Source organism: Schistocerca serialis, chromosome 1, assembly GCF_023864345.2.
Source record: "Schistocerca serialis cubense isolate TAMUIC-IGC-003099 chromosome 1, iqSchSeri2.2, whole genome shotgun sequence".
Lineage (NCBI taxonomy): Eukaryota > Metazoa > Arthropoda > Insecta > Orthoptera > Acrididae > Schistocerca > Schistocerca serialis.
This window is the reverse complement of record NC_064638.1, coordinates 373,935,944-374,008,032: the sequence shown is the minus strand read 5'-3', so window position 1 is coordinate 374,008,032 and position 72,089 is coordinate 373,935,944. Positions and strand designations below refer to the sequence as shown.

General features: G+C 43.6%; 2 protein-coding genes across 2 annotated transcripts in view; both read right to left on the bottom strand.

Moving 5' to 3' along the window:
- Positions 1–14,284, bottom strand: part of LOC126470827 (uncharacterized) — a 23,372-nt gene extending 9,088 nt beyond the window's left edge. The window contains exons 1-3 of the mRNA XM_050098846.1: positions 14,195–14,284; positions 7,706–7,780; positions 3,039–3,272 (exon numbers count right to left, since the gene is read on the bottom strand). Coding sequence (XP_049954803.1) covers positions 3,039–3,272; positions 7,706–7,780; positions 14,195–14,276 — 391 coding nt within the window. The 5' untranslated portion in view covers positions 14,277–14,284. The remainder of the gene's footprint in view (positions 1–3,038; positions 3,273–7,705; positions 7,781–14,194) is intronic.
- Positions 14,285–42,463: 28,179 nt separating this feature from the next.
- On the bottom strand, positions 42,464–67,820 carry LOC126474281 (uncharacterized). Its single transcript, XM_050101781.1, has 4 exons — positions 67,739–67,820; positions 58,444–58,518; positions 52,853–53,089; positions 42,464–44,438 (listed from the first exon to the last, which is right to left on the bottom strand). Exons 1-4 carry the CDS (start codon positions 67,818–67,820, stop codon positions 42,715–42,717), a joined length of 2,118 nt encoding a protein of 705 aa, XP_049957738.1. The 3' UTR covers positions 42,464–42,714.
- Between the last annotated feature and the right edge of the window lie 4,269 nt (positions 67,821–72,089).

Genomic DNA, 72,089 nt, shown 5'->3' with positions numbered 1-72,089 from the left:
GTATTACCCCATTCTTTATACCTCTACCTCCACCCAGCTGCTTTTCATACTTATCACTTATGTTATATGTACTTCTTGAGGGTTCGATTCCCCAGCATCTTTGGTGTCAAAAGTTATAATTAATGCTCATGTACTAAATAGGTTGTCACCGCTTAGCTTAATGATTTTGTAAATTATATTACACCCTCTGTGTTTCTTTGTGTTACTATGGTCATTCATTATTACATTCTTTATTTTATCTTTTAACCCGCCAGGGTAGCCGATGGCGCTAACGCGCTGCTTCCTGGACTCGGGTAGGCGCGCCGGATTAACGACGAAGACCGGTGTGCAGGCCAGCCTGGATGTGGTTTTTAGGCGGTTTTCCACATCCCGCTAGATGAATATTGGGCTGGTCCCCACGTTCTGCCTCAGTTACACGCGTCGCAAACATTTGAAACACGTCCGCACTATTTCACGATTTACTCGTACACCAGACGCAGACAGTTGGGGTACACTGATTCCGTCCTGGGGGTTATGGGGTGGCGGCAGGAAGGGCATCCGGCCACCCCTCCAACTAACACTGCCAAATCCGTTGTAACCACGCCGACCCTGCGATCGCTGCGGGACTGTGGCGTAAGAGAAAGAAAGAATTATTTATTTCATCTTTTATTGGGTTTTACTTGCACGATGTTCCTCATCTAACACTGCAAGGGTTTGAGTTCTTACCCTATCTTGCGACAGCTTTTATTATTTATATTTTATTGTATCTTATTAAACTGCCTTCCTGCCTTGAATTTATGTAACTGTTCTGAAATTTTTATTGTGTTTATTGGTAATTTTACATGTGAGCCTTTTTTGTCGATGGCATTTTTTACATAACTGTAAATTTCTGTTCTTCTCTCATTTTATTATTCGCACTTTGTAAAAGTTTAATTTTATATACTACATTTCATTATGAAATATAAAAAAAATTCTGCCTTTGTCGCTACGTGGCACTGCTTTTGTATTCATCACCGTCCTATGGTGGCTTAAATTACACTCCTGGAAATGGAAAAAAGAACACATTGACACCGGTGTGTCAGACCCACCATACTTGCTCCGGACACTGCGAGAGGGCTGTACAAGCAATGATCACACGCGCGGCACAGCGGACACACCAGGAACCGCGGTGTTGGCCGTCGAATGGCGCTAGCTGCGCAGCATTTGTGCACCGCCGCCGTCAGTGTCAGCCAGTTTGCCGTGGCATACGGAGCTCCATCGCAGTCTTTAACACTCGTAGCATGCCGCGACAGCGTGGACGTGAACCGTATGTGCAGTTGACGGACTTTGAGCGAGGGCGTATAGTGGGCATGCGGGAGGCCGGGTGGACGTACCGCCGAATTGCTCAACACGTGGGGCGTGAGGTCTCCACAGTACGTCGATGTTGTCGCCAGTGGTCGGCGGAAGGTGCACGTGCCCGTCGACCTGGGACCGGACCGCAGCGACGCACGGATGCACGCCAAGACCGTAGGATCCTACGCAGTGCCGTAGGGGACCGCACCGCCACTTCCCAGCAAATTAGGGACACTGTTGCTCCTGGGGTATCGGCGAGGACCATTCGCAACCGTCTCCATGAAGCTGGGCTACGGTCCCGCACACCGTTAGGCCGTCTTCCGCTCACGCCCCAACATCGTGCAGCCCGCCACCAGTGGTGTCGCGACAGGCGTGAATGGAGGGACGAATGGAGACATGTCGTCTTCAGCGATGAGAGTCGCTTCTGCCTTGGTGCCAATGATGGTCGTATGCGTGTTTGTCGCCGTGCAGGTGAGCGCCACAATCAGGACTGCATACGACCGAGGCACACAGGGCCAACACCCGGCATCATGGTGTGGGGAGCGATCTCCTACACTGGCCGTACACCACTGGTGATCGTCGAAGGGACACTGAATAGTGCACGGTACATCCAAACCGTCATCGAACCCATCGTTCTACCATTCCTAGACCGGCAAGGGAACTTGCTGTTCCAACAGGACAATGCACGTCCGCATGTATCCCGTGCCACCCAACGTGCTCTAGAAGGTGTAAGTCAACTACCCTGGCCAGCAAGATCTCCGGATTTGTCCCCCATTGAGCATGTTTGGGACTGGATGAAGCGTCGTCTCACGCGGTCTGCACGTCCAGCACGAACGCTGGTCCAACTGAGGCTCCAGGTGGAAATGGCATGGCAAGCCGTTCCACAGGACTACATCCAGCATCTCTACGATCGTCTCCATGGGAGAATAGCAGCCTGCATTGCTGCGAAAGGTGGATATACACTGTACTATTGCCGACATTGTGCATGCTCTGTTGCCTGTGTCTATGTGCCTGTGGTTCTGTCAGTGTGATCATGTGATGTATCTGACCCCAGGAATTGTCAATAAAGTTTCCCCTTCCTGGGACAATGAATTCACGGTGTTCTTATTTCAATTTCCAGGAGTGTATCTTCACGGTTATCGCGTTGTAACTAGTCAGCTAGTCTGTCACGATATCGCTGTTTGTTACGTACTGTCTTTATATATATCTCACCACGATGTTCATGATGTGTATTACAGCTGTTTAATTTTGACGGTACTAGTAATTTCGTACTCTTGTATATTTTTTCTGTAGCTACATTTTCTGTCATTTGCTATGTACATCTGGTTTGAGGACGATCTGAGAACGGATTCTGCCCGAAACGCGTCAAACAAAGTCATTGTTTTATCAACAGGTGGCTTCTTACGTAGTGACCAATACAGAAATTGTGCAGTACTCCTATTAATTGAAAATTAAGAAATTTTCAAGCGAAAAGGTCTTAGAATTACCAGTGTTTGTATGTAGGAAGCGAGAAATAAAAGTATCTAGGAAAAATTGACTATTAGAAGCCTGCTATCTTCGTGGCCGTTCAGAGGCCAGATCCTCCGTACGGACAGCAGCCGCGCAGTCTAATTCTATTGTCCACCAGTGGGCGAGGACGTCAGCAAAGAGCTTTGGGCAGTTCGCCCACATTTGGCACTCTGGAAGCCAGTGGAGAAGTAAGAGTGTGTACTGGAGTGTACTCTCACCTGACCCGGACGCAGATCCGGCGTGGCTGCCGCTGTGGCTTCCAGAGGCTGAGCCGCCGGCGCCTCCCAGAGAGCCCGCAGAGGAGGAGGAGCCGGCGTTGCTGCTGGAGCCTCCAGTGCCGAAGGAGGAGGAGCTGCTGCCCGACTGGCTGCCGCTGGCGCTGCCGGAGCCGCCGCCCGACGACCACGAGGACGACGACGACTTGGAGGAACTGCCAGAGCCCACCCACGCGCCTGTGCCACACAGCGGAGAAAAGCAAACACCGTCAGTAAGTGTATACCGTTGTCAGCCTCTTATTTTAAGTCAACAGTCTTGTGACTGATTTGATGCGGCGCACCACCAGTTCCTTTCTTGTGGCAATCTTGTCGTCTCAGAACAGCACTTGTACCTTAAGTTCTCAATTAGCTGTTGGATAAATTTAAGTCTCTGTCTTCCATGACGGTTTTTACCCGCTCCTTCTAGTACCATATAAGTTAATATCTTTTGTTTCTTCTTCTTGTCAATGCTCTGTACATGTTCTTTTCTTCACCGATTCTGCGAAGAAGTTCATCACTCCTCACCTTACCAGTCCCCCTAATTTTCAACATCCTACTGTAGTATCAAATTTCAAACCCGTCGTTTGTCTTCTTTTCCGATTTCCCACAACCCATTACTCACTAATATACAACGCTGTGCTCCAAACGAACGGCTTCACAAATTTCTTTGTCAGGTTAAGGGCGATGTTCGATACTTGTTTTGGGCCAGGAACGGTCCCCTCTCTTGTACTATTCTGCTTTTTGTCTCCTCCTTGCTTCGTCTGTCACGTGTTATTTTCTTTCCGGGCTAACAAAATTCGTCTGCTTACGCATTACCAAATTCTGGTGTCAAGTTAGAGCTAATTCCATTTCTGATACTCCTCATTACTTTCGTCTTTCTTTGGTTTACTTTCAGTACACATTATGCACGCATTAATCTGTTCATACCATTCAACACGTCCTGTAATTCTTCTTCACTTTTACAGTATCATCATATCTTATCATCGATATCCTTTCACCCTCAATTTCAACCTACTCATGAACCTTTTTTTATTTCCGCCATTGCTTCCTTAGCGTAGATACTGAAATGCACGGGAGAAAGGCTTCAGCCCTTTACAATCCGAACACTCCATTTTTGGTCTTCTGTTCTTATCGTTACCTCTTGGTTCCTGTATGTATTGCACGTTACCATCTTTCCTTATAAGTTGACAATATTTTTTCACTATTTCGGAACTGCACGAGTTTACATTGTCGTAAACTGTTAAGTCGAGTGTGCGATAGTTCTCGCACTTATCTCTCCTTGCTATCTTCGGAATTGTGTGTATGATATTTTTCTGGAAGTCTGATGGTACATCTACCACCTCATAGATTCTACAGACCAGCTTGAATATTGACTAGTTGCCACTTCTATCAACGTTTTTAGAAATTCCGAACACCCGTTATCTATTTCTTCTGCATTATTTTACAGCAAGTCCTCCAAAGCTATGTTAAACTCTGGTTCTAATATTGGACGACCTAAGCCTTTCAAATGGACGACCCTTGTTTACTGAATTACCCGTTTTCTCACTCTTCATTTTGTGCTTGTGACGTCGGCAGGTATACTTGAAGTAATGTTCTTGGCGTTGATTTGCTATTGATCACTAACTGTCGCTCCCTCGAAAATACATATGGACTTTTGGAGGGCTTCGGAAAACTTCAACATTAAAAATCTTACGACTGAGTACACAATCCACGCTAATGAACTGCGACTTTGTTGGAAGTCAGAATGCAGGCTATTCGAGCAGAGAGTCATCGAGAAAGTAAACAGCTTCCCTGCTGTTTTCGTTACTTGTTAACAGCGTGGTAGAAAATAATAATTCTACTCTCGGCGATTTTTGTTCTTTATGCAGTACTATACGGTGATGTGTTATGCGAGAGAGAAATATTGTTAAGATCCATTCAGATGCTGACATAATTTCAACCTGTTATGAAGACTGTAAAATCCTTTTAAATGTATAATAAATGAGAAGCACCAGTTTGCTTCTGTTCCACAGTATTAGTTTTATTGTGTAAATCGGTTTTCGGCGTACAAGGCCATTTTCAGACATTTACTGAGTAGTTTTAAATGCAGTTAATGAAATGTCCTTCCATTAATAATTCTGAAGGATTAATGTTAGGGGCGAATGCATAAGCTGTATCTGAAATGTGCTAGTGTCCGATTATGGATAACCCACAAGCGTCTTCTTGTTTACGTCCTGTAATTCTTCACTTTTACAGTATCATCAAATCTTACCATTGATATCCTTTCACCCTGAATTTCAACCTACTTATGAACCTTTATTTTATTCCGCCATTGCTTCCTCAGCATCGCAATTCTGAATATTTACAGGGTGCTTCACGTTCATTGCAAGCGTTGGTTCCTGGATTCGGCGGTATTTAGATACTGTCGTAGGCAGGCTGTGACTGCGAACACCGCCTGACGCACCGGGCAGTTGTTCGGGCAGTTTGACAAGAATAAGGCAGACCAGTTAGGAACGGTCTTGAAAACCCTTTCCATATTTTAGCACGTCAGTAGCATTTACTTACAGAAATGAGCACTAACTGAAATTGAAACTTGCAGATTGGCGGTAGTGTATCGACTGACCAGTTCTCACGTATTGTTGTTCAGCACCAGTATTGCAACTGAATACTGCAGTCTGCACACGATGGAGAGGTTGATCGTGAAATAGCATTATTCATATCATCAAAAACACATGGGAAAACAGTCATAGTTGTATTGACAATGTGTTCAGTTCCATTGTCATGCATGAAATAGTCACAAGTATTTCCTTTAGTTCTCTGAAGAAAAGAAAAGGTTGCAGTATACATGAACTCATGTGTTCGCGGCTATGCGAATTGGCAAAATTTTCTCGCGGTTCCAGGTGCGTCATGGGTTTAAAATGCGCGAGCTTTCGGTGAGTGCTCGTCGGTTATTGTCAGCGGCGACTGTTGTGTATCTGCTACTGCCGTCCTTATACAGCAGCTCTCCTTTTGTGACGCCAGTTGGTGCTCATTTCAGCCACACATGCAGTATTGTTTTCACTGCGCCCCGTCGCGCCCGCTTCAACCATTCGTCGTCCGGGTACAAAGCTGTGCTTAGCTTCAGGCTGCCGGCTTTATTAAGGTGTTATCACAAAGAAGGAGAGCTTTGTGACCTAGCCATGGGAAGCGTGAAGAGGGCGCGGTGGGTGAGCAACGAAAACATTACCGTAAATGATGCTAGAGTGAGCACCAGTGACGTCACAGGAGTCAGACGTCAGGAGTCAGGAGTAAGAACGTCAGCAGCAGCCCCATAACAATCGACCGAGAGCTCCTGGATTTTAAATCCCTCGACGCGGCTGAAGAATTTTAGAAAGTTTAATATATTGGTTCACATAGCCACTATAAATTAGCGTTTGGTGGCAAAAGATCGGTCCGAAAATTTATGTGGAACTAATTGCCCTTCGCACTCGAGTCTTCACATCATGCACAGGCTCTCGATGTTAGTGCAGAAACTTTTCAAAACACCAATGTGCTCTGCCAGATCACGTTCCGCGACAAATGTAACTAGGTTTCATCAGAAAAAGGAGCATTGCAGCGTTCACCTCTCTATCACGCACATACTGAAACGACAGGCTGCAATACTCACATCGTGCAACACTACATGTATTATTTAGTCCAACATTTCTCCTAACACACAATGCATCCATGACTGTCAGTACTAGTTTTATGTGAATGGTAACTCCAGGTGCTCCAACAAAAAATTCTTACACGACCGATTACGACCGTTACAGAAACACCGTGTGATCAAAAAGTCAGTATAAATCTGAAAACTCAATAAATCACGCAATAATGTAGATAGAGAGGTACAAATTGACGCACATGCTTGGAATGACATGGGGTTTTATTAGAACAAAAAAAAACACAAACGTTCAAAAAACGTCCGACAGATGGCGCTTCATCTGATCAGAATAGCAGTAATTAGCATAACAAAGTAAGACAATGCAAAGATGATGTTCTTTACAGGAAATGCTCAATATGTCCACCATTATTCCTCAACAATAGCTGTAGGCGAGGAATAATGTTGTGAACAGCACTGTAAAGCATGTGCGCAGTTATGGTGAGGCATTGGCGTCGGATGTTATCTTTCAGCATCCCTAGAGATGTCAGTCGATCACGATACACTTGCGACTTCACGTAACCCCAAAGCCAATAATTGCACGGACTGAGGTCTGGGGACCTGGGAGGCCAACCATGACGGTAGTGGCGGCTGAGCACACGATCATCACCAAACGACGCGCGCAAGAGATCTTTCACGCGTCTAGCAATACATTGTTTTTTTTGGTTCTAATAAAACCCCATGTCATTCCAAGCATGTGTGTCAATTTTTACCTCTCTATCTACATTATTCCGTGGTTTATTAAGTTTTCAAATTTATACTGACTTTTTGATCACCCGGTAGATAGATACATAGGCCTACAGGGAGAGAGAGAGAGAGAGAGATGTCGATTTCATACATTTTGTTACAGCTGGCGACAAGAATACACGAACACTAAAACGATGTGGACACGAGGAATAAAATTCGTTTATTTTTCTGTTCTTTGCGGTTCCGTTCAGGCGTCACGAATTGCGGCTGCCTATAAGCAGACACTTACCGTCACCAGATAGGGACCCGCTGCCTGAGGGACGTCCGACGCCAGCCGCGATGCCTTTCACGCCCTTGACGCCGCCTGCAACAACACAACACCACAACAACATCAAAGCCTGGCCTTTGCGTAATCGCGACTGCACACGGCGGCACTCTTTCTGCCGTAGTTCCTTCCCTCTGCCTCTCCGTACGCCGCTGTATGACGTCCGAGATCAGTTTTGCGTTCCACAGAAATATTCAGTTGCATCAGGCACTATTAATATGTTCAGTGGATGTGTAACAAAACAACAGCCACCACGAATAGCTCAGACATAGCCGGTACTGCATTATGTAACCATAGTGGGAAAAACCATAAAATACTTTACAGAACATTAGCAATTTTGCATTCAACTGATTTCCATCAGAAACGTGTCTCACTAGCTTTGTTTACGTGATCGACAGAAATATCTTTTCTGCAGTGGACTTACTTACTTTATTTTCAATAAAATCTTTCTGAACGTAGTGCCGCGTCCTTTACTAAAATACTTAAAAACTAAGCTCCATTCGAAAAGGCCTCGGAAGGCCCAAAGGTACCGACCGGCCGCCGAGTCATCCTCAGCCATTAGGCGTCACTGGATGAGGATATGGAGGGGCATGTGGTCAACAAACCACTCTCCCGTCCGTTATCAGCTTTCGTGACCAGAGCTGCTACTTCTCAGTCAAGTAGCTCTTCAGTTGGCTACAAAAAGACTGAGTGCACACTGCTTGGCAACAGCCCTCAGCAGACCCGGACGGTCACCCACCCAAGCGCGACCCATGCCCGATAGCACTTTACTGGGCGCTGATGACCACGCTGTTTAGCGCGCGTAAACCTCAAACACACACACACAGCACTTCACTTCGGCGATCTGAAAGGCACCTGTGTCACCACTGCAGGAAGGCCGTTTAATAAAATACTTAAAATGCTAAAAGAACCGACGTTTCGGTCATGTTACAGCGACCTGTGTCAGGATGTAGGCTGATTTAGCCACCAGTGATTTTGTTGTTCTTTATGTTTCATTCTATCGTCCATCAAGGCGAGGACCGGGTGGCAGCGCAACATTGCCCCGTTTCGGAGGAGTGCATTTATAAAATACACGTACTCCACCAAAACATTAAAAATATTAAATAAGTTTGTTTCTAAAGCTTTTAAAACAGACGTTTGTCACTGAAGATTTATGTAAATTACGACCTTTTTTAAAATAATTTCAATGAAAAACAGAAACGAAGCACTTAACTTTACTGAAATTACAATAGATGACCGTTAGGTTAGGAGGGTTGTTAGAGGGAGAGTGCTTTTGAATGGATGTAGGGTGGAGCAGGGAGGAACCGTTCGCCAAGCGTTTGGAAAGTGAGGGTGGAAAGCTGCTGGGAGGGGGGGGGGGGGGGGGTGGAGGGAAGGATGCGACGTGGTGAAGCGGAGTCCCGATATGCAGAGGAGTATTCCGTTAGAGCTGAGAGGACTGGAGGATCAGCCGACCACTATGGCCGAGCGGTTCTAGGCGCTTCAGTCCGGAACCGCGATGCTGCTACGGACATCACACACATCCATGCCCGAGGCAGGATTCTAACCTGCGACCGTAGCGGTCGCGCGGTTCCAGACTGTAGCGCCTAGAACCGCTCGGCCACCCCGGCCGGCGGGGAGGGGACGTGGCAGGCTATATGGAACAGAGATTTTCTTCTGTTAGTCGTAGAGCAACCACGACAACTTTTCAAGCGCTGTTTGTTAATCTGCTCTCGGCACTGTCCGATGATGCTGGTGGCCTGCGGTCTCAATGCGGGCTGCCAGAACGTCCTCTCTATCCATGTTGTTAGGCTGCTTCAGAAGTTCAGTCGCCTTTCTTAGTTTGTATACGAGCCCACAGATGACTGTCTCGCAAGTTCTCGGGCTTTCTGAAACTTAATAGCCTCCCCAAAATCGCATTTGGGATTCCACTAGTACCAATTGCTTTTGCTGCCCCAGTCGAACATAACTCTGCTATTCGGGTGGTAACAGGCTTTCCGGTTTTCCAATTGTATGCTACAGCGCACTCGCAGTGTATCTCGTGTACACGTGCGATATTGAGAGCTTTTACAGCAGCCTTGGTGGTTTTTACCAAATTCTGGTTTAGGCGTTCCATGCCTCCTCGATGAGAAACATTGACTGTTCGATCGTTGACACCTTTGACATAAGGTAGAGGGTTCTTATTTGCAATTGTTTGCACCGCTAAGGTGATGGAGATGGGGGTGGTCACAGTGTGCAGCGCGGAACACTTGTTGCAATATCAGTGGCTTCCTTCTGACGACGTTATTGTAAATTTTAAATACCTACTTTGCTCTAGGAATAGGAAGATATCACCCACCTCGACGTTCTTGACTTGTAAAAGTGAGCCTACAGAATGTGGTCATGGATCGATTTGTCAAAACATTATTATAAAGGTTACGTTGGCATGTGTGCTACAAGACAGTCATTGTGCTTCATGCAGAGGTTTACCTTTGAAATTCCGAGAGGGTGTATTCCAGCAAGAGTCGGGAATCGTTATTTCCAGTCACGTGACGAAATGACAACGGCAAAAATCACAGAAATTGGAGATTGTGTTGAGGGAAAACAGGGAAAGGTCGTGGTGGTGATGGGGATTATGACAGTAGTACTCGAAGCACTCCGCCCTCCGCCACATACCGTAAGATGGCTTGAGGAGAACAGATGTAGATAGAAGTTTTTCGAATTCTCCTCAGCAGACTAGATGTGTAATAAGAAATCGATCGTACTTTATGTGCTATGTAGATCTGCGAATTACGACACTCATTGGTAGTGGCGTTCATATTTATCTCTAGCTATTATTTTGTAATATTAAATAATTCCTGAATAAAAAGTACTATGGCAGTTTTTATTAAATCGTCAGCTTACAATACTTTCAGGTTGCGCTGTATAATCTTTCGGCATGACGTAACCTATCTCATTTCACATTACATACTTTACAACGTTGGAACATCATCAATATACTGATAATTGTTGGACTGTATAATATCTGTGTAGCAACAAAACATGTCAATGTCTGAGTATTAAATATATTTTACTACCACCGTTAAAGTAGGGAAACGATTCTTGATACTCTCTACGAATTCTTTTTTTTTAAATTTGTGGTAAGGTTCTATGGGACCATCGTCCCCAGTCCTACACACTAATTAAACTAACTTTCGCATGGAGGACTCGAACCTCCGACGGGGGCGGCCGCGCGAACCGTGAGAAGGCGCCCCAGACCGCGCGGCTACCCCGCACAGCAATTCTTTCTTTCTTTTCTTTTTTTTTGGTCTCCTTCTTTTCGATGAAGGAGGCGATGCCGGTGAAGTTAGTTCTAGTTCGTCAGTGAAAGCAACAGGACACTGTTTGTTACCTGGTCCGCCATTATCAAACATGCGCCATATCGCCATTACAGTGCGAAGTGATCAGTATTACCACAATGTGCCGTGTTTAACAATAGCATAAAAGAAGAAAAAATGCAACTGTTTACTCGGAGTGAAGTTATGTTGCAATAAAAATAAGAATATCAATACAATTTGAAAAGTTATTTTGTGTCTTCTGTGTATTATTAACACACAAGAATCTTATGTTCCCAGAACCATACCTATAGAGGACCAACGAAATACTTTAGAGCATTCTTTGTTCCAAGTCAGAGGCTAGGCGGAACGTAACTATATAATTCATATGGGACAAATAAAGTAGATAAAGTGGCAAATTAATCCAAAATAATAAAACACAATACAGAAATATAAAGAACAGTGGATGATTTAATGTTTTTATCCATTTTTCGAGTGTGAGTTAGATGTTATTATAGTTCATAGTAGATAATTTCTAGCATTCAACCACTTTAACAGCACTTCACATAAAAAACACGTTTCGAGAGGCAATATCATCATCAGTTTGTCGACACTCAGATCTCACTATTAAAACACCAAAAGCTCTAACAACATTTGCACTATGCAATTTTCAGTATGTCATGCAATTTAACGGGGAATATTTTGCGTCCGATACTCATAAAAATTAAAATGGAAAAATTAATAGAAAGTGTAAAATTCAATAAGGCTTACATAATATTATCCATAAGTAACTCACATGTCATACAACAAATGTACCAAAATTTATAAAATGTTCTATTACAGGTAAATTGATAGGCCTATCTTTCAAATAAAAGAATACCTATAGCAGCGTAATTGGTTACACGAAATTTTTCTTGTCTTTTAAAAATACTTGCAGTGTTCACAAAACAAACAGAAAAGTACAGTAGACTATGGGTCCTCGTCTTGCATTAAAATCACACCACAGACAGTAACCGCGTACCAGGTAATCGTGTTTTCATCATGTGTGGGGATCGAAAGTGTCCAGTTGGAGCTCCTCGTGTGCTCGCAGAAGAGGACGATTTTAATGTAAGGCGAGGATCCGATGTCCAATTTGTGTTCCTTTTATGAGCGCTTGAAATGTATTGTCTGAGCTTTCAGTGCGTTAATCATATGATCTGAGTGTCGACAATGTGACGGTACGAACATTGTGTTCCGAAATGCGTTATTGTACAGCGCTACTATAAACGGTTCACTCGTTTTAAAAATGCTACATTTTCCAAAATATTACATATACAGATGTGACTGATGCATGAATAGAACCGTAAACTCACCGAGTTTGCCTTGTGTCCACAGTTCCTGTTAGGAGTGTAGTTCCTTGGCAAAACAGCGACAAGTTTTTGTATGTTAGAATATGTGGTTGTTTATCTTTCATAACAGTGCAGTATGCATTCAGAAGGAGATATAGAGAAGGATCGTCGTGTAAATAGAGGATCTTCTTTGATATCGAGAATTTAGAGACACAAGTTGTGTTCGTAAACACAAAAGTTCCAGTCGATAGAATGTGTCAGATAGAAATGTGAGGAGGATTAGGAAAAGTTCTTACGTAGTGCAAAAAGATCAACGGTCCAAGGAAGTCTCTAACTTGAAAGACGGAATGAAACAATTGGAACGTTTTGCAGCGCCGGTTGCATTTAAAACTGTGCGGTTTGCAACCGAAAGATAATAGTCGGCTCCTTCAGTTTTTCCACCACAATGCAGGAAGCCCTTGAGGATTAACATTTCACCTCGAAGCTGATATTCAGAGAAGAAGCTACCTTCCTTTTATCTGCAAAAGTTAATCGCCACATTGTAAGAACATGGGGTACTGAAAGTCATACTGAAATTGTGGCGCGGGAACAAAATTCGCCGAGGGCCAATGTTTTCTGCGCAATGTGACAGACGAATCTGTATGGGGCGCTTTTCTTCTTGGGGAGTCTGGGAAGGGACCTCTTACCCTGATACGTTGCAGTTGTGCTTGTTTCCACAACTGACAGCTGATTCCGAGACTTCTATCCTCCAACAGGTCGGGGCACGCCCTCAGTGGAGCACCGATGTTCGTCGCTTCCTAAACGATGTACTTCCACACTGCTGTATATTGATAATTTTTACTTATTGACCGTCTGACAGCAACTGAATAAAACACTATTTTAGTGCCACACGCGTTTCGCCTTTATTTTCTGCAAGGCATCATCAGTGGCAGGTTGCGTGGACGGTTCCTTACATATTACGCTCGTGTTGCATTTTTGGTGTTGTTCTTCTTCTTATGAATGCCACTTTGCGGTTTTTTTCCCACATTCCACAGCACGCATTGAAACAAGCATTCAGTTCATAGTGCTGTGGAATGTGGGGAAAAAAGCCGTAAATTGGCATTCATAAGAAGAAGAGCAACACCAAAAATGCAACAGGAGCGTAATATGTAATAAACTGGCCACGCAACCTGCCACTGATGATGCCTTGCAGAAAATAAAGGCGAAACGCGTATGGCACTAATATTGTGTTCTATTCAGTTACTGTCAGACTGTCCATAAGTAAAAATTATCTATATACCGTAATATTACACGCAACTGAGGAAGACAGGACTACAAAAGTTGAAGATTTCGACACTGCTGTAGCGAACATAGTAGCGAAGATGATGTGCCTCTGTTCCGTTGTCCTCCCAGGGTCGCCTTAACCTAACACCTTGCGACTTTTTCGTTCAGGGTTACATTAAGGATCCTGTTTAAGTACACCCACTGCCAAGAACACGGAAAAAGATCAGAGAACGCCCCAACGCCTTGATAAGATGTTGCGACACGAGGTGTGAAACGAACCTCACTACAGCATGGAAGTATGTCGTGTGGCCAGAGGGTCACTCACAGAACATTCGTAGAGAGCAAAATGCGACCTCGGTGATTATACGGTTCTATTCATGCATCAGTCATATTTGTATGTGTAGTACTTTGGCTAAAATCAAGCTCTGAATGCGAATGAATCATCTATAGAAGCCTTGTGTTATGTGAAATGGAGTTAAAGTTACAAAATCCTGCTGAACGTGAATGGTCTTAACCGCGAAAGGGTACGTCCATTAAGCGGAATGTATGAACCTGAGGCGCGTCTCGGCGAGACGCGGCGGCAGACTCACCCTTGTGCTCTGGGCGCGCCGTGGCGGCAGCCAGCAGCAGCAGCAGCAGGACGGCGATCCTCGGAGTGCAGGAGGTGGCCATGGCGCGGTCAGCCGTGGACTGGCGATGGCTGGCACCGCCCCGCGCTTTATACCCGCGGCTGCGGTCGCTACCTGGAACGCGCACTGACGCCCAGACCACCTCCACTCACTGGAAGGGCTCTACGTGGCCACAGGTCAAGAAAACCATTCCACAGCGCGCGCCTTTCGTATACTGATTTCCCTTGCAGTCTGCTCTGTTCGAGCAATTTCTGTCACCGATTTTCTCCTCCGAATGCGAGAATATTTTCTTGACTTCCACCTGACGGCAGAAATGACCGTAATAATAAAACAAGAGAAACAATAGTTAGAACGGAAATTTTCAGAAATTCATTCTTGCCACGTCGAACGATCGATGAGTTTTGTAAATAATACAGTCAACTTTTGACCGTAAAATTATTACAATTTCAGCAGTATGGTCATAACCATGTGAAAATATACTACTGGCGATTAAAATAGCTACACCAAGAAGAAATGCAGATGATAAACGTGTATTCATTGCACAAATATATTATACTAGAACTGACATGTGATTACATTTTCAAGCAATTTGGGTGCATAGATCCTGAGAAATCAGAACAACCACCTCTGGCCGTAATAACGACCTTGATACGCCTGGGCATTGAGTCAAACAGAGCTTGGATGGCGTGTACAGGTACAGCTGTCCATGCAGCTTCAACACGGTACCACAGTTCATCAAGAGTAGTGACTGGCATATTGTGACGAGCCAGTTGCTCGGCCTCCATTGACCAGACGTTTTCAATTAGTGAGACATCTGAAGAATGTGCTGGCCAAAGCAGCAGTCGAACATTTTCTGTATCCAGAAAGGCCCGTACAGGACCTGGAACATGCGGTCGTGCGTTATCCTGCTGAAATGTAGGGTTCCGCAGGGATTGAATGAAGGGTAGAGCCACGGGTCGTAACAGATCTGAAATGTAACATCCACTGTTCAATGTGCCGTCAATGCTAACAAGAGGTGACCGAGACGTGTCACCAATGGCACCCCATACCATCACGCCGGGTGATACGTCAGTATGGCGTTGACGAATACACGCTTCCAATGTGCGTTCACTGCAATGTCGCCAAACACGGATGCGACCATCATGATGCTGTAAACAGAACCTGGATTCATCCGAAAAAATGATGTATTGCCATTCGTGTACCCAGGTTCGTCGTTGAGTGCACCATCGCAGGCGCTCCTGTCTGTGATGCAGTGTCGAGGGAAACCGCAGCCATGGTCTCCGAGCTGATAGTCCATGCTGCTGCAAACGTCGTCGAACTGTTCGTGCAGATGGTTGTTGTCTTCCAAACGTCCCCATCTGTTGACTCAGGGATCGAGACGGCTGCACGATCCGTTGCAGCCATGCGGATAAGATGCCTGTCATCTCGACTGCTAGTGATACGACGACGTTGGGATCGAGCACGGCGTTCCGTATTACCCTTCTGAACCCACCGATTCCATTTTCTGCTAACAGTCATTGGATCTTGACCAACGCGAGCAGCAATGTCGCGATACGATGAACCGCAATCGCGATAGGCTACAATCCGACCTTTATCAAAGTCGGAAACGTGATGGTACGCATTTCTCCTCCACACACGAGGCATCATAACAACGTTTCACCAGGCAACGCCGGTCAACTGCTGTTTGTGTATGAGAAATCGGTTAGAAACTTTCCTCATGTCAGCACGTTGTAGGTGTCACCACCGGCGCCAACCTTGTGTGAATGCTCTGAAAAGCTAATAATTTGCATATCACAGCATCTTCTTCCTGTCGGTTAAATTTCGCGTCTGCAGCACGTCATCTTCGTGGTGCAGCAATTTTTATGCCCAGTAGTGTAATTATGCTTCAGTACATGTCAAAATCTAATCATGTAGCATATACGAGGCACGTCATCACCACATCCATAAGTTGAGTCGTTAATTTTAGCTGCTGTTGTTAACATCGTTTGCATGAATCATATCAAATCATTACTCGTGTACACTGTATGCATCAAGTCATTTTTCAAAATTGCACGTTACATTGATTCCCAGTAACGAGAATTTAATCGGTCGAGAAAGATGCTGAAAGTGGCTGTACGAACACTCTGCCAGGCACTTAAGAATACAAGGTACTTACAAATGGTGGAAAAATCGAGTTTCTTATGACTTTATTAAATTCTATAGTCTTTCCCGATTTCATTGATATTATAGGGTTTCAAATCATAAATGACCTATATTTACTAAATTTTAAAGTTACAGTCATGTACGCCACCACGCCCCCATTATTTCTGTTACAGAAACCCAGTATTATTTCGAAAATAACTGAATTTTCTGTTTCCAGCGGTTATACATAGGAGACATTGTATATGTTGGTAACAGTGCAGGTTTCTAGTGTCTGTATATGATTATCTTTGCTAGTATTTACTTTTATTTCGCTGAAGCAGTTCGTTCACGTGTTACAGAATTTTTGTTGCCCAGGTACTACGAATATTTGTGGAAGTACATATGCTTTAGTGTGCAATAAATACTAAATATGCCACGCATCAAGAAATTCAATAAAAGGAAATTCCTTGGTAACCAATTCACAAACAATCTAAGCCACACTGTTAAAAGTAACCTATGTATCCGTTATCCAGAGAAGAAACTCCCACATGGCACGCCTCCTGGTGGTTCAGATTTTTGTGTTAACAATGACGCTGTTTCTAGTGGATTTGTTGTTGTGGATCTCGGAATCTTATCTTCTTTGATAAAGGAAGTGGCGAAATGCAAACAATGTGTTGGTGTAGGCTGTCTGGAAATAACTGAACAACAATGTATCAGAAAGGGTTTAGCGTCAACATTAGTTGTTCTGTGTAGATCCTGCAATAAATCTACCTCAAAAATGACCTAACATTGTGCAAAATTCATATGATGTGAATTTGAAGATAGTGTATGCAATGCTTGCAGTAGGAAAAGGAAAAAAGGCTGGTCAAACGCTTTGTAGTTTGATGGACCTTCCTCCTCTTCCCAGTAGGTTCAGCAACTACATAAAAATACTTTTAGGTGCCTTGACGATTGTGTCTAAAGCATCTTTCAAGCGTGCAGTAGAAGAAATTGTAAATGTTAGTGGAACCAGGGACATTGCTGTTGCACTTGATGGCACATGGCAACGTCGAGGACATCGTTCCTTGAATGATGTTGTAAGTGCTACTTCTCTGGAGAGTGGAAAAGTTGTTGATATTGAGTGCTTATCTAAGTAATGCCACACCTGCCATGCTAACACTAAAGGAGATATTGAACATCAGTGTTCTAAGAATTATGATGGTTTCTGTGTAGGTATGGAGTGTGATGGAGCTCTACAAATATTTCAGAGGTCGATATCCTTTCATAACGTTAGATATACGAAGTATGTAGGCAATGGGGACTCTAAAGCTTTCAATGAAATTAATGAGTTTAGTGTTTATGGTGACACCTTGGTAACAATATTGGAGTTTTGTGCACATGTGCAGAAGAGGGTGGGTCCTAGATTGAGGAAGCTTCGAAGAGAAATGAAAGGAAAGTTGCTATCTGATGGAAAATCTCTGTCTGGCCGAAGCAGATGGACAGAAACTGAAATAGGCTTTCTTCAGAGTTATTATTGACTGGCCATTAGACGAACTGCACCTCCGAATGATGTTACAGCAATGAGAAAAGCTGTAGTGCCACCTAAATTCAGAAATTGTCCACAGATGACCACCCTGTTCACAGACTTTGCCTAAAGGAGCAGATTCTTGGTGTGGTTACCAAAAAAACAAAAGAAAATGGTCAAATATACCACCATAAGCATTCTCTTCCTGAGCCTGTTATGAATAAAATAAAACCAAATTTTTAAGACCTGAGTGACCCTGTTTTGCTTAGTATAGTCTTCATGGGGGCACTCAAATTATAAATGAAAGTTTCAACTATTGCTTATGGAAAAGATAACCCAAGAATGTTTTTCTAGGACTAAACACATTAAAAGTGATATGTTTCAATGATGGAGTTATAGGGGAGGTTGGAAGTCCTGAGAAATTTTAAGCATAAAATGTGGCTTTCATATGGAAGATCAATTGTGTGTGATAGACAACAGGTGCATGAAGCTGAAAGATTCGCTCTTCAATTTAGCAAAGAAGCATGAAGTGCTAAAAGGAATGCCAAGAGGAAACTTGAAGATGAAGAAATGCTGCAGGATGAAGACTATGTTTCAGGTATTCTGAGGCACAGTTTAATTGGACTCATATCTTCATTAGCAAATTTCCCGAAAGTTGTATTTTTCAGGATTCAAATAAAAATATTTCCTAAAGTTTATAAAGCATTGCTCTAATTTTTTTCTGTAACTGGAAATAGTCCATACTTATGTAGTAGAACTAAGCTTTATTGTAGGATCTACTAAATTATAGAAAAAATAACATTTTTATTAGGAAAAAAACTATAAAAATTAAAATGTAAGATGTGATTTTTTTATGCTTGTAATATGCGTAATAGGTGGAATTAAATAGCTCTAGTACCTCAGCCATCATGTCATGCTTATCTGGTAAGAATTTGGTCTCCTTCAAATGTATGACATTGGATTAAACGGTACCTCAATTTGAGTAAGCATTTTGGAAAAAATTGTACAAATTCCTTTGTAATTCTTTTTAATAACCCTAAGCAGGTTCAAAATTATTTTGAATATTTCTAATCTATTTAGAAAGTGTGCTGCATTAACTGACATCAACAAAAAATCTGTAACACATATACCTTACTAACAGTGCCTGAAAAAATAGGTGTTGATTTATATGTAGTATTGAGCCGGAAAAGTACCCTGTTTCATTAAGTATAGATTGGAGACTATTCCTGTAGATGTACATGTAGGTGAAATGAATCAGGGAAAAATCACAGCAGTAATTTTCATCTGAAACATCTCATGGGGATTATGGCAATATGGCGAAACTTAGTCATGGGCGGAGAAATCATAATAACACGGTTCCAAACATATATACATATATATTGAGCAAAACACTGTGAAGTACATGGTAGAAGGTGCTCTGCGTTGTACAATATGTTAGAGTTTCTTCTCGTTCCAATAGAATTTGGAAAAAGGGAAAAAGTGTCTTCTTGAACGCCTCCTAGCGTCCTGTCTAATTTTGTCTTCACGGTCTCTACGGGAACGATATGTAGAGGCCTGAATAATATCTCTGAATTCTTTCCATAATACTGCTTCTTGGATTTCTAGGGATAATTGGCGCTTACCTCTTAATTCAGGTTTCTCAACATTTACGTGGCGCTCTCCTGTGACTCGAACGGATCTGTGGCCATTCCTGCAGTCCTTCTGTGCATACGTACAGTACACGCTGTTATTCGTGTTTAGAGCGGTTCTTACACACTTGAGTAGTGTACTACGGTGGTACTCACAGGTGATTTGTAAGCAGTCAGCCCTGTACACTGAATGCATTGCCCCAGAAGGCTGCTAATGAACCGAAGTCTGCCGTGCACTACCTACGACTTGACTCTATGTGCTTGTCCCATATCCACCAGTGACTCGCTGATCGTGTAACCGTAGGTTACTACTTTTCTGCGTGTAATGGAGAGCAGAATCTTACATTTCTGTAAATTTAAAGCTAATTGATATTCACTCAAAAATGTATATTCGTCCAGCTTTTTTTACATCATTTGTAAGCACCCTACTATATGTTTTTGTATTAAATTTAGCCCAACTTTACCTCCCACTCTGTAAAAGAAATCTACGCATTGCGGAAAGAATGTACTCACAAACTTTTATGTCACTTAAGTTCGTATGCTAACCTTTGATTCAACAGAACCTAATTTGAAATGAACTGTAACTGGCCTCAGTACAACTTGTCTTTATATTAAGTGCCCAACTGAAGTAATACAGTTATCTCGCTCTAATCATAATTTCCAATTACCTCGCGTCCTGACAACATTGTTGCAGATTCCTCGGAAATACAACAGCAAACAGCAAGCAGGCAGCGGCTAAGTTAGATTTCCATTTTTTAAATACATTGAAGCGCCAAAGAAATTGGTATATGCATGCGCATACAGAGATATGTAAACAGACAGAATACGACCCTGCGGTCGGCAACGCCATTATAAGACAAGAGTCTGGCGCAGTTGTTAGATCGATTGCTGCTGCTACAATGGCAGGTTATCAAGATATAAGTGAGTTTGTACTTGGTGTTGTATCAGGCGCACAAGTGATGGGACACGGCATCTCCGAGGTAGCGATGAAGTGGGAACTTTCTCGTACGACCATTTCACGAGTGTACCATGAATATCAGGAATCCGGTAAATCACATCTGTCATCGCTGTGGCCAGAATAAGATACTGTAACAACGGGACCAACTACGACTGAAGAGAATCGTTCAACGTGTGAGAAATGCAGCCCTTCCGCAGATTGCTGCAAATTTCAGTGCTAGGACATCAACAAGTATCACTTTGTGAACCATCAACGAAACATCGTCGATATGGGTTTTCGAAGCCGAATGCCCACTCGTGTACCATTGATAACTCCAAGACAGAAAGCTTGCGCCTCGCCTGGGCCAGGCAGCACCGACATTGGATTGTTGATAACTGGAAACATGTTGCCTGGTCGGACGAGTCTCGTATGAAATTGTATCGAGCGGATGGACGTGTGCGGGTATGGAGACAATCTCATGAATCCATGGACCCTGCATGACAGCAGGGGACTGTTCAAGCTGGTGTAGGATCTGTAATGGTGTCGAGCGTGTGCATTTGGAATGATATGGGCCCCTGATACGTCTAAATACAACTCTGACATGTGACACGTACGTACGCATCCTGTCTGATCACCTGCTGCCATTAATATCCATTGAGCGCTTCGACGGACTTGGGCAATTCCATCAGGACTGTGCGACACTCCACATGTTCATAATTGCTACACAGTGGCTCCAGGAACACTCTTCTGAGTTTAAACATTTCCGCTAGCCACCAAACTTTCCAGACATGAACATTATAGAGCATATCTGGGATGCCTTGCAACTTGGTGTTCGTAAGAGATCTCCACCTCTGGTACGGTTAAGAATTTATTTACAGCCCTGTAGGAATAATGGTGTCACTTCCATCCAACACTACTTCAGACATTAGTCGAGCCCATTCCACATCATATTGCGGAACTTTTGCGTGTTTGCTAGGGCCCTACACGATATTAGACAGGTGTACCAGTTTATTTGGCTCTTCGGCGTAAAATTTCCAAACAGTATTCAAACTGTTGCATATCATATGGTGTAATGTGGTAATGCGTAATGATCAACCTTCTTAACACTGTGAGATGAGGAGAGTAACTATTCCTATGAAATGATATTCCAAGACAACGATTTTAGAATGAAGTATGTATTCTAAAAGACGGAGTAAAGTTTCGCGTGATCTTCACACACATAGCATTGGTTTGAACGTAAGTATGCTTAACAAATTGAACAATGTTTTTCGAACGGTACAATGTTAATAGATAATTTCTATAAAAAGCAAACAGCACAATGCTGCAGTCTTACCTCAAACTTCTTCTCTTCAAAAATAGTCAGATTTTCAACATTTATATTCTTTTCGCATTCCATTATATACATCATATTCATCCTTGCTGTCCTTTCCAATAAATCTTTCTTCGCCTAACAGATACAGTCACAAGTCAATACAACACTACTGAATACGTCCATCACCTATCACACTTTCCGCACCCGGTAGCTGAGTGGTCAGCGCGACGGAATGTCGTACCTAACGGCCCAAATTCGATTCCCGGCAGGATAGGATATTTTCTCCGCCCCGGGACTGGGTGTTGTGTTGTCCTTATCATTATCATTTCATCCCCATCGACACGCAAGTCACCGAAGTGGCGTCAACTCGAAAGACTTACACCAGGAGGCCCTAGCCACACGGCATTTCCATTTCCATACCTACCACACTTCAACTCAGAATGTATCAGATTGTGCAGAGGCAAAGACTGTGGCATAACAAGACCAAATATTGTTTAACTTTAACATAAATTCCTTTCTCTGTGTGACGTGCACGTAGATAATTTACAAAAATCGAAATGACTTGCTCGCCTTACACACAATAGATACCGGGGTCGTTTTAAAGATTTTGCAAACTGTAAGATAGAACTGAAAAAAATAATTTGTTTTACAAAATATCTTTGCAGTCCTTCAATATATTGTAATTTTCGATTCTCGCTTCTGTCAGTTTCCCAATGTTTTGGCAACTTCTGTATACCGGATAGGGCACCTTCATTGTTGAGCTGTCTGATTACTCAGGTCATCTCACTGCAAGCTACATCAATTGTATCAAAATGTGGCGAAGTGCGAAGAACGAATTTGCAGCTTAGCTGACTTTGTTCACCGCCTGAGCGAACTGTTCGGGATATTATCGTCACTTTCGATGAAGTCTGCCCCTTTAGGAGAGTCTCACCTATTCCATGGAATCGGTAATTGTTTTACAGAAATTTTTAAACACGTTCTGACGTCAATTTACTTCCTCTTCGGCCCAAAATAGTACGAACAAAACCGATGACTTGGCAGTGGGTAGTCTGTTATCGCCATTCGTGGGGGAACCTATGCATGGAACACTTTCAGCAAAAGCCACTATGATATGCCCAGTTGAAACGAACGTGTTTATTTCAAGAAGTGGACGTCACATTATGGTGTAGTTAGGTGGAACGGAAAAAATTTTCATTTCCTGAAACATTTACGCTCTGTCCATCGTAAGATAAAATTCACGATGGAACTTGCAAATGTTCAGTGTTTATAGAAAACCTACTCTCACTGATCTCAGTGGATACGCAGATCTTAAAAACTGAGTAGGTATTGCAACCAAAATTAAAGACGCTGGCGACAGATGTTGAGACTGAGAAGAGGAAGAGAAGCCAAAAAAGTGCATACCATCCTTATCCTGGCCTGGTACCCGTAAATACTGAAGACTCCGGAGGAAACATGGCATCCAACACTTATCGCTCCCGTCAACAAAGATGAAAAGTCTTGTAACGTTAAAGACCATCTAGGTCTCCTACGAATTCCGTGCGAATGTGACATGTGTTACGTAGAGTAGACTATTAGAACAATTGAGGAGCGATGCAAGGAATGTTACCGGCACACCCTACAAAAACCATCAAACAAATCGGCTGTCGCCGAGCACTGCCTCGAATATGATTATGAAATGAGCCTCGAACATTACCATGAAATGAAGTATGAAGAGCCTAGTATCGTTGTGCGATCAACAAGATTCTGTGACAACATGATTAAGAAACCTATGGAAATACATATGTCGAAAAAGCTGACAAACACGGCCAGAGGTCTCAATTTAAACGAGGCTTGAGGTATGGCTCGAATTCAGTAAGACGTCGCCAGCCATCACATCTAACCTGAGCTGGGAAACACTGAGAGGATGTGCATTTCACAGAATATCTGCACAGATACTGAGAAACAAAAGAGCATCAAATGGCGCAGTGGGCGTCGAGAGTCGAACTTACAATCACCTATAAATAGCGGCGCCAGACTAACAGTACTTGAGTCTGGTTGAAGTGTAGGCAGCGAGTACACAGAACAGCACAATCCGGAGCACCTGTAGAAGATCGAGTGGGTCAGTCGTCGAAATATTTTGCACAAATGGACACAACTCGGCTGTTCACCAGAGTACTCCATCAATCAACCATTCCGAGAAAACCTGAGAAATTTCTTTTAATATGACCAGCTTGCCTAGACATACATTTTTGAAGAAAGTATTGAGTATTTTTTTATACGCAAGAGACGTTAAAGTGAAGACTCATGTATGCCAATAGTTACCTAATTTTCTTCTACTTTTACTTTTGTCGGGGCCTTCAATTGGCACAGCCAAAGATTTAGTTCTCTATGCCTTTGCGTACAGTACATCGTCATTTACTATCTGCCTAGCGCTGAACACCCCAGCTTTCCACCTTGGTCTTTGGATACCTCTCTTTACATTTCTAAAGAGAGTGATCTATAGTTGAGTTGAATAAGGATAATGATAACAAACTGCCGTAGCATTGTTGAATAGCTTATCCTTTTACTTGCTTTTAAGACGTTGAGGAAAATGACGGAAAACGAGGTGCAGACCACGCTACATCGCTCCGCTGTGATGACGTGACATCATCTGTCCAGAGTAGACAACAGAGACAAATGCATGTAGAAATTATTTTCGTATTTGTGCTTTTGATGTCAGTGGGAGACAATTTTCAATTCCGGTCGCGGCACACGGCATACTTTGTGACAGATACTGTCACTAGCCTGCGAGAGATTGCGGTAAAATTTTGAAAATAAGCTCACCCGTTGAGAGGATGGTCACATTACCAATTCCCCTTCCGTTGCAGGGCAAACCCTAGCAGTTACATCTACATCTCACCTACGTGATTACTCTGGTATTCACAATAAAATGCCTGACAGAGGGTTCAATGAACCACCTTCAAGCTGTCTCTCTACCGTTCCACTCTCGAACGGCACGCGGGAAAAACGAGCGGTTAAATTTTTCTGTGTGAGCCCTGATTTCTCTTATTTTATCGTGATTATCATTTCTCCCTATGTAGTTGGTTGGCAACAGAATGTTTTCGCTATCGGAAGAGAAAACTGGTGATTGAAATTTCATGAGAAAATCCCGTAGCAACGAAAAACGCCTTTGTTTTAATGATTGCCACTCCAATTCATGTATCATGTCTGTGACACTATCTTCCCTATTTCGTGATAATACAAAACGGATAGAGAGTCCCACGATATTATGTCTGTCCCGACGCTATTCGTCTTAACCCTGCTTCTTCTCTCTCTCTCTCTCCCTCTGTCTCTCTCTATCTCTCTATCCCCTCCTCTCTCTCTCTCCGCTTTTACAGACCTTCTCTCCAAATCACACTTCAGTGCTTGGCAGTGTGTTAGAGCAGCATTTTCAGACAATTTCTCGATTTTCCGGTCTAGAAGAGTGGCTCTAAGCACTATGGGACTTAACGTCTGAGGTCATAAGTCCCCTAGAACTTAGAACTACTTAAACCTGACTAACCTAAGGACATCATAAACATCCATTCCCGAGGCACGATTCGAACCTGCGACCGTAGCAGCAGCGGCCGGCTCTAGAAGAGTGGGTGGGAAGAATTTTCACATAATCCTCCCCCTGCCAACTTTGATTTCTCTTATTTTTTTACGGTGTTCATTTCTGTCTATGTAGGTGGAACTCGACAAAATATTTTCGCATTCGGAGGAGGAAGTTGGCGAGAATATAGCACCCCAAGAAGCACTTTTTTTTTGTTTTTTAAAAAAATATTGCCGTCCCTACTAGATTTTCATAGCTGGAACACACTTATCTCCTATTTCCTGATAATGCAAAACGAACTGGCCGTCTAAGAAATGCATCAATGCTGTCGGTAAAGATCGCATACCGCTTACCAGTGTCTAAAAGAGTATGGACAAGCGTAGTATGTGTGTTGCATATTCTAAATCTTCGGCCAATGAAACGCAGTGTTTGACTCGCTTTCTCTACATTATTTTTATATGACGGTTCTAATTTAAGATGGTCATCTACCTTCGACATTTTTCCGAAAATGCATATTCAAAGCCGGTGGGAGGTACAAAATGTCGTTCGAAATTAGTACTGAATGCTTTGCTCGAAAATTATATTGAGAAATTAGTTCTCGAGCACCCTCGAAATGTAAATAGTTATGGAAATATAATTGGCATCTTTGAAACAAATAAGCCTGAGTAAATATGGAGCATCATGATGGATGCAGAGATTAGTGACTGTAACGTCGTTACAGCATGACTGAAGAACGTAACATCCAAATCCACCAAAATTAAACGCAAAATACATCTGTTTAAGAAATCGGATAAAAATTCACTTGTCGCCTTCCTAAAAGAAAGTCTCCACTCCTTCTAAACTGACTATATAAGCGTTGACCAGGCGTGGCTTGGATTCAAAGATAAAGCATCGACTGCAGTTGAGCGACATATACCAAAGAAATTAATAGGAGATGTTACTAATCCCCAAGGATACATTAAACAGGTGAGAACCATGTTGGGGAAGCCACGAAAAAAGCATGTCAAATTTTAAAGTTTGGCGAAGTTTCACTGAAGCTCGAAATTTATCGTCGTCTTCCACGCGAGATGCTTCTGGTAGTTTCCACAGTGAAACTGTGTCTCGAAATCTGGTAGACAATCCAAAGAGATTCTGGTCGTATGTAAAAATATATCAGTGGCTAGGCACAGCCAATACCTTCGCTGCGCTTTAGCAATGGTAATATTACCGTTGACAGACCCACTAAAGCAAGAGTTACTAAACACGGTTTTCCGAAATTCCTTCAACAGAAAAGATGAAGTAAATGTTCAAGAATTATATGTTCCAAACCCTACTACAAACGGATGTCATTCATACCGACATATAATTCAACGAATTATTACTATAGTCTTTCTTGCATATTGGTGTTAGCTGTGATGCTTTCCATATCATATGTACGGATATTTCGTAAGACAAACGGCCCTTAAGTTGTTTAGTCATGTCTTTTATGTGCCTGTCGACATATAGTGTTTTGAATGCTAGCGTCCAATTACCAAGGAAAGCACTGAAGACGCAAGGGCCCTCACGCGGAAATCCCACGACTTCGATGATCGCACGAAGATGAATGAGAAAACGATCGCTTCACCTTTCCGCGAAGGCAGAAACCGCAGACGCTGAGAATGGCTGCCAACACGTCGTGCAGGAACAGTACATTAAGATGTGATGTGAATCACAACAAAGAAATTTAAATTACTACGACGTAGGAAAGTAGTTACTTTTAATGCCGTCCGCTACATTGTGGAAATACACCAAATTAGGTCAGAAATAGTACACTATCTGGTCAAACGTATCTGGACACAAATGTTTAATGCAGAACTGACCACTAGATGCCACAAGAGGTCGTCTAACCAGTATAAAAGAAGGCTGGGAGCTCAGTGTTGTCAGCAGAGATGCAGTGGCAGCAGAATGGGTCGGTCAGAAGATGGCGATGATGTCTGGTTTGTGGAGTGCTCAACCGCACGGTTATCAGCGCCCGTACAAATTCCCAACCACTTTCATGATTGATGATGAAATGATCGGGACAACACAAATACCCAGTCATCTCGAGGCAGGTGAAAATCCCTGACCCCGCCGGGGATCGAACCCGGGACCCCATGCACGGGAAGCGAGCTCTTTGACTTCGAACGTGAAGTAGCCACTGGATGTGACCTGAATAACAGGTCCATCATGGACATTTCAACTCTTCTAAAGCTGCCCAAATCGACTCTTAGTGAGGTGTTTGTGAAGCGGAAACTCGAAGGAACAACCATAGCCAAACGAAGACCAGGTAGACTTCTTGCAGTGACGGATATGTACTTTAGAGCGTTATTAAAGATGATTGTAAAACAGTCGCATGGAAACAGAGGAAGGAGTCACTCGTGAGTTCTAAAGTGCTACCAGCAATGCTGCTAACCCAGTGGCTTTACTTAGCAATTTAAAAGAATGGCTACATATCTGTAATTAACGATAAGCGGGACAGTGGATGACTGGAAACGAGTCACTCGGTGTGATGAATTACACTGTATGCTTTGGGAATCCGAAGGAAGAGTTTCGCCTTAGCGAATGCCTGGAGAATGTTACCAGCCACACCGTGTACTGCCAGCACAGGAGCAAAGAGGAAGTGCTGTAACAGTACGGGGATATTTTGCGTGGTTGGTGTATGACCCCCTTATTCCACTTGTGTACTGCGTACAGCAGAGACACAAGAAATGAATATTTATGTTTAACATCCTGTTGATAGCTACATCGTTTGAGACGGAATACAATATCGGATTAAGATAAGAGGGGGAAGAAAATCGGTCGAATCCTTTCAAAGAAGCCATTCCGACATTTCCCGTAAGCGATTTAGGGAAATCATGGAAAACGTAAACCAGGATGCCTGGACACGGTTTTGAACCGTTGTCTTTCCGAATGCTAGTTCAGTCTGCTAACCACTGCGCTATCTCGCTCAGTAGTAGAAAATCAGTTCGGAGACGGTGTTGTTTCAAGTGACAATGCAGCCCGTCACAAAGCAGCTTCTGTGTGGTAATGTTTTGTGGAAAATCATATTCCTGAAACAGACTGGCCTCAGAGTCCCGACCTGAATTCAGTGGCGGATCTGTGGGACAAGCTGGAACGGCGACTTCTCTTTGGACTCTAGCGTCGTACATCACTTCCTTCTGTGGTCTCGGCTCCTGTGGAAGAATGGGTTGTCATTCCTCCACAGACATTCAGACATCTTATTTAAAGTGCCCACAGTAGAGTTTCAACCGTGATAAAGGTGACAGGTGGATACATCCCATATTAATGGCCACTAATGGGTGTCTACATGGGTGTCTACACACTTTCGATCAGATAGTGTGTGCATGGAGCGCACGTTGTTTCTGAAATACGGGGTGCAACGGCTATAACTGCAGATTTTTCTATTGGTGACTGTGGACAGTGTACTGAATAACACTGCATTAGTACTTACATCATTTGCAAACTAATAATTATTGCTATTACAATTCTTATGTTTTTAGGTTGGTTGGTACCTCCAAATATGTGTGGCAAGAGCAACTCATTAATGCTTATTTGAAGTGTGGACACGAGTACACAAAATGGTTACGCTACACTGCAGAAATAGTCCACCAGTAGCTGTAGCTACGACCATGCAGGAAACATCGGTAGTGGGATGATGACTTTACTGGTGCACTTTTGATGTCAAATTGATATCAGATTAATTATACAAATTAAATTGATCAATTAATTACACCCCCACCCCTAACACCATATGACGTCACGAGTTTTCTCCAGGTGGCACGTGCGTAGAAGTCCTCTCCCCCTCCCCTACTCTAGCCACCCCACTCACACATGTCCTACTGGCGAGAATTACGAATTTTTTGGTGGGAATAAAAAAAGATGGAAGTTTCATAAATAACGGAAATTTCTATGTCTCAGTGCTTTTCTGACGTTCCACACCACCCTCAACCCGGGAATTGACTGGAAGTTCAAAAGGACGGTGCCTTTCTGGACTCGAACCTCACTTCTCCTGGGCCGAAAGCCCGAGTGCACCCCCCAACACTGGGAAAGTGTCCAGATGCAGGAGCGGAAGGTTAGGTTCGTACACTTTATTTATTTTGGATGGGAAACTGAAGTAAATATTGGCCCTAATTACATAGTAAACATAAAGATCAGACCTAATTACACATGTATATGCGCAACGCTAAACAAGGAGCCCCCAAAATTGCATTATATCTCAAAAACTGACGATGTGATACAACTGCTGTTATCCTGCTGGGAAAACATTCACAATACTGGTGGCAAACGTATTCAAACCCTACACAGGATGATGCCTTCAACTACAAGTTGGCGGGAAGAAGGATGGAGGAGAAGGTACTATCATTGTTTGTGGCAGGAAATCTCTTCAACTGACAAGGTGTTGGTGTTGCCCAGATAGAAATTTAATAAGCATACAGCTGACGACTGTGTCTATAGCTATTTGACGTCAGAGTTCGTTAGAGACGCCTCCCACTGCATTGCTCGACAATCACCCTGCAGCCCCACAGCTCGAAATTCGGCAGGGCCAATACACGCTATCACAACTGATGCAAAATACTTCACTGTTCTAATTACACATCGAAACTGTCGTGAAAAAAGACCAGCAGTCATAAACAAAGAGTCATAATGCAACACATATACTGAGAATTGAGAAAATCATCGTAATAGCACAACTACCACAAAAACCAGCTCCAAAAGATCACGACAGGGGCGAGGGGGGGGGGGGGGGGCAGACAGGAATAACAAGCTTAGAAACAGTCTTACCTCCCCCCCCTCCCCCCCCCCCCCCTGCCACGCATCGTGCCTCATCCCTCCTTCTCCTCACCGTAAGTATGGATTCAGGCCTGTTTATCCTGCCAGTAATGGTCCACAAAGAGATCCGTCTGGTGCGGTGATATACAGTCTTTAGTCTGTGGAAGCCAAGTCACAGATGGACAAACAGAGCAGGATGCTTCCTGTAATCTATTAAACGTACTTATCGGAAAGACTCCCCCAACCTCCCTCCCCCTGTAACAACAATGAAAATCCATAAGACATTCAACACTTTTTCAAATGTCCACTTATTGGTAAACAGGTAGCTGCTACGACCTCTGCATGAAGGTGTACAACCCACCCCAGCAGCCAGTGCCCTCGAGCAGCCTTCCCAGCAGAGCACGAGGCAGTCCAGGTGGTCAGTGCTATCAATGGCTACGAAAGCTACCTATACACAACAGGCCACGACGCCGGCGGGCCACAGAACAAACTCAGATAAATGACAGCTACCCCGAAGGTGTGTTGTATATCTACAATGGCATCTCTGGGAGCCTGTGAGACATGCCCCCACGCAGTCTGCATCCTGCTCCACAAGCGCTCACCATTTTTCGGGGGAAGACATTTCATGCAACAGCTGCAGTTAATGTCAATGCACATCTTACAAGCGTGTATCTATTAAAAAATCTCAGCTGTGACAATAACAAATATCTTTTTTCCACAATAATAGATGCAGTCCAGTTTCTTTTAGTTTTATGAGAAAAATCGGTATAGTTTGAGAGCACTCATCATATTAAAATTATAAATTGTCGTGCAAGAGGGCATTATCTTTCAGACGATTGAATTATCAATATAAGACGACATCTATATAGTCATTCTTTCATGTACGACTGCACGATACAATTCACATCTCTCTGTATCCCATTACTATTTGACATCCAACGACGTGGAAAAGAAAACTGCAGCATTGCCACCGATTACAGGTAACCAAACTGCAGAGGTTGGAGCTCTATAGCGATACTTGTGTGAAGAAGCGGGAACGCTCTCGTTCCCTGTCTGTACCGGCCAATGGGTAGAGGTTGATGAGTCGTATATCAAGAATTGTCACTGCTTTCCCCGCGCCGACGGTAGGTACAATACAACCTCTGCCGCGATGCTGCTACCAGCTTCGGAGGCGTGTGATACGCAGGACCCGTACCCGCAAATGACAGGAAATTCATCTGCGTATACTTCTTGTAAGAGGAGGACGATGTCCGCCGCTTTTAACATATTTTTGAGTAAGGACATATTAATCTGCGTTCATATGGTATTGATAGAGCCAAGCCGATATTCTTGTCTTCGTTCCGTCATCTGCGTATCGGCCATGGGAACTTGCGACATCTGTTGTTGTACTGATCCGCTATGTGGTTCCGTCCTGTCCGCCGTCGTCGGTTATATTTCTAACATTAGAGTGGCGTCGCCCCCGCCGTGTCACCTGCTGCGACCTCGTGGGTCCCCTTCACAATCATCAGCCCAGCCTGCTTGGAATAAGTTTGCCGTAAGCCGAGTCTTTCCAACCCCGTCCCTCCGTGTCGCGTCTTCTGCTACCTTGGATTTACAGCGGACAGCTGATAGCTGTGCGCTGTCGAACTTTCCAGGTCGCTCTTGACGAATACTGCTGTCGAGACTGTGGTGTTCGGTACGTGAAGTCTCGGTACCCTCTGTAAGATGACCTCTATCAAGGTCACTTCTTGATCCTCGCCCTGCGTATATATTAAGCAGTCATCTGACGGGATGAGACATCGTTTCTTGTTCTGTTTCGGGGATCGTTGCTTATGTGTGTGCGTTTCTCTATCCGAATGTGGGCGAGTGTCTCTGTCGCCACTGCAGTCTGAGATGAAAACAAGCGTTGGCACTATTCGACTGTCGATGACCACTTTCTTTCTGTATTGTAGGAATCGGTCGGTGCTACTCGGTGGGGGGCGTTGCCGCCACCACCATGCTCATGTCGTCATCCGGCGTCGGCTTTTCGACGGAACTGTGCACCTGCTTAGTGATACCACTGCTCAGTCAGGCGTCTTTCCAGAACACGAATGCTTATGTTACAGCCTCACCTGTTGGTACTTATACGAGGGGCGTTCAGAAAGTAAGCTCCGATCGGTCGCGAAATGGAAACGACTATGAAAATCCGATAAAGCTTTGCACAGATGTGTTGGGTAGTGTCTCTAGTATAACCCCAGTTAGCATCACGTCGCTCTTCTCATTTCTGAGCTCGCAGTGAGTGCGTAAAGATGTCTAGAAAATAGTGTCTGCCGCCAAGTACGAGGGCCTGGTGAGAAATTTCGCCTGAAGCTATGCAGCTAACATTACATAACTGTCGTGCTGTTTCGTTTTCACGACAATTCTCAGCCGCATTCTGCAGGGGCAATGAAGATGCTCCTGCATCGTTTTCAAATGGAAATGTTAGATTACCCACAATACAGTCCGCAATTGTCTCCCCCTGAGTTTCATCTCTGGTCGCATGAACCGCTGTCTTTGAAGACAACATTTTGACACAGACAACGAGGTGTAGGCCAGCGTGGAGAATTGGCGGAAAGCACTGGCGGCTGCCTTCTATGATGAGGCTATTGAAAAGTTGGTACAACGCTATGACAAAAGTCTAAGTCAGAACGGCGACTACGTAGAGAAGTAGCTGAAAGGTGTAGCTAATTGTTACAAGTAAAACATTTCTGATGTTCACTGTGGTTTCAATTTGGCAATCAATCGGAGCTTACTTTCTGAACAGGCCTCGTACAATTCTCCGTTGGAGACACGCCGAGCGGGCGGGGACTTCCTGACCACAACTGAAGCAAGTTTTCGGCTGACCATCGTAAGTGAATCGCTCTGCAGCTTCCAATAGTGAGATAAGACGGCACGTGTTTTGCTAACTCGATCGGTAATTGTCGCACACAATTAAGTACCGGGTACGTCGTAAAGGTTCTCTATTTTTCTGCTATGTAGCTGATTACCCTGCCATAGGGTTGTAACGCGGCAATCACGATGTCAGCCGGAACCTCAAATGCTAGCTCAGATACTCTGAAATTTCTTAATCCAAGCCTCGCATGATCACTACGACTTAAATTTAAGTCCACCTTTGTGGTCGCGTACGATCTTGTCACGAAGCGTGTCACTGATCAGTTAGACGCGTATCACGTTCCTTGTGATAGAGAATGGATTCCAATTGTATCTTACGGTGCAATTTTAATTTCTTCGCGTATAAATCGTTCCTCTTTAAATGCCTCCGATCGCACAAATCGATTATTGAAGCTGATCTTGATGGTAGTCTATCGTTACGAATGATCCATTCTATATTTAAAGTGCAAGCATTAGTAAAGACTATCACGAAGTAAGCAACCGCGTGCGCGCGAAGCTCCGCCGCAGCGACGGAAGTAGACACCCGAGCCGCACGACTGCGGAAAGCAGACTGATGTGCGCATGTCGAAAGGAACGCAGCATCGTAATTCGGAATAACGCAGGTACTGCAATGTAGTATTTATCCGCCGACACCGGGCAAGCGACTTTCAAGTAAAATGTCTCTCCTGTACGGGAACATACATAATGGATGTACGAGCACAGGTTGTAGACACATGGTTAACGACATATGGAAGCCTAGTCTCACCATGAGTCGTGATCGGATAGCCCAATGGTAAGGCGATCGCTCGTGAAAAGCGGGAAATCCGCGGTCCGGCACAAGTTTTCATTGTCATCGTTCCATTATAAAGCTGATGGTTGTCCATAGCCGCAATGGCGAACTCATTTCACACATTTCGTAACGGCTGTAAGCGGCGCACTGCCTGTTCCTATGGACATGCATACATGCCCAAGGAACGTTGCATCGTAGTTCGGAATAACACAGACGCTGGAAAGTCGTGTATACAGACACCATTGTTGCTACGATTGTAGGTAGGTGACTCTGAGAGGTGGTAGTATGTACCAGAACAAGAAAAAATGTCCAGGAAATATGTCCTCTAAAACGCATGCCTTAAGAGCTGCGAGCACCTCTTCGATAGAAGAGACGTGTTTCACATTATAGCAGATGAACAAGTCCTCATACCTCTTTAGGCATGCGATTTAGAGACCACGTTCACAAAACATTTTTTTTTCTTATTTTGTCCCATACTACCATTTCTGAAAGTGGTCTATCCTGTAGTCCTGGCAACAATAGTACCGGTGCATGTATTCCACTGTTAATCAATGATTTTCGCTTATAACTAGCGGCTCGGTCGTTATTATTGTACTTATTGTTGTATTATTAGATGTACTGAGCATTAAACAGAAATTAGCGTATTATCAGTTAACCTTCCACGTAATTTAATTGTGTCTTCGCCCATAATTTACATTATTCACATATTCCCGACCACTAAGCGAATAGCCCCACTGAAATGTGCTTTCGTCCAATCGGGAGATCAATTCGAATAACAGCATAACGTAAACGTCTGACAGTAGTTTACAACCACATTTCACCGATAGGGTAGGTATACCCACAGAAGTAATACTAAATTACTAAAACGCAAATTTAGTTAATAATTTTCCGGAAAAAATTCGATGTAAATGGAAATTATTCTTATAGCCCCGCTGTACTCTATTAAGCGAAACTGAGTTGAGCATTGCGTGTGGTAAGTTTTGTATCCTAGTGTGCTTGGCGTGAATATAAGTTGTTTCTCCCGAAAACGTCGTTTTAGGCACCATTTATAATAATAAAAGGACAGGGAGATACTTCTTGATAGTTAAAAGGCTTTTCGTATTGGATGTTTTCAATGCTGTAACTACCGTCCTATCAAAATATACCGTTTCAGTTATATTACAGTATGATGATTAAGGAAAAGCGAGTCGTACCTGGTACAATTTTTCATAGTTAAATGTCAAATAATGGCGTTTGCAGTTCCAACCTTTAGACATTGTATAACTTAGGCCCCTCTGTAGTCGTGAAACTGTTCAATCATTGATAGTGGTGTAAACTATAATAACATAAGAAGGAGGTACATATTTGGCTATTTACAATTTTTTCACCTTTTCTTTTATAAAAGGTCCTAGAACATTTTTATTAATTTAATAAAAGTATACCGGCCGGTATGGCCGAGCGGTTCTAGGCGCTTCAGTGTGGAACCGCTCGACCGCTACGGTGGCAGGTTGGAATCCTGCCTCGGGCAAGGATGTGTGTGATGTCCTTAGGTTAGTTAGGTTTAGATAGGTCTAAGTTCTAGGGGACTGATGACCTCAGATGTTAAGTCCCATAGTGTCAGAACCATTTGAACCATTTTTGTATTATCTGCAGTAATCGATGTAATTTTTATTATAAATAATGTATTTGCTGCAATTCTTTCTGCATAGGCCAATGACTGAAACGCTTCCCCAGCGGCTAGAAATATTAACGTAACTGCGAGTCTGTCAAAAAGTAAATAGAAGTTACAACCTGGAAGCTATTACTATTTAAACTTTATGTAAAAGATACAAACCTGTTTTGTATTTATGGACTGCCTCATGTTTTTACCTTTCTGTTAAATATCTTTGTCAGTGATGGTGAGTAGCTTTGAGAAAATCTCCCCTTTCATTTGAAATAAATTGCGATACGAAACTCGAGCTAGAAATCTATGTGACAAAGCACCTTACTTCAAAGTGATGTAGTCAATGCAAAATAGAGAATATGGATGTTACAGATGCGAAAACTGACGTTAGATGCTGCACTTTAACTATATTTAATTTAAAACGAAAATGTGATGGAGATTCAACTGAGTTACGAGTAACTTCTATCAGTATGCATCTCAGACCATTACGCAACATACGTAGTGTTCCTCTACTAGCAATTCACTTTTCAAGCCATCGACAAGACCAAAATCTTATTCGCAGTTCTTCCAACGTACTTCGACGATAGCTAACAGAGTTAAGGGAACTATTTTATGCGCGTCCATTTTCGTAAGAAAAATTGTGTAATTAGTGTGCTAGAGGCAGCCGACAACTGCTATCTGAGAGTGGTATGGTCGCAAATCGCGTTCTGTGAGTTGTAGCAAGTCGTTTCAAAGCGTGTTTCAACCACGACGGACAAGAAGTCTGGCTCGCGTACAACGTGGGGACGGCTTTAGCACACATGTGCAGCATCGCTCGACTCGGGGCTAAGCCGTTTCGAATCCTGCCGGTGGAAAATTTTCACTTGCAGTATTCGGCCGACAAGAGGAGGAGAGGTGGTGGCGTGAAGTTCCTGATCACCAGTCCTTGCTCCAACGTCCTCTATCACATTCCGAAATTCCAAACCTCTCTGCAGTATTTCATGAAGTGACGACATGTGATATTGTTGATGGTGATTCGTCCACTGGATGGAGACGTTAAATTTGCCACTCCCCTCGGCGCTAGTCGAGAGGAGTAGGCTATCTGCCTGCACCGAGTTTCATCATCTCATTTTGTCAATCCATAACAACGTTACACAATACATGCACTCATCGCAGCCTTCCACACGAGACAGATACGCAACTGACACTTCATAACAGGTCGGAAGAAAGCAATGAATAACCATCTCCACTAGACCTATGCACAGGATGGTGATGCAGACTTCCTGTGTCTGCTCCATAGAGCTCATTCCCCGAGTAAGTAAATTTGTCTTAAATCGTATATTTGCCAAGGCATTCAGTATGGTCGTGTCTTGGTTATTAGTTAACGATGTGGTACCGCGCCCAACGCCTTTCTGAAATCCAGGAAGACGGACTCTACCCGTCGTCTGCGATATGTCGTGTATGCATGAAGCACGCCGCGTTTCACACGAACTACACTCCTGGAAATTGAAATAAGAACACCGTGAATTCATTGTCCCAGGAAGGGGAAACTTTATTGACACATTCCTGGGGTCAGATACATACACAGGCAACAGAGCATGCACAATGTCGGCACTAGTACAGTGTATATCCACCTTTCGCAGCAATGCAGGCTGCTATTCTCCCATGGAGACGATCGTAGAGATGCTGGATGTAGTCCTGTGGAACGGCTTGCCATGCCATTTCCACCTAGCGCTTCAGTTGGACCAGCGTTCGTGCTGGACGTACAGACCGCGTGAGACGACGCTTCATCCAGTCCCAAACATGCTCAATGGGAGACAGATCCGGAGATCTTGCTGGCCAGGGTAGTTGACTTACACCTTCTAGAGCACGTTGGGTGGCACGGGATACATGTGGACGTGCATTGTCCTGTTGGAGCAGCAAGTTCCCTTGCCGGTCTAGGAATTGGTAGAACGATGGGTTCGATGACGGTTTGGATGTACCGTGCACTATTCAGTGTCCCCTCGACGATCACCAGTGGTGTACGGCCAGTGTAGGAGATTGCTCCCCACACCATGATGGCGGGTGTTGGCCCTGTGTGCCTCGGTCGTATGCAGTCCTGATTGTGGCGCTCACCTGCACGGCGCCAAACACGCATACGACCATCATTGGCACCAAGGCAGAAGCGACTCTCATCGCTGAAGACGACACGTCTCCATTCGTCCCTCCATTCACGCCTGTCGCGACACCACTGGAGGCGGGCTGCACGATGTTGGGGCGTGAGCGGAAGACGGCCTAACGGTGTGCGGGACCGTAGCCCAGCTTCATGGAGACGGTTGCGAATGGTCCTCGCCGATACCCCAGGAGCAACAGTGTCCCTAATTTGCTGGGAAGTGGCGGTGCGGTCCCCTACGGCACTGCGTAGGATCCTACGGTCTTGGCGTGCATCCGTGCGTCGCTGCGGTCCGGTCCCAGGTCGACGGGCACGTGCACCTTCCGCCGACCACTGGCGACAACATCGATGTACTGTGGAGACCTCACGCCCCACGTGTTGAGCAATTCGGCGGTACGTCCACCCGGCCTCCCGCATGCCCACTATACGCCCTCGCTCAAAGTCCGTCATCTGCACATACGGTTCACGTCCACGCTGTCGCGGCATGCTACCAGTGTTAAAGACTGCGATGGAGCTCCGTATGCCACGGCAAACTGGCTGACACTGACGGCGGCGGTGCCCAAATGCTGCGCAGCTAGCGCCATTCGACGGCCAACACCGCGGTTCCTGGTGTGTCCGCTGTGCCGTGCGTGTGATCATTGCTTGTACAGCCCTCTCGCAGTGTCCGGAGCAAGTATGGTGGGTCTGACACACCGGTGTCAATGTGTTCTTTTTTCCATTTCCAGGAGTGTATGTACATATTTGTAATAATTTGTCTTTCTAAGACTTCCAGAAAACGTGTTAAACGCGTATGGTGACCTACTCCCGGCCTCTACGTTGCTAGTTCCGTGAGAGAAACAGGAAGCTACGAACCGCTCGCGTAAGTAGCCGCGAGTCGAGCTCCCACTTAAGTGAACGTAGCATCATTTGCACACAGAGAGATTCTGTGCGGCAGATAGTGCTACCCGCTCCTACGCGATAGCATTTCCTTGACAGAATCAAGGACCAGAAGCTGTTTGCGCCGTGCCATACATGCATGGAGTATTATCGACGTCGTCCAACACCATTGTATCAACAATGACGTAAATCTGAAGATGTGGCATTTTAGGCAGTTTTAATGTTGCAAAAGGAGTATTCATTCTTTAATTTTAATTTCGTCTGTCAATCTTTTTATTTCGGTAGTCTTACGAGTGTAGATCAAAAAGTAATTCTACGTCTGTCATATAAAATTTTAATACTGAAGATATAACAGCTGAACTGTTACTGATATTAGCTCAATTGTCCTCTACACATCCGTGCGGGGTAGCCGCGCGGCCTTAGGAGCCTTGTCACGGTCCGTGTGGCTCCCCCGTCGGAGGTTTGAATCCTCCATCGGGCACGAGTGTGTGTGTTTTCCGTAGTTTAAGTTAGATTCAGGAATGTGTAAGCTTAGGGACCGGTGACTTCAGCAGTTTGGTCCCATAAGGCCTTACCACAAATTTCCTCTACACAACACAACCGTTCAGCATAGTCCTCATTCATTTGTACACATTTGCATCATCGTTCAACTGAGGCATCAAAAGCAATTTGCTAAAGGATATTTTCAGCTTCTAGACCCTAATTACACAGCAGGAAGTCGTTTATGAAAGTATTTGTATGGAACGTAGCCATCTAAGGAAGTGAAACGTGGACGATAAATAGTTTGGACAGGAAGAGAATAGAAGCTTTCGAAATGTGGTGGTACAGAGGAATGCTGAAGATTATATGGGTGGATCACATAACTAATGAGGAGGTATTGAACAGAATTGGGGAGAAGAGGAGCTTGTGGCACAACTTGACTAGAAGAAGGGATCGGTTGGTAGGACATGTTCTGAGACATCGAGGAGGGCAGCGTGGAGGGTAAAAATCGTAGAGGGAGACCAAGAGATGAATACACTAAGCAGATTCAGAAGGATGTAGGCTGCAGTGGGTACTGGCAGATGAAGCTTGCACAGGATAGAGTAGCACGGAGAGCTGCATCAAACCAGTCTCAGGACTGAAGACCACAACAACAACCTATCGCTATAAGTTAACAGCAGTTAACTAAATGCGGCTTTTTTTGTTCCTTTTGTGGTGGGCATAAAGTACCCCCCCTACCCCCACGGTAGTGCACATTGTTTAAAAAGCGTTGGTATTGCTACTGCTAACAGCTAGATGCGAATGGCAAGCCATTCGTCAGCAAACGAAGAGTGGAAACGTCAAATTTTCTAAGTTGCATGTTTTCGCACAAAAGCTTTTTCTTTGCTGTTGTATTCTCAGTACTGTGTTGCATGTTGCCAGACTTTTTTAAAATGCCAAATCATGGGAAAATGTTCCAAATATTTATTAGTTGGTGGTGCTTGGTCTGTGTGCGAAGCAGTTCTTCCCTCCGGAGCTCGAAGTGCAGTGCGTGAAAGACTCCTGCGTTTAACCTGGGATGGTTTGAGTGGATAACATACAAGGTTCTGATTTGATTTGATTTGAAATATGCAGGGGTGTAAGAGCTCCATATGCAGTATCATCTAAGTGTCTCACACTCATTCGTCACAAAAAGCTATTAATTGTTCTTACTGTGAATAAGAGGAAAGACCATGGCTGACGTATGTCGTTCCGTACTTCTTATGGAAGACCAGCTATGTTCGTCACTTACCAAACCGGAAAACCTGATGGCGATGTTGCCATTTCTTAGTTAGCATCACAGGGAGTTCAGTGCAACATCTGAACCAAAGAATGTAGTTTGTGAAAGAAACAGAAGTCAATTCTGAAAGATTTTTTCTTGAATTTATTTTTTCTACTCTCTTGTAAAAAATATAAAAGATATTAGAAATAATTTTTGCTGACTGCAGCTCTACTACTTACAACTGCTGTGTTTCTTCACCTGTATTACCACAGTGGCAGTGTCTAAGTATTAATGATGCTTGAAACATAAACTTTCTTATCGCCACTTGGAACCAATTACTTCCCTAGTATACCGCCTAGAGCGTTCTTAATGAATTGATTTATTTTATAATACGTGTCTTTATCTTTTTGCGTGGATGAAGTGAGCAGCAAACTCTGTGATATCAAAATATCTTGTCCATCTTTTGGAAACCAATAAGTTGTGTACAAAAAAAGATATATTGTTTTTTGATGCTTCTGCCAAAGGTGAGATTTAGCATTCAAAAATTTCGTCATTTTCACTCCACTGAAGTCATAACACGCTGAATTCTCTAACCAGACACATCTGGCCTACCTATCTGCTGCTCTTATAACAAAAAGTCGGTATATGGTAACATAATTATTAAGACACTAGTTATGATAACGGGTTTTATTGAAGACTAAAGCGAAATTCATAATCGATGGTAAACTCTCTACAACGAAGAAAACGGAAAGAATAGAAAAATTTTGTTTAAATATATATCTGCTCGAGGATGTAAATGCATACAACTACGTCAAACGTTATTTAGAGGGCATTGCATTGTGGCTTCTTACTTTATCCTTTGTGTCGTTTTTTACGTTTAAGGTCCAAATAACTTTCTAAACCAGTTTCTTCCTCAACATTTGACTTTCTCACTGCTCAAACAATTTTCACTAAAAAACGTTTTTATCTTTTTACATTATTATTTATGGATACTGTAACCTTTTTCTTTTTCCAGGTATCGTGAAATATAAATAGCTTATGCTTTCAGTATTTGATTTCTTCTGTCGGAGAAAACTCGTAGGAAAAAGACCAAGTCCCCATGCGGCGTATGTTGCTTGTCACGGAAACGCACCAAACAATATAATAAAGATTAAAAAGAGACAAAAGCACAACTTCTGTTTCAATAAGTGATCGAGGCGAGAATTGCTTAACTTCCAATGTTAGCAACAGCGCTGTCGTCCGTTGTTTTTCCTCAGTTTTCAACATACGAAAGATTTTTTAAATTTTATACTCGGCACAATCAGTGTGTCTCTGATCTCATCGCCTCACTTCTGACGTGGTCAGTGGCTAATTCACACGCTGGTGTGTGACGCGCACACACCGTGAACAGTCGAGCGTGACCAGACAGTCGCTCAAGTAAAGCGAGATGTAGTCAGATCTCCATATTCGATTCACTTTCAAGTTTAGCTTTTTACACACAGTGTTAAAGCAGCTATTGCTACCGACAGCTCGATCTTTAAAACAAAATAAACAAGGTATGGAACAGACGTAAGCTGTTTAGTTCGTATCAGGCACACGGTGAAATGATCTTATATATCACTGTCCATCAAGATCATTCGTTTCACTGGTGCTTTTCTTAGTACAGTTCTGTTCGAGTTAGTGGCTTATGTTCTTATCTTTAGTGATAGGTTGCGTTTATTACGAGTCATATGGTCTGAGTCGATAGCTTTGTGAGAACTGTTCATACAGACAGCAACATTACAATTCTGTAGGTCGTTATGGCATTCACATGTTGTTGGATGCTGTTTCTCCGGGAACAGCTGTCCCTTTCTTAGCGTTTGCTCTAAAACGGCATCTCAAAGGTTTTTGTATTTTAAAGTCTTTCCGGTACCACGTTGCTGCTGTCAGCCACGTTTGCCATATACAGCGATTTTCCGAGAGAGAGCGTGCGAACACCTGACTGGGATCGGCTGCAATGTGCACCTGTACGATACAATTAAAACTATGTATTACCACCACAGTAGGAGAATCCGCCAAAATACGACAAAATATGCCATATAGTGATTTTCATGGCCAGGTTTCTGTCGGGCAAGTATATTTTTAATTGAAGCATTTCGTTTTTGGTAGAGCAACTTCTGCGTATTTCCTGAATGCTAGATAAAATTCTGTAGAGTGCTAGAAAACTGTTGTTCATAACTAGTAGTAATTTGTTGATAAAAGAAATACTAACAGAATATATAAATTTGAAGTAATTTCGGAAAATTATTTGGAAGGAAACTAATGATACAAAAATCCATTTGTTAACAGTTATATATTTTCAAACTCACTGAGTAACAACATTCATACATGAGTATCACAGAATGATAAAAGTTAATTAATTATCAAATGGATTCACTGCGTAAAAATAAACGATTCACTTGACTCTTACACACAACTGACGCAATAAAAAATTCACATTTTCTGTTAACCTAGAGTCAGGCACACTGAACAGTAAGAAAATTGCGTTGAAATGTAATGTAGTATAGTAGATCACAGATGGATGTCTGCATAATTTGGCAGAACACAATGTTCATACACTGCGACATACTAGAATTCAGCAAGATTAGCTGTGTGCAGATGCGAACAGTGTTGCGTGTCAGTGGTGGCTCCCGTGGTATCCCTTGACGCCCTTGCGGCCATGAGCATCTCTGCCCGCAGCACTTCCTGAGCTCGCGCTGGAGCTGGCCTTGCTGCCTGAGGACGCACCAGAGCCTGTTCCAGCGCTGGCGTCGCTGCCCGCAGAGCTGCCGGAGCTGGCTTTGGAGCCTCCAGAACTGCCGCCAGAGCCACCAAGAGCACCAGCAGAGCTTCCAGAGGAGGATCCAGCCGAACTTCCCGCCGAAGAGCCAGTTCCCGACTGTCCTGCTCCACCACCGACTAAGGAACCAGAGTCTAAGCCAGCACTGCCCCCGAGTCCAGAGGAGCCAGTGGCGAGACCTCCGTGCCCAGAGCCAACAGCAGAACCTCCAGCATGATTGCCTCCACCAACAGCACCACTTCCAACACCAGAACTTCCGCCATAACCTCCGGCACCTCCATTAGATATACCACCACTCACACCAGGCCCAGAAGCTCCAGAACCTCCTCCAATGGAACCAGTACCAAAGTTACCAGCACCACCACCAGAGCTTCCTACTCCTGCACTATGACCCAGAAAACCACCAGCCCCACCAGCACCATGTCCTAAATTGCCAGTACCAACACCAGATACTCCACCCAGGCCACTAGCTCCAGAGGAACCACCACTAGAGCTTCCAGAGTAACCTCCTTGGCTTCCACCAGCACTACCAGCTCCACCAGTTCCCACACCATGACCAGCCCCTCCAGGACCACCATGTCCCACAGCACCTCCTGTGCCCCCATTACTGAAAGCACCACCAGTTCCAGTGGAACCTCCTTGAGATGCACCAAAAGCTCCTGAACCACCTGCACCAGCACCACTATGACCAATGCTGCCAGATCCTGGTCCACCTGCAATACCACCAGTGCCTCCATAACCTCCTGTAGCACCACCAGATGAGCTACCTGCACCAAAGCCAGCAGACCCAGTTTGGGCTCCCTGGCCAGCTGCTCCACTTCCATGTCCACTGGAAGTTGACCCAGTTCCACTAACACCTCCAGCACCACCTACACCACCATACCCTCCAGATATACCTGATCCACCAGCACCTCCACCAGATGAACTACCTGCACCAAAGCCCGCAGACCCAGTTTGGGCTCCATGACCAGCTGCTCCATTTCCATGTCCACTGGAAGTTGAACCAGTTCCACCAATACCTCCAATGCCACCTGCACCACCATGCCCTCCAGATATCCCTGAGCCACCAGCAACTCCACCTGTGCCAAACCCACCAGATGGTGCACCAACACTGCCTCCAGTGCCTCCAGTTCCAGTTCCTCTTCCGACATTTCCGGATCCAGAAGAGCCATAGCCTCCTGTACCTGATCCACCACTGCCAAAAGTACCAGAACCAGTTCCTCCAGGTCCAAAACCTCCAGTGCCACTTCCACCTGAACCACCAGCTACATTTCCATGTCCACCAGCTCCTGCATGGGTACCAAATCCAATTCCTCCTGTTCCAGAGCCACCTCCTATACCACTTGCTCCAGCACTACCATGACCAGTCCCACCAGGCTGGGATCCAGCACTGCCTTCAGTGGCTGCTGCACCACCTGTGGCACCTCCAAGGCCTCCTGTTCCTGATGACCCCACTCCAGTGATTCCACCATACCCACCAGCTGCTCCACCTCCTGTACCACTTGGCCCCCTGCCCACATTGCCAGATATAGATCCAGAGGTAGACCCAGAGCTGCTGCCACCTGTAAGAACAGTGGTACAGTTACATTGTAAATTGAAATGGAATAAAAACGTTTTAACTGAAAGTATTTAAATGTCTATTGCTTATTTTTGAAATATAATCATTAAATTTTCTGTTATAGAATGCTTGCTACTTGAAATAAAATTCAGAAGGTAAACTGAAACATAAATAAAAAAAAATGGCTCTGTGCACTATGCGACTTAACTTCTGAGGTCATCAGTCGCCTAGAACTTAGAAGTAATTAAACCTAACTAACCTAAGGACATCACACACATCCCTACCCGAGGCTGAATTCTAACCTCCGACCGTAGTGGTTGCTCGGCTCCAGACTGTAGTGCCATAAATAAAAAACTATGATACATCTACATCTACATGATTACTCCGTAATTCACAATTAAATGCCTAGGAGGGAGTTCATCGAACCACCTTAAAGCTACTTCTCTACAGTTCCACTCTCGAACAGTAGGGGGAAAAACGAACACTTAAATCTTTCCGTGTGAGCTCTGATTATTCTTGTTGTTGTTGTTGTTGTGGTCTTCAGTTCTGAGACTAGTTGATGCAGCTCTCCGTGTTACTCTATCCTGTGCAAGCCTCATCTCCCAGTACCCACTGCAGCCTACATCCTTCTGAATCTGCTAGTGTATTCATGTCTTGGTCTCCCTCTACGATTTTTACCCTCCACGCTGCCCTCCAATGCTAAATTTGTGATCCCCCGATGCCTCAGAACATGTCCTACCAACCGGTCCCTTCTTCTTGTCAAGTTGTGCTACAAACTCCTCTTCTCCCCAATTCTGTTCAATACCTCCTCATTAGTTATGTGATCTACCCATCTAATCTTCAGGATTCTTCTGTAGCACCACATTTCGAAAGCTTCTATTCTCTTCTTGTTCAAACTATTTATCGTCCATGTTTCCCTTCCATACATGGCTACAATCCATACAAATACTTTCAGAATCGACTTCCTGACACGTAAATCTATACTCGATGTTAACAAATTTCTCTTATTCAGAAACGCTTTTCCTGCCATTGCCAGTATACATTTTATATCCTCTCTACTTCGACCGTCATCAGTTATTTTGCTCCCCAATAGCAAAACTCCTTTACTCCTTTAAGTGTCTAATTTCCTAATCTGATTCCCTCAGCATCACCCGACTTAATTCGACTGCATTCCAATATCCTCGTTTTTTCTTACCATATCTGAAACTGATACCATAGGTCAGGTAAGTATTCATAAATAATCAATAGTTCTTAGGATTATACTTTAAAATATCCATGTGTAACATATATATTCACTGAGAAATTAGCATTTGGGGAAAAGTATATTTCCCACTGAATGACAAAGAGAAGTATGCTCTCACAAAAACACATTTGATCACACGACATACAGGAAGCATGCACAAAATGTATTGTGTCAATGAAGGAGATAAGTTGCTAGTTTAATTATTAAAATCGCTAGCAGACTGCACTTAAAATCTGCTTGCATTTCATCCGAATACTAAACTCATTTAAGTATTAAAATTCTTTCTATCTACGAAATAAATACGACCACAGCGATAGGTAAATGTAAATATTTTGAACTTGCGACAGTAAAAAATGCTCGAAATATTACTGTTCACTACGTTTAACCAATCCGCAATGTGCTCCCTAATTCTTAATTAATCCACATTATACGACCTTGTTGCCAAATTAAAAAGTTTTATGTGAAACTGTCCTAAAGAGACTCGTAGTTGAGACTAAATTTCTCGATTTATTCTGTAACACTGTGACCAGTGAAAGAATGAAACTTACATCGAGAGCGTCGGCAAACTATGATCAGAAACGTGGTAGTGAGTTGTCTGTCTTCTGGAAAAGTACGTATTATGGAACTTATATTTTTTAATTCTGTGGCTACTAACGTATAAACCGCCAGTAAGTATAAAACTGGGCTATGTTGATGCTACTCAGATGTACAATATTGACGTTGTTTAATTGGATGTACAAGAAACATTAATTTTTACTGCATTGCTTTCTTCAGACCTCTTGACTCCCACAGAGGACGGATTTCAGTGGTTACCACACGGCCATCAATATTCCCCGCCAACATTTGCTAATCAATAAAAACAAAAGAGGAAGAATACGATAGAACAAATACACTGAAGCGCCAAAGATACGTGCGCGTATTCAAATACAGAAATATGTTTCTCTGGCTCGTGATGACTGGGTGTTGTGTGATGTCCTTAGGTTAGTTACGTTTAAGTAGTTCTAAGTTCTAGGGGACTGATGACCATAGATGTTAAGTCCCATAGTGCTCAGAGTCATTTGAACAGAAATATGAAAAGAGAATACGGCGCTGGGGTCGACAATGCCTACATAAGACAACACGTTTTTGGCGCAGTTGTTAGATGAGTTTCTGCTGCTACAATGGCAGGTTGTCAAGATTTAAGTGAGTTTGAACGTGGTGTTAACAGTCGGCGCACGAACGATGGGGTACATCATCTCCGAGGTAGCGATGAAGTGGGGATTTTCCCGTACGACCATTTCACCAGTGTCCTGTAAGAACGGGACCAACGACGACTGAAGAGAATCGTTCAACATGACAGAAGTGCAAGCCTTCAGCAAATTGCTGCAGATTTCGATGTTGGGCCATCAAAAAGTATCAGCTTGTGAATCATTCAACGAAACATCGTCGATATGGGTTTTCGGAGCCGAAGGCCCACCCTCGACGACTGCACGACACAAAGCTTTACGCCCGTCAACCCCGACATTGGGCTATTGATGACTGGAAACATGTTGCCTGGTCGGACGAGTCTCGTTTCAAATTGTATGGAGCGGAAGGACGTGTGCGGGTATGGAGACAACCTCATGAATCCATGGTATCCTGCATATCAACAGGAGAATTTTCAAGCTGGTGGAGGCTCTGTAATGGTGTGGGGCGTGTGCAATTGGAGTAGTATGGGACCCCGTGACACATCTAGATACGACATGTACGCAAGCACCCTTTTTGATCAACTGCATCCATTCATGTCCATTGTGCATTCCGAAGGACTTGGGCAATTCCAGAATTGCTAGAGAGTGGCTTCAGGAACTCTTCTGAGTTTAAACACTTTCGCTGGCCACCAATCTCTCCAGACATGAATATTATTGAGAATATCTAGCGTACAGGGGATGCCTTGCACGTGCTGTTCAGAAGAGATCTCCAATCCCTCGTACTCTTATGGATTTATGGACAGTCATTTGAGATTCATGATGTCAGTTCCCTCCAGCACTACTTAACATATTACGCGATTCTATGCCACGTCGTGTTGCATCACTTTTGCGTGATCGCAGTGGACCTACACGATATAACGCAGGAGCACAAGTTTCCTTGGCTCTTCAGTGTATGTATAACTTCACTTCTAGATGATCAGCTCTCCACGATGTTTGTGAATTCACAAGACGTATGTAATGATACATTGCCATCCTGTTAGATAGCATTACATTTATAAAGAGTGCATTTAGAGACACTTGAAGAACCTCACTAAAAAACCACGACACATCAGTTATGAAAATAACAAAAATCTCCATATTTTAAAGAATTTTTAATCTGTCATGGTGTGTCTTCCCTGTCTGTTTCTTTTTTCTTTTGTTAGAATTTCTTTTTCTGACGGTTTGCACTTGCTGTGTCTTCACGTGAGTGTCGAACTACCTACACTAGTAGTTACGTAATTTCGGTCAGTTATTTTCTTTGAGACGAATATATCCCACTCAAAATCAATTTTGTATTTTGATTATGTAAAATGAAGGAAGACAGGGGACAAAGAGAAGGAAAGGGAAGAGATTATAGATATCAGCTGCACGAGGACTTTTTGCGGCATCAGCAGCGGAGAGTGAAAATGTGTGCCGGGCAGGGGTTCGGACCCGTGATTTTGCACTTGATAGGGTAGTTGTGTTAACCACTGCGTCACGGAGACACCGGGTTTATCGCAACTGCGCGGATTATCTAGGCACGCCTTTCGGCCGATCTACATTCCCACCGAGTGCCACCTATCCGCTGTCCCTCTCCATGTCCTTCATGCTCGCTGCCTAGAGATATCGGACGTAAATGTGCATCCACTCTGAATGTGGTGGATCCATCGTCCATCGAGGCGAATCAGTTATATTAATATTTTCAAGTTAATGTTACCATTTTGAAAGGTACAAGAACTATACCTTTTCCCAATTAACTGTAGTCTTCTGTTTCACCGATCAGAATACGTTCAGACAGTGAGAGTCTCTCTCTGTGTCGTCAGTTCTCAATTGTATGTGACACATCTACTACGTAACGTATTGAAATTCGTGTAGATGTAGGTGGAAGTTTGATTAAGTTTGTTATAAAGTTTCTTAGTATTTCATTATTTCCAGTGTTTTTAAAAGGGCCATATGATGCTGATTTTTCTAGAAGTCAAAACCGGTTCTGATACCATTTCTGTGACCAGAAGACAGAGCGAGTTGGCACAGTGGTTAGCGCACTGGACTCGCATTCGGGAGGACGACGGTTCAATCCCGCGTCCGGCCATCCTGATTTAGATTTTCCGTGATTTCCCTAAATCGGTCCACACAAATGCCGGGATGGTTCCTTTGAAAGGGCATGGCCGACTTCCTTCCCCAAGCCGATGAGGCCGATCACCTTGCTGTTTGGTCTCCTCCACCAAATGAACCCTCTGATCAGAGGTTGGAAAAATACAGTGTCAGATTCTTGATTATGTACATAATGCTTCACATAAAATCTTTCACTTTAGAGTGAACAGATGAGTAGAAAACATAAGTTTGTCCGTTAATAGACATCTGCATTGTCAAAGATATACTGTCGTGGCTTACAACTGCCACCATTTTTAACTTGGAGGAAACCGAGAGGCGAAACTAGATGCGCTGGCCCACAGTGATGGGCAAACAGTAAAACCACAGAAGCTGTCACTGTTGTTCCGCTTTTATCCTTAGACAACACGACCTGGGTGCCGGACTGACCACTTCGTGGTTTCTGGTGATATGGTTGTGTTAGACTTGCCACGGCAGCATGTTTGCTAGATTCCGCTACTGCAAATTCGTAACACTCCCGTCTTTTAGGTTTAGGAATGCTGAGTACTGGCATACAAGCGGGGGATGCTCACGCCGTCGAAGGAAAAATAGCAACAGTCAACGTGTCCCCACCAAGCGCCACACGGGTACCAATTCTTAATATCATTTTCACCATAAAACGGCAAACAAGGGACATGCCCTAGAGGAGACACCTTAAGGAGATTAGCGCTCCGTGTATAGTTCGTGCTGCATTTGTAAATGTGTGAAACAGGTTTGGTCTCCACCTCGGAGGAAGGTAAACAAAAGAGATACTAACCCTTGAAACATCATGTTTTCTGAACAGACAGTTCAATCTGCGTCACGACAGTTGTGTCAAATCTGTAACGGTCGATTCCCGGTAAGTGTCATGTTGATGTTTACATTTCACGACTCTCCTAGCCTCAGCTAGCTCTGCTTGTGTAGCTGTCTTTAATTTGTGATAGTACACAGGTGATTACTGTTTCCTTCCAAAATCTCATCGAGTAGCAGAGACCAATACAGGTATCTCTACTGTTATCACATCAACTTTTAGTGGTAACTACGAGAAGACAGGGGTGACGGCTCGTAACGTCTAGAAGTGAGGCACAGAAGTTCCGGTTACCTCAGAAATGTGGAACGATCTTTTTCCACTATTGTGCAATTGAAAGACGTCTACCTAGTGTAAGAGACAGTCAAATTAAAATGATTCAGATGGAAAAAGTAATTCAACTGTTTATTATTTCAAGACCTGTCGCCATAAATGTTGATACATTTATCCCACTAACAGACAGGACGGTCAGTGCTTTCATGGAAACATGTTTGCTGTTGCCTACGAACTGTGATTGTACCCAAGCGTGCACCTCTCCGTCCAAAACAAATCGACAGCCACGAATGTTTTCCCTCAGGATTCCAAAAATATGAAAATCGCATGAAGAGATATCGGGACTTTGTGGTTGATGTGTAAGTACTTCCCAGCGAAAAGTATGCAGTATAGTCGAAGCAACAAGAAGGCGAGCGCTCGTGGATGCTTCGAAAATACTCAAACCGGCTATCAACTAACAATGGCCGGTAATGTTGACGGACGGCATCTTTCTGTTGCAGGATAATGCCTGCCCACATATTTCCAGGGTTATTTCGACTATGCTGCGGAAGTTTCGCTGGGTAGCCTTTACACATCCTCCATAGAATCCCGATCTCTCTCATGTGCGTTCAATATTTCTGGAGTCCTGAAGTCAATTTGCTTCCGACGAAAAGGTGCACTCCTGTGTACAATCATGGTTCTGTAGGCAATCGCAAACATCTTTCCATCAAGGCATTGACCGTTTTTTCTGACAGTGGGATAAATGTATTAACAGATATGGTGATTACTTTCGAAATAATTAACAGTTTATTTGCTGTTTTTCATTTGTCTCGTTTTCATTTGAGTGGCCCTTATAATTTAAAGATGACCGGAAAGCTACTGTCTGGTCTCTTAACCGGCGCCTTCACGACAGCTCGTGTGTGGCTGCCTCCGGCTGCACGTCCACCGTTCCCTGCCACGTGGAGGTGAGGTGGACCTGGGGCTATTATCTACTGTTTCTGGTTTCATCTGATTGCAGCCTTTTACACTTACAGTTGTGACACACGGTTACATAGGAAGAATGCGACCATGTTGCAAATCAGTAGGAGTACTACAAAATTCCTATATTGGTCGCTAAGTGTGAAGCCACCAGCTAATAAACCAGTCACTTTACTTGACCCATTCCAGGTAGAACCCAATCTCAGATGGCCTGCAAACCAGAAATACATAGCAAATAACAGAAAATGTAACTATGAAAATGTGCAAGGGTATGAAACTACAAATATAGTCAACATTAAACAGTTGAAATACACATCGTGAACATCTTGGTAATAAGATATATGAAGACACTCTGTAACAGACAGGCTGTCACGGCAGACTGACTGACTAGCTGGAACGCGATGATCAGGAACATAGTTTAACACACCAGACAGGCAGCTTATGTTGCGATAGAGAGAGGACTGCTGATACTCCATGTTCAACCAAAAGGGCGTGAGTCGGATGTATTGGAGGAATTAGAAACTTTATACACCAGTCGCGGAGCTCAACTTTAATTCTGAGCGAACAGCTGTCGTCTAGACGCAAGTAGTTCTTTTAAATATTCCGTGAAATATTGGACGTGTAATTTCAAGCGTTTCCACATGTATTACCCCTTTCTTTATACCTCTACCTCTATGCAGCTGTTCCCAATATCAGTTTTGTTATGCGTACTTCTTGAGGGTTCCAGTGCACAGCGTCCTTGACGTCTATTGTTGTAATTAATGCGCATGTACTGAAAAATTGTTACCGCTAAGTCTAATGCTTTTGGAAATTACATTACGCCCTCTATGTTGCTTTGTGGTCCTATAGTCTTTTATTATTACGTTATTTATTTTGTCTTTTAATTAGTTTTACTTGCACGATCTCCCTCACCTAATCTATACCCTCTCTTACACTTGCTTTCATTATTACTTTTTGTACCTTATTAAGCTGTCTTCCTAAATTTTTTTACTTGTGTAATTTTGGATGAATGTTTGAATTTATGTAGCTGCTATGGAATGTTTATTCTGTTTATTTGTCGTTTTATATGTATCTCTTTCTTGTCGGTGAAATTTTCTATACAACTGTAAATTTATTTTCTTCGTTCATTTTATTATTCGCACTTTGTAAAGTTTTGTAAAAGGTTAATTTTATATGCTACATTTTTTTTATCAAAAAGAAAAAAAAAATGCTTTTTCCGCTACGTGGCACTACTTCTGTGTTCATCACCGCCCTCTGGTGGCTTAAATTGTCTTTCTGGCTATCGTATTCTAGCTGGTCAGTTTGTCATGACGTCTTTGTTTGTTACATATAGACTTTATATGTCTGATCAACAAGGTGTTCATGATGTGCATTTCAGCTGTTTAACTTTGAAAATACTTTTTTAATTTCATACTCTCGTACATTCTTTTATAGTTACATTTTCTGTTCTTTGCTATGTACTGCTGGTTTATTAGTTAGTGACTTCTTATTTAGTGACTGGTATAGAAATTGTGCCGTATTCCTGATAATTGAACATTAAGAAATTTTCAAGCGAAAACGTCTTAGAATCAGCTATGTTTGTACGTAGACAGAGAGAAATAAACGTAGGTAGGAAAAATTGACGGTTAGAAGGCTGCCAGCACCGTTCCTGTACAGAGGTCAGTACCTCAGCGACAGAACTTCAGTACGGGGAGGCGCTGCACATCCTAGTTCTACTGTCCAACTGTGGGCGAGGACGTCAGCAAAGAGCTTTGGGCAGTTCGCTCACATTTGGCACTCTGCAAGCCAGTGGAGCCGTAAGGTTTTGTACTGGAGTAAACTCTCACCTGACCCGGACGCAGGTCCGGCGTGGCTGCCGCTGTGGCTTCCAGAGGCTGAGCCGCCGGCGCCTCCCAGGGAGCCCGCAGAGGAGGAGGAGCCGGCGTTGCTGCTGGAGCCTCCAGTGCCGAAGGAGGAGGAGCTGCTGCCCGACTGGCTGCCGCTGGCGCTGCCGGAGCCGCCACCCGACGACGACCACGAGGACGACGACGACTTGGAGGAACTGCCAGAGCCCGCCCACGCGCCTGTGCCACACAGCGGAGAAAAGTAAACACCGCCAGTAAGTGTATACGGTTGTCGGCCTCTTATTTTAAGTCATCAGACTTGTGACTGATTTGATGCGGCCTATCAGCAACGTCTCTCTTATGCCAACCTTTTCGTCTCAAAATAGCGATTGTACCTTACAACAGTTTGAAAAGTTATTTTGTGTCTTCTGTGTGTTATTAACACAAAAGTATCTTCTGTTCCCAGAACCATATCTACGGACTACCAACGAAATTTTTTTATTTTTGTTGTATTCTTAGTTCAAATTCAAAGGTTAGGCGGTACACTACCATATAATTTATGTGGGACAAATAAAATAGATAAAGTAGCAAATGAATCCAAAAACAATGAAACAACAAAAATATAATGAATAGTGGATGATTTAATATTATTGTCCATTCTTCGAATGTGAGGTTGATGATGCTATGCTTCATCGTCAATAATTGCTAGCATTCAATCGCTTTAATATAAAAAACACATTTTGAGAGGCAATGTCATGATCAGCTTGTCGACACCCACACTAAAAGCTTTAAAAATATTTGAAGTATGCAATTTGCTGTATGTCATACAATATAATGGAGGACATTTTGCGCCTTATACGAATAGTAAAATGGCAAAATTAGTACAAAGTATGATATTATCCATAAACAACTCTTGTTATGCAACAAACGTACCAAAATTTATAAAACGTTCCATTACAGATAACCTGATGACGGCTGTATATCTGAAACAAGCCTAAAGTTCAAATAAAAAATACCCATAGCAGCGTAACTGGTTTTAGAAAATTTAGTTTGTCCTGACAGAAGCGGACGATTTTAACGTAAGGCGGGGATGCATTGTCCAACGTGTTTTTATTTTATGAGTGCTAGGAATGTGTTGTTAGAGTTTTCAGGGCGTTAATCAAATGAGCTGAGTGTTTGACGGTGCGAACGTTGTCTTCCGAAATGCGTTATTCTGCAACGCTACTATAAATGATTCAATCGTTTTCAAAGTGCTACACTTTTCGAAATATTACATGTATAGATGTGAATGATGCGTGAATAGGGCCGTAAACTCACCGAGGTTGCTTTGGGCCCACAGTTGAGAAAATAGCGACAAGCTTTTGTATGTTGGAATAAGTTTTCTGATACATTTATGCCTCTGTCTTCCATAACAGTTTTTACCCGCTCCTTCTAGTACCATAAAAGTTAATAACTGTTGTTTTATCATCCTCTCCCTTCTTCATGTCAATGTTCTTTTCTTCACCGACTCTGCGAAGAACTTCCTCTATTCTCACTTTATTAGTCCACCTAATTTTCAACATCCTTCTATAGCACCAAATTTTAAACGCACCGCTTCTCTTCTTTTCTGATTTCCCTCAACCCATCATTCACCTTTATACGATGCTGTGTTCCAAACGAACGGCGTCACAAATTTCGTTGTCAAAGTAAGGGTGATGTTTGATACTAGTGGACTTGTTTTGGCCAGGACAGTCTCCTTCGTTGCACTATTCTGCATTTCGTGTCCTCCTTACTTCGTCAGTCACGTGTTATTTTGTTTCCAAGGCTACAAAATTCGTCTACTTACGGGTCACCAAATTCTAGTGTCAAGCTAGTTCTAATCCCATTTCTGATACTCCTCATTTCTTTGGTCTTTCTTCGGTTTAGTCTCAATATACGTTTTCCAAGCATTAGTCTATTCATACCATTCAACACCTCCTATAATTCTTCCCCACTTTCACAGCATCAGCAAATCTTATCGTTGCTATTTTTTCGCCCTGAATTTCAATACCATTCATGAACCTTTCTTTTATTTCCACCGTTGCTTCCTTAGCGTACATGCTAAACAGCACGGAAGAAAGGCTGGATCCTTGTGTTACACCCTTTTCAATCCGAACACTCCATCTTTGGTCTTCCATTCTCATCATTACCTCTTGGTTCTTGTACATATTGTACGTTACCATCTTTCCTTGTAAGTTGCTCTTATCTCTTCAGTATTTCGAAATTGCACGAATTTACATTGTCGAAACCTTTTTCTGGGTTGAAGATACTATCAACGTGTCTCTTTTTCTTTTTCTTTCATTATCAACACTGCTTCTTTGGTGCTTTTACCTTTTTGATAGCTAAACTGATCGGCATTTAACTGGTCTCCAATACTATTTTCCATTATTCTTTGTATTATTTATGCCTGCAATTTGGATGCACGAGCTGTTAAGTCGACTGTGCGATAGTTCTCGCACTTACCAGTCCTTTCTGTCTTTGGAATTGTGTGTATATTTTTCTGGCAGTCTGATGGTATATCTACCGCTTCGTAGATCCTAGAGAGCAACTTGAAAATTCGCTAGTTGCCATCTCTTCCAATTTTTTTTAGAAATTCCGAACACCCGTTATCTATTCATTCTGACTTATGTAACGGCAAGTCTTCCAAAGTTATGTTAAACTTGGATCTAATATAGGATCCCAAGTCTTTGATACGGACGACCCTTGCATACTAAATTACCCGTCCTTTGCCTCTTCATCTTCTGCTTGTGACGTCGGCGCGTACACTTGAGCTAATGTTCTTGGCAATAATTTGCTATGGGTCATTGACTGTCGCTCGATGGGAAGAACAAGCCGACTTTTTCGAATGGGTGAAGTTTGGAAAACTTCAGTTTTAAAAATCTTAGGACTCAGTACACAATTCTCGCTAATGAATTCCGACTTTGTTGGAAGGCAGAGTACAGGCTGTTCGAGTAGAGAAACATCGAGAAAACATAACAGCTCCTCTGCTCTTTTTGTTGCATATTAACAGCATGGCAAAAAATAATAATTCTGGCCTCAGCTATTTTGTATTTTATGCGGTAATATATGGTCATGTGTCATGCGAGAGAGCTATACTATTAAGATCCAGTCAGATACTGACATAATTTCAACCTGTTATGAAGACTGTAAAATCCTTTTAAATGTAGTGAATGAAAAGTCCTTCCAATAATAATACCTGCTTTAGGTGGTTTCATGGAAATTCATTCTGAAGGATTAAGGTCGAATGGAAATGTGCTGGTGTCAGATTGGGCGTTAACTCGCAAGCGTCTTCGTGTTTACGAGGCACATCCTGTAGCAAGTCTGAATAACAACATGGTGTTTCACGAAACTTCCTGGCAGATTAAAACTGTGTGTCGGACCGAGACTCGAACTCGGGACCTTTGTCTTTCGTGGCCAAGTGCTCTACCAACTGAGGTATCAAGCACGACTCACGCCCCATCCTCACAGCTTTACTTCTGCCGGTACCTCGTCTCATACCTTCCAAACTTTACAGAAGCTCTTCTGCGAAACTTGCAGAACTAGCACTCCTGAAAGAAAGGATACTGCGGAGACAAGGCTTAGCCACAGCCTGGGGGATATTTCCAGAATGATATTTTCACTCTGCAGCGGAGTGTGCGCTGATATGAAACTTCCTGGCAGATTAAAACTGTGTGTCGGACCGAGACTCGAACTCGGGACCTTTGTCTTTCGTGGCCAAGTGCTCTACCAACTGAGCTACCCAAGCACGACTGACGCCCCGTCCTCACAGCCTTACTTCTGCCAGTACCTCGTTCACGTTCGACGCAAGCGCTGCTTCCTGGGTTCCGCGGGAGTAAATATCGCCGCAGGTACACTGCGACTGCGATCTCCACCTGACAGGCCGGGCCGTTGTTCGGTTTGTGTGACAAGAATAAAGGAGACCAATTAGAAGTGGGCTTGGAAAACCTTTGCATATTTTAACACCTCAGCAGCGTTTGCTCGCAGAAATGCGCACTAACTGAATCTGAAACTTCCAGATTACCTGTACTGCATCGACTGACCAGCTGTCACGCATTGTTGTTGTACAACACCTGAATATTGACGTCTGTGCATGATGGAGAAACTGATCGTGAAATAGGATAGTTCCTATCATCAAAAACACATCGGAAAACTGTCATAGTCGTATTGGAAATGTGTTCAATTCCATGGTCGTGCAAGAAATAATCGTAGGTTTGTTACTTGTTAGATCTCTGAAGAAAAGAAAAGATTCCAGTATACATGAATTATTTTCGCGGCGATATAAATTGATAAAATTCTCTCACGGTTCTCTCCTTTTGTGACGTCACTTTCTGCTCATTTCAGCCCGGAATACAGTTCGCTGCGCACCCGCCCCGCCCGCTTCAACCTTTCTATCACTGGCTCCAAACCTGTGCTTAACGGCAGGTTTCCGGCTTTATTAATGTGTTGTCACAAAGCAGGTATCGGTATAAAATTTGTCGCAACACCTTCAATAATGCCCGCGGCCTACTGGAAACTGGAAATTTGTGGTAACGTTCTATGGGACCAAATTGCTGACGTCATCGGTCCCTAGGCTTACACACTACTTAACCTAACTTAAACTAACTTACGCTAAGGGCAGCACACACATCCATGTCCGAGAGAAGATTCGAAGCTCCGACGGGGAGAGTCCCGCGAACCGTGGCCAGGCGCCCTAGACAACTCGGCTACGCTACGCGGCGGGCCTGCAGGTAAGCAGAGCTTGAGACCTGGGCATGGGATGTCTCAAGGCGGCGCGGTGGCTACGCAACCGCAAACGACTCTGGAGTGAGCACCAGTGACGTCAAAGAAGTCAGCGCGGCTGTGTAAGGACGTCAGCAGCAGTCACACAACAATCGGCACTTGACAATGGCCGAGGAGCAATTGGCCGAAAGCTCGTGGATTTTAAGAAATTTAGAAGATTTAATATGTTGGTCACAAAGCCACTATAAATTAGCATGTGGTGGACAAAGATCGGCCCTAAAGTATGTGTCGAACTAATTGCACTTCGGACTCGGATCTTCACATCACGCACAGGTTCTCGATGTTAGTGTAGAAAGTTTTCAGAACCCCAATGTGTTCTGCGAGATCAGGTTCCGCGACAAATGTAACTCCTTTTCATCATAAAAAAGACCATTGAGGGTCTGTCTGTCTATAAGACACTCACTGAAATATCAGGCTGGAATACCGACGTCGTGCAACACTACATGTATTATTATTTAGCCCACCATTGCTGCTAACACACAGTGCATCGACGACTGTCAGTACTAGTTTTATTGAATGGCAGCTCCAGGTGCTCCAACAAAAAATTCTTACGCAGCCGGTTTCGGACGTTAGAGAGATAGGTAGGTACATAGATAGACACAGAGAGAGAGAGAGAGAGAGAGAGAGAGAGAGAGAGAGAGCGAGATCTCGATTTCATACATTCTGTTACAGATGGCAACAAGAATATACAAACGCTACAACGATGTGGATACGAAGGATAAAATTCGTTTTTTTTCTGTTCTTTGCCGTTCCATTCAGGCGTCACGAATTGCGGCTGCCTATAAGCAGGCACTTACCGTCACCAGATAGGGACCCGCTGCCTGAGGGACGTCCGACGCCAGCCGCGATGCCTTTCACGCCCTTGACTCCGCCTGCAACAACACACCACAACAGCGTCAAAGCCTGGCCTTTGCGTAACCGCGACTGCACGCGCCGGCACTCTTTCTGTAGCAGTTCATGCTGCCTCGCCGTACGCCGCTGTATGACGTCCGGGACCAGCGTTCCACTCCACAGAAATATTCAGTTGCATCAGACACTATTAATATGTTTAGTGGATGTTTAATGAAACAACAGCAACCACGATTAGCTTAGACGTAGCCGGTACTGCATTATTTAACCACAGTGGGAAACACAATAAAACACTTTCCAGAACACTAGCATATTTTGAAATCAACTGATTTCCACAAGAAACGTGTCTCACTAGCTTTGTTTACATGATTGAAAAATATATCTTCTCTGCAATAAAATTAGTTACTGTATTTTCAATAAAATCTTTCTGAGTGTAGTGCTGTGTCACGTTCTGAAATACTTAAAAATTAAGGTCCGTTCGATCAGGCCTCGGAAGGCCCAAAACTACCGACCGGCCGCCGGGTCATCCTCAGCCGTTAGGCGTCACTGGATGCGGACATGGATGGTCCTTGTGGTTAGTACACCGGTGTCCCGGCCGTTGTCAGCTTTCGTGACCAGAGCTGCTACTTCTCAGTCAGGTAGCTCTTCAGTTGGCCACAAAAGGGCTGAGTGCACCCTGCTTGCCAACAGTGCTCAGCAGACCCGGACGGTCACCCACCCATGTGCGACCTAAGCCCGATAGCGCTAAACTTCGGCGATCTGAAAGGCACCTGTGTCACCATTGCAGGAAAGGCCGTTGAATAAAATTCTAAAATAAACGACGTTTCGGTCATGTTACAGCTTCCTGCCTCAGGATGTAGGCTGATTTAGTCACCAGTGTTTTTAATGTTGTTTATGTTTCATTCCATCATCCATCAAGGCGAGAACCGGATGGCAGCGCAACATTGCCCCGTTTCGGCGGAGAGCATTTATAAAATACACGTACTTTAGAAAAACATTAAAAATATGAAATATTTTTGTTTCTAAAGTTTTTAAGATTTATGTAAATTATGATCTTTTTTAAAATAATATCTATGAAAGATAGAAATGAAGCACTTAACTTCACTGAAATTAGAATAGATGACCGTTACGTGAGGAGGGTTGTTGGAGGAAGAGTGTTTTGGAAAGGATGTACGATGGAACAGGGAGAGAGCCGATGGCCAAGCGTTTGGGGAGGATGGGTGGAGCGGTGGCGAAGGGGGGGGGGGGGGTGAGGGGGAGTATATGACGTGGTGAAGTGGAGTCCCGATATGGAGAGGAGTGTTTCGTTAGAGCTGAGAGGACTGGAGGATCTCTGGGTGGGTTTCCTGTTCAGGAAGGGAAAAGGTAGTTACAATTTCATTGGGATAAGATGTGAAAACAGTGCAGATGTAAGGTTAGGCTGATGTGTTGGTGCAAGCGAAGTATGAGGTTTAACACAATAAGGTGACAAAAGTAATAGGATAGCGATATGCACATATCCAGATGGCAGTAGTATCGCATATGCAAGGTGTTAAATTGCCGAGTATTAGCGAGCTGTCATTTGTAGTCAGGTGATTCATGTGATTGTTGCCTCACGACATGAATTAACAGAGCTTGAACAGACTTTTGTAGGTGGGGCTAGACGCATGGAGCATTGCGGAAATCTTTAGAAAATTCAATATTCCGAGATCCACAGCGTCAAGAGTGTGTTGAAAATACCAAATGTAAGGCTTTCCTCTCACCACGGATACTGCGGTGCCCGACGGCCTTCACTTGACGATCGAGAGCAGCGGCATTTGCGTAGAGTTGTCAGTGCTAACAGACAAGCAACACTGCGCAAAGTAACCACATGAATCTTTGTGGGACATACGACGAATGTATCCGTTAGGACAGTGGGCGAAATCTGCCTATAATGGTCTATGGCAGCTGCCGACTGATGCGAGTGCCTTTACTAACAACGCGACATCGCCTGCAGCGCCTCGTGACCATATCGATTGGACCATGGACGACTGGAATACCGTGGCTTGGTCAGATCAGTCCAGATTTCAGTTGCTAAGAGCTGATGATAGAGTTCGCGTATGGAGCAAACGCCGCAAAGCCAGGGGCCCAAGTTGTCAACAACGCACTGTGCCAGCTGGAGCTGGCTCCTTAATGGTATTGACTGTGATTACGCGGAAGACCTGGGTCTTCTGGTCCGACTGAACTGATCATTGACTGGAAATGGTTATGTCTGATTACTTGGAGATCATCTGCAGCCATTCATGGACTTGATGTTGACAAACAACGATGTCATGTCACCGGGCCGCATTTGTTCACATTCCGGATAACTCGAGTGAATGCTTTAGTCATCCACATCGCCCGACTTGAATCCCGTCGAACATTTATGCGACACAATCGAGAGATCAGTTCGTCCACAAAATCCTGCACCACAATCATGGACGGCTAAAGGTGCAGCACGGCTCAATATTTCTGCAGGGGACTTCCAGCAATTTGTTGAGTGAGACCTTAACTTTTCCCGGCGAATTGAATGTTCAAATAACTTACGGGTTTGCTACCGGGTGATGTGGTCGACCACCGCCGATATTTCGACAGGAGCACACCCTGCCAGTTCTTCCTTGAGAATGGCAGGGTGTGCTCCTGTCGAAATATTGGCGGTGGTCGACCACATCACCCGGTAGCAAAACCGTAAGTTATTTGAGAATTTGTTGAGTCCATGCCACGTAGAGCTGCTGCACTACACCTGGAAAAACAAGGTTCGACACAATGTTAGGATGTATCCCATGACTTTTGTCACTTCAGTGTATTAGCTGTGCTTCCGTAGAGTTTATCGGTTCCATAAGACCACCGATGTCAAATTTCTTAGATTTTATTGGTCCTAAAATATCACTGGGTGGTGTAAGGAAAGAGAGAGAGAGAGAGAGAGAGAGAGAGAGAGTGAGGGAGGGAGGGAGAGCGCTGAGGGTGGGGCGGGGGGGGGGGGGGGAAGAAATGGTTCTAATGGCTCTGTGCACTATGGGACTTAACTTCTGAGGTCATCAGTCCCCTAGATCTTAGAACTACTTAAACCAAACTAACCTAAGGACATCACACACATCCATGCCCGAGGCAGGATTCGAACCTGCGACCGTAGCGGTCGCGCGGTTCCAGACTGTAGCGCCTAGAACCGCTCGGCCACCCCGGCCGGCGGGGAGGGGGCGTGGCAGGCTATATGGAACAGAGATTTTCTTCTGTTAGTCGTAGAGCAACCACGACAGCTTTTCAAGCACTGTTTGTTAATCTGCTCTCGGCACTGTTCGATGATGCTGGTGGCCTGCAGTCTCAATGCGGGCTGCCAGAACATCCTCTCTATCCATGTTGTTAGGCTGCTTCAGAATTTCAGTCGCCTTTCTTAGTTTGTATACGAGCCCACAGATGACTGTCTCGCAAGTTCTTAGGCTTTCTGAAACTAAATAGCCTCCCCAAAATCGCATTTGGGATTCCACTAGTACCGGTTTCTTTTGCTGCTGCAGTCGAACATAGCTCTGCTATTCGGGCGGTAACAGGCCTTCCGGTTTTCCCATTGTATGCTACACCGCACTCGCAGTGTATCTCGTGTACACGTGCGATGTTGAGAGCTTTTACAGCAGCCTTGGTGGTTTTTACCAAATTCTGGTTTAGGCGTTCCATGCCTCCTCGATGAGAAACATTGCCTGTTCGATCTTTGACACGTTTGACATAAGGTAGAGGGTTTTTATTTGCAATTGTTTGCACCGCTAAGGTGATGGAGACGGGGGTGGTCCCAGTGTGCAGTGCGGAACACTTGTTGCAATATCAGTGGCTTCCTTCTGACAACGTTATTGTAAATTTGAAATTCCTACTTTGCTCTAGGAATAGGAAGATATCACCCACCTCAACGTTCTTGACTTGTAAAAGTGAGCCTACAGAATGTGGTCATGGATCGATTTGTCAAAACATTATTATAAAGGTTACGTTGGCATGTGCGCTACAAGACAGCCATTGTGCATCATGGAGAGGTTTACCTTTGAAATTCCGAGAGGGTGTATTCCAGCAAGAGTCGGGAATTATTATTTCCAGTCACGTGACGAAATGACAACGGCAAAAAATCACAGAAATTGGAGATTGTGTTGAGGGAAAACAGGGAAAGGTCGTGGTGGTGATGGGGATTATGATATTAGTACTCGAAGTACTCCGCCCTCCGCCACACATCGTAAGATGGCTTGAGGAGAACAGATGTAGGTAGAAATTTTTCGAATACTCCTCAGCGGACTAGATGTGTAATGAGAAATCGATCGTACTTCATGTGCTATGTAGATCTGCGAATTACGACACTCATTGGTAGTGGCGTTCATATTTATCTCTAGCTATTATTTTGTAATATTAAATAATCCCTGAATATAATGTAGTACTATGGCAATTTTTATTAAATCGTCAGGTTACAATACTTTCATGTTGCGCTGTATAATCTCTCGGCATGACTTAACATATCTCATTTCATATTACATACTTTCCAAAGTTGGAACATAATCAAGACAGTGATAATTGCTGAACTGTATAATATCTGTTTAGCAACAAAACATGTCAATGTGTAAATATTAAATATATTTTACTACCACCGTTAAAGAAGGACAACGATTCTTGATACTCTCTACGAATTTTTTTTTTCGAAATTAGTGGTATGATTCTATGGGACCAAACCGCTGAGGGCATCGGTCCCTAGGCTTACACATGGGAACTAACTTACGCATGGAGGACTCGAACCTCCGACGGGGGGAGCCGCGCGAACCCTGAAAAGGCCCCGTAGACCGCGCTGCTACCCCGCACGGCAATTCTTTCTTTCTTTTCTTTTTTTGGTCTCCTTCGTCTCGATGAAGGAGACGATGCCGGTGAAGTTAGTTCTAGATCGTCAATGAAAGCAACAGGACACTGTTTGTTACCTGGTCCGCCATTATCAAATATCCGCCATATCGCCATTACAGTGGGAAGTGATCAGTATTCCCACAATGTGCCGTGTTTAACAGTAGCATAAAAGAAGCAAAAATGCAACTGCTTACTCGGAGTGAAGGTATGTTACAATAAAAATAAGAATATCAAGACAATTTGAAAAGTTATTTTGTGTCTTCTGTGTATTATTAACACACAAGAATCTTATGTTCCCAGAACCATACCTATAGAGGACCAAGGAAATACTTAATAGTTTTCTTAGTTCCAAGTCAGAGGCTAGGCGGTACGTAACTATATAATTCATATGGGACAAATAAGGTAGATAAAGCGGCAAATGAATCCAATATAATAAAACACAATAAAGAAATACAGAGAACAGTGGATGATTTAATGTTTTTATCCATTTTTCGAATTTGTGGTAGATGTTGTTATACTTCATCGTCGATAATTGCTAGCATTCAATCACTTTAATAGCACTTCACATAAAAAACACGTTTCGAGAGGCAATATCATCATCAGTTTGTCGACAGTCAGATATCACGATTAAATACTAAAAACTCTAACAACATTTGCACTATGCAATTTTCATTACGTCATGCAATATCATGGGGAATATTTTGCGTCCTATACGCATAGAAATTAAAATGGAAAAATTAATAGAAAGTGTAAAATTGAACAAGGCTAACATAATATTATCCATAAGTAACTTATATGTCATACAACAAACGTAGCAAAATTTATAAAATGTTCTATTACAGATAACCTGATAGGCCTATATTTCAAATAAAAGAATACCCATAGCAGCGTAATTGGTTACACGAAATTTATTTTGTCCTTGAAAAATATTTGCAGTGTTCGCAAAACAAACAGAAAAGTACAGTAGACTATGCGTCCTCGTCTTACATTTAAATCACACCACAGACCGTAACCGCGTACCAGGTCATCGTGTTATCATCATCTTTGGGGATCGAGAGTGTCCAGTTGGCGCTTCTCGCGTCCTGGCAGAAGAGGAAGATTTTAATGTAAGGCTAGGATCCGCTGTACAATGTGTATTCATTTTATGAGTGATTGAAATGTGTTGTCTGAGCTTTCAGTACTTTACCAATTGAGCTAAGTGTCGACAATCGGATGGTGCGAACATTGTATTCCGAAATGCGTTTTTTGCAGCGCTACTATAAACGATTCACTCGTTTTGAAAATGTTACATTTTTCAAAGTATTACATACACACATGTGACTGATGCATGAGTATAACCTTAAATACCGAGTTTGCTTTGTGAGAGTGTAGTTCCTTGACAAAATAGCGGCAAGTTTTTGTATGTTAGAATATGCGGATGTTTCTCTTTTATAACAGTGCAGTATGCATTCAGAAGGAAATATGGAGAAGGATCACCATGTAAGAAGAGGATTGTACTTTGATGTCGACAAATTAACAGATACAAGTTGTGTCCTTAAACACAAAAGTTCCAGTCGATAGAGTGTGTCAGCTGTGAGGAGGACGAGGAAAAGATCGTACGCAGTGCAAAAAAGATCAACGGTCCACGGAAGTCTCAAATTTGGAACACCACATGAAACAAATTGGAAAGTTATGCGGCGGCGGTTGCATTTCAAACTGTGCCGTCTGCAACCGAAAGATAATAGCCGGCTCCTTTAGTTTTCCCCCCACAATGCAGGAAGACCTTGAGGATTAACATTTCACCTCGAAGCTGATATTCAGCTAAGAAGCTACCTTCCTTTTATCTGCAAAGGTTAATCGCCAAATTGTAAGAGCATGGGGAACTGAAAATCATCCTGAAATTGTGGCGCTTGAACAAAATTCGCCGAAGGTTAATGTTTTCCGTGGAATGTGGCAGACGAAGCTGTATGGGCCGCTTTTCTTCTTGAGAAGACTGGGAAGATTTCTCTTACCCTGATACGTTGCAGTTGTGCTTGTTTCCACAACTGACAGCTATTTCTGAGATTTCCATCCTCCAACAGGTCGGGGCACCCCCTCAGTGGAGCACCGATGTTCGTTACTTCCTAAACGATGTACTTCCACACTGCTGTATATTGATAATTTTTACTTATGGACAGTCTGACAACAACTGAATAGAACACAATTTTAGTGCCATACGCGTTTCGCCTTTATTTTCTGCAAGGCATCATCAGTGGCAGGTTGCGTGGACAGTTTCTTACATATTACGCTCCTGTTGCATTTTTGGTGTTGTTCTTCTTCTTATGAATGCCAATTTGCGGTTTTCCCCCACGTTCCACAGGACTAGGAAATGAACGCTTGTTTCAATACGTATTCATTTCATAGTGCTATGGAATGTGGGGAAAAAACCGTAAATTGCCATTCATAAGAAGAAGAACAACACCAAAAATGCAACAGGAGCGTAATATGTAAGAAACTGTCCACGAAACCTGCCACTGATGATGCCTTGCAGAAAATAAAGGCGAAACGCGTATGGCACTAAAATTGTGTTCTATTCAGTTACTGTCAGACTGTCCATAAGTAAAAATTATCAATATACCGTAATATTACACGCAACTGAGGAAGATAGGACTACAAAAGTTGAAGATTTCCACACTGCTGTATCGAACATAGTAGCGACTTTTTCGTTCAGGGGTACATTAAGGATCCTGTTTAAGTACACCCACTGCCAAGAACACGGAAAAAGATCAGAGAACGCCCCAACACGTTGATAGGATGTTGCTACACGAACTTCACTACAGCATGGAAATATGTCGTGTGACCAAAGGGTGTAATGTTATGTGTGCCTCACTGCTGTTTTTTAACTAATTTGTGCCGGATTTTATTCTGAGAAGCTCAGTAATGTATGTAAATACCGTAAATGTAAATTTGATACAAAGTCAAGCGCAGATGGACAGCAAGAAACTCTTTAGCGCCCAATTTCCGCAACTACAGTAGTTGTGAATCTTTGAGTATGGACTAAAAAAAAAAAAAAAAAAAAAAAAAAAAAAAAAAAAAAAAAAAAAAGGAAAAGACAATTGATTTATTTTTTAAAAAAGAGGACTGTTAATGTGTAACTTGTGGAAAGAGGGTGTGTTGCTAGGCAGTCGCTCAGAACGTATTGTTACATTTAATGAAAATTGATATGTTAGTGATAAAACCGAGTAAAGTATGTGTACACAAATTTTCAGGAAGTGAAGAATAGAGATATCTCGTTTTTGGAAAAGGAGGTGAATTTCATTGTCGTCGCCGTCTATCAATCAACAGAATTGTAAGTGTACAAAGTTCACTAATATACAAGAAAAGAAATGCATTCTCTGTAGTTTTCATTCAATAAGTAACAACGTCTCATAATTTCTTAATTACAGTAATTGGATTATGTTCTTGTACAATAGTATGGTGCTGAACTCCACTGACCAATTTTGATGTAGCAGGACGTGTAGTATGAAGGAAGTTTGTGTGCCCAAGCAATCTCCTTATTTACTTACAACAGTGGTCTGAAAAGGTATGAAAAGCTACGAAAACTTGGGCCCAAAGCTATCCGCAATACGGCCAAGTAACTAACAGAGTCGTATTTTAAACCTTAAAGAACAATAACTTCACCGAGCGAGGTGGCGCAGTGGCTAGCACACTGGACTCGCATTCGAGAGGACGACGGTTCAATCCCGCGTCCGGCCATCCTGATTAAGGTTTTCCGTGATTTCCCTAAATCGCTCCAGGCAAATGCCGGGATGGTTCCTTTCAAAGGGCACTGCCGACTTCCTTCCCCGTCCTTCGCTAATCCGATGAGACAGATGACCTCGCTGACTGGTCTCCTTCCCCAAAACAACCCAACCCAATAACTTTCTCCAAATTACGATACGTCAGCAACTGGTGGAGAAGCTGATCATTAAAGGAGACAGCAACCAAAATTCAGGTACCAGTTACGACTTATAGTAAAAATCTCAATCAAAAATCAATCTCTCTCTCTCTCTCTCTCTCTCCCCCCAAACACATATATAAATATTTATATTATTAAGATAAAAGTAATTTTATATTGCATGACAGTTTCTTTTAAGAACTGTCAGCTTTCAAGAGTCACTCAGCGAACATTTGTAGTGTGCAAAATGTGATCTCTGTGATTATACGGTTCTATTCATGCATCAGTCATATTTGTATGTGTAGTACTTTGGCTAAAATCAAGCTCTGAATGCGAATGAATCATCCATAGAAGCCTTGTGTTATGTGAAATGGAGTTAAAGTTACAAAATACTGCTGAACGTGAATGGTCTTAACCGCGAAAGGGTACGTCCATTAAGCGGAATGTATGAAGCTGAGGCGCGTCTCGGCGAGACGCGGCGGCAGACTCACCCTTGTGCTCTGGGCGCGCCGTGGCGGCAGCCAGCAGCAGCAGCAGCAGGACGGCGATCCTCGGAGTGCAGGAGGTGGCCATGGCGCGGTCAGCCGTGGACTGGCGATGGCTGGCACCGCCCCGCGCTTTATACCCGCAGCTGCGGTCGCTACCTGGAATGAGCTCTGACGCCCAGCCCACCTCCACTCACTGGAAGGGCTCTACGTGGCCGCAGGTCAAGAAAACCATTCCACAGCGCACGTATCGTATACTGATTTCCCTTGCACTCTACTCTGTTCGAGAAATTTCTGTCAGCGATTTTCTCCTCCGAGATTGGAAAACTGCGCAGATTGCACCAGTGTTTAAGAAGGGTAGTAGGAGTAATCCATCGAACTACAGACCTATAGCATTGACGTCGGTTTGCAGTAGGGTTTTGGAGCATATACTGTATTCAAACATTATGAATCACCTCGAAGGGAACGATCTATTGATAATCAACACGGTTTCAGAAAACATCGTTCTTGTGCAACGCAGCTAGCTGTTTATTCGCACGAAGTAATGGCCGCTATCGACAGGGGATCTCAACTTGATTCCGTATTTCTGGAATTCCGGAAAGCTTTTGACACCGTTCCTCACAAGCGACTTCTAATCAAGCTGCGGGCCTATGGGGTATCGTCTCAGTTGTGCGACTGGATTCGTGATTTCCTGGCAGGAAGGTCGCAGTTCGTAGTAATAGACGGCAAATCATCGAGTAAAACTGAAGTGATATCAGGTGTTCCTGATCTATATAAATGACCTGGGTGACAATCTGAGCAGTTCTCTTAGGGTGTTCGCAGACGATGCTGTAATTTACCGTCTAGTAAGGTCATCCGAAGACCAGTATCAGTTGCAAAGCGATTTAGAAAAGATTGCTGTATGGTGTGGCAGGTGGCAGTTGACGCTAAATAACGAAAAGTGTGAGGTGATCCACATGAGTTCCAAAAGAAATCCGTTGGAATTCGATTACTCGATAAATAGTACAGTTCTCAAGGCTGTCAATTCATCTAAGTACCTGGGTGTTAAAATTACGAACAACTTCAGTTGGAAAGACCACATAGATGATATTGTGGGGAAGTTGAGCCAAAGGTCGCGTTTCATTGGCAGGACACTTAGGAGATGCAACAAGTCCACTAAAGACACAGCTTACACTACACTCGTTCGTCCTCTGTTAGAATATTGCTGCACGTTGTGGGATTCTTACCAGGTGGGATTGACGGAGGACATCGAAAGGGTGCAAAAAAGGGCAGCTTGTTTTTTATTATCACGTAATAGGGGAGAGAGAGTGGCAAATATGATACGCGAGTTGCGATGGAAGTCATTAAAACAAAGACATTTTTCGTCGCGGCGAGATCTATTTACGAAATTTCAGTCACCAACTTTCTCTTCCGAATGCGAAAATATTTTGTTGAGCCCAACCTACATAGGTAGGAATGATCATCAAAATAAAATAAGAGAAATCAGAGCTCGAACAGAAAGGTTTAGGTGTTCGTTTTTCCCGCGCGTTGTTCGGGGGTGGAATGGTAGTATGATTGTGGTTCCATGAACCCACTACCAAGCACTTAAATGTGAATTCCAGAGTAATCATGTAGATGTAGATGTAGATGTGAAAATATTTTGTTGACGCCCGCCTAATAGCTGCAATGACCGTCGTAATAACATAAGAGAAATCAGAGCTCGCACGGAAAGATTTAAAAATGGTTCAAATGGCTCTGAGCACTATGGGACTTAACAGCTGTGGTCATCAGTCCCCTAGAACTTAGGACTGCCTAAGCCTAACTAACCTAAGGACATCACACACATCCATGCCCGAGGCAGGATTCGAGCCTGCGACCGTAGCAGTCGCGCGGTTCCGGACTGCGCGCCTAGAACCGCGAGACCACCGCGGCCGGCAGAAAGATTTAGCAGTTCATTTTTACCACGTGGAACGATCGACTAACTTTGTGCATGATATGATGGACTTCAGCTGTAAAATCATTTATTTTTGCATTCTATTATTACAATTTTGGCAGTGTCGCCATAACCACGTGAAAATAATTGTGCTTCAGCACATGTCAAAATCCAAAAATCATGTGGCATATGCGAGGCACGTCATAAGTTGGGTCTTTGATTTTAGTTGCTGTTGTTAACAAAAAATGGTTCAAATGGCTCTGAGCACTATCGGAATTAACATCTGAGGTCATCAGTCCCCTAGAACTTAGGACTGCCTAAGCCTATCTAACCTAAGGACATCACACACATCCATGCCCGAGGCAGGTTTCGAACCTGCGACCGTAGCAGTCGCGCGGTTCCGGACAGAAGCGCCTAGAACCGCTCGGCCACCGTCGCCGGCTGTTGTTAACATCTTTTGCATGAATCATATCAAATCATTATTCATGTACACTGTATATATGATGTCATTTTTCAAAATTGCACATGACTGTGAACCCCAGTTACGAGAATTTAATCGATCGAGAAACAGGCTGAAAGTTGCTGTACGAACCCTCTGTCAAGCACTTAAGTATAAATTGGAGACCATTTGTGTAGATGTACAGGTAGGTGAAATAAATCAGGGAAAACTCACAGCAGTATTTTTCATATGGAACATCTCACGGGAAATGTGATAATATAGCGAAACTTAGTCATGGACGGAGAAATCACAAAAACCCTGTTCCAAACGTATATATATTGAACAAACCAGTGCGAAGTACATAGTAGAGGATGCTTAGCATTGCACAATATGTTAGAGTTTCATCTCGTTCCAATAGCGTTTGGAGAAAGGGAGAAAGTGATTCCTTAAACACCTCATAGCGTCCTGTCTAATCTTGTCTTCACGGTCCCTACGGGAACGATGCGTAGGGGCCTGAATAATATTTCTGGATTCTTTCCATAATACTGCTTCTTGAAATCTCGTAAGTAGGATTTCGAGGAATAATTGTCGCCTACCTCTTAATTCAGGTTTCCTGTGACTCGAACGGATCTGTAGCCATTCCTGCAGTCCTTAGCAGTGTATTACGGTGGTACTCGCCGGTGATTTGTAAGCGGTCAGCCCTGTACGCTGCATGCATTGTCCCAGAACCCTGCTAATGAACCGTAGTCCGCCCTGCATTACCTACGAGTTTATGTGCTCGTTCCAACAGCGACTCACTGATCGTGTAACCGTAGGTTATTACTTTTCTGCGTTTTGTGAAGTGCAGAATCTTAAATTTCTGTAAATTTAAAGCTAACTGATGTTCACTCAAAAATTTATAAAGCTGTATCTGAATATTCGTCCAGCTCTTTTTGACATCATTTGTAAGCTCCCTACTATATATTTTTGTATTAAATGTAGCCCAGCTTTACCTCCCACACTATAAAAAAACGCATTACCAAAATAATGTACTCACAAACTTTTATCTAACTTAAACTCATATGCTAACCTTCGATTCAAGAGAACTTAATTTGAAATGAACTGTAACTGGTCTCAGTAGAACTTGTCTTTATATTAGATGCGCAACTGAAGTAAAGCAATTATTTGGCTCTAATCATAATTTCCATTTACTTCGCGTCTTGACGACATTGTTGCAGATTTCTCGAAAATACAACAGCAAACAGCAAGCAGGCAGCGGTTAGGCTAGATTTCCATTTTTTAAATACACTGAAGCGCCAAAGAAATTGGTATAGGAATAAGTATTCAAATACACAGATGTGTAAACAGGCAGAATACGGCTCTGAAGTCGGAAACGCCTGTAGCAGGAACCAAGTGTCTGGCGGAGTTGTTACATTGATTACTGCTGATACAATGGCAGGTTATCAAGATTTAAGTGGTGTTATAGCAGGCACACGACTGGTGGGACACGGCATCTCCGACGTAGAGATGAACTGGGGATTTTCCCGCACTACCATTTCACGACTGTACCGTGAGTATCAGGAATCTGGTAAAGCAACAAATATCCGTCATCGCTGCGGCCAGAAAAAGATCCTGTAAGAACGGGACCAACTGCGACTGAAGAGAATCCGCAGATTGCTGCAGATTTCAATGCTGGGACACCAACAAGTATCAGCTTGCGAACTATGAACGAAACATCGTCGATATGGGCTTTCGAAGAAGGCCCACTCGTGTACCCTTGATAACTGCACGACAGAAAGCTTGACGCCTGACCTAAGTTCGTCAGCACCGACATTGGATTGTTGATAACTGGAAACATGTTGCCTGGTCGGACGAGTCTCGTATGACATTGTATCGAGCGGATGGACGTGTACGACTACGAGACAATCTCATGAATCCATGGACCCTGCATGACAGCAGGGGACTGTTCAAGCTGGTGGAGGGTCTGTAATGGTGTTGAGAGTGTGCATTTGGAATGGTATGGGAAC

Coding starts and splice junctions, on each gene's coding strand:
- LOC126474281 (XM_050101781.1), bottom strand. CDS start 67,820: ATGGCCACCTCCTGCACTCCGAGGATCGCCGTCCTGCTGCTGCTGCTG. Junction 58,519..67,738: donor GGCGCGCCCAGAGCACAAGG/GTGAGTCTGCCG, acceptor GTGTTGTTGCAG/GCGGAGTCAAGGGCGTGAAA. Junction 44,439..52,852: donor CGGACCTGCGTCCGGGTCAG/GTGAGAGTTTAC, acceptor CTGTTCTTACAG/GTGGCAGCAGCTCTGGGTCT.